General features: G+C 45.1%; 2 protein-coding genes across 4 annotated transcripts; both read right to left on the reverse strand.

The window, feature by feature from the left end:
* Positions 1–21106: 21106 nt before the first annotated feature.
* AMER1 (APC membrane recruitment protein 1) lies at positions 21107–36806 on the reverse strand. 3 transcript variants are annotated; one of them, XM_032620396.1, is made up of 3 exons: positions 36641–36806; positions 30926–31020; positions 21107–24613 (listed from the first exon to the last, which is right to left on the reverse strand). In XM_032620396.1, the coding sequence occupies exon 3, from the start codon at positions 24511–24513 to the stop codon at positions 21124–21126; it is 3390 nt and encodes a 1129-aa protein (XP_032476287.1). In that variant the 5' UTR covers positions 24514–24613; positions 30926–31020; positions 36641–36806; the 3' UTR covers positions 21107–21123. The 3 variants fall into 3 exon arrangements, with proteins under 3 accessions (XP_032476287.1, XP_032476289.1, XP_032476290.1); XM_032620398.1 differs by lacking the exon at positions 30926–31020; XM_032620399.1 differs by lacking the exons at positions 30926–31020; positions 36641–36806 and adding an exon at positions 36423–36558.
* A 17466-nt stretch (positions 36807–54272) lies between these two features.
* ASB12 (ankyrin repeat and SOCS box containing 12) lies at positions 54273–55820 on the reverse strand. The gene is made up of 2 exons (XM_032620400.1): positions 54974–55820; positions 54273–54549 (listed from the first exon to the last, which is right to left on the reverse strand). The coding sequence occupies exons 1-2, from the start codon at positions 55797–55799 to the stop codon at positions 54416–54418; spliced, it is 960 nt and encodes a 319-aa protein (XP_032476291.1). The 5' UTR covers positions 55800–55820; the 3' UTR covers positions 54273–54415.
* Positions 55821–60948: the final 5128 nt, after the last annotated feature.

Genomic DNA, 60948 nt, shown 5'->3' on the forward strand with positions numbered 1-60948 from the left:
CACAGAAGGAGAAGGTAGAGGGAAGGAGATAGAAAAAGTATGTGATGAAATTATGGCTGAAAAATTCCCAAAACTTAAGAAGGAAACAGATATCCAGGTACAAAAGCACAGAGGGTCGCAAACAAGTTAAACTCAAAAAGACCTACACTAAGACATATCATAATTAAAATGGCAAAAGTTAAAGATGAAGAAAGAATTCTAAAGGCAGCAAGAGAAAAAGAGTCATATACAAGGGAACTCCCATAAGGCTGATTTTTCTGCATGTAATTTGTAGATCAGGAGGTAGTGGAAATGATATATTCAGAGTGATGAAAGGGAAAAGCCTGCAACCTAGGATACGGTACCCAGCAAGATTATCATTTAGAATTGAAGGAGAGAAAAAGATCTTCTCAGGCAAGCAAAATTTTAAAAGTTCATCAGTACTAAACCTGCATTAAAATAAATGCTGAAGGGCCTTCTCTGAGTGGAGGAGAAGTAAGAATCTATACAAAAAGGGAAAACCATGTAAAATGAACTACAACTATGATAAACAGTTAAAGGATTAACATGAAGATTTAAAATATGACATCAAAAACACAAAATATGAGGAAGGGAGAAAAAACATAGATATTTTAGAATGCGTTTGAACTTAAATAACTACCAGTTTAAAACAAGAAGATATAGGTCAACATATATGAAACCCATGGTACCCAAAAACCTACAATAGATACACAAAAACTAAAAATAAAGGAACACAAACATAAAACTAAAGAAAAGCAGCAAACCATAAGGAAAGAAACAAAAAGAAGCAATGGTCAGAGCAGAACTAAAAAGACAACCTGAAAACAAGTATTAAATTGGCAATAAGTACATACCTATGAATAATTACTTTAAATGTCAATGGAATAAATGCTCCAATCAAAAGACATAGGGTGACTGGATAAAAAAGCAAGACCCATCTATATACTGCCTACAAGAGACTCACCTCAGACCTAAAGACACACACAGACTGAAAGTGAGGGGATGGGAAAAGACATTTCATGCAAACAGAAAGGACATGCAAGCAGAGGTAGCAATACTCAAATCAGACAAAATAGACTTTAGAACAAAGGCTAAAACAAAATATGAAGAAGGACATTATATAATGATGAAGAGATCAATACAAGTAGAGAATATTATACTCTTAAGATATATGAACCCAATACAGGAGCACTAAAATATATAAAGCTAATACTAACAGATATAAAGGGAGAAATATATAATAATACAATAATAGTAGGTGACTTTAACACCCAACCGACATCAATGGACAGATCATCCAGGCAGAAAATCAATAAGGCAACAGTGGTATTAAATGACACAATAGACCAGTTGGAATTAATAGATACCTACAGGATATTCTAACCAAAAACAGTGGAATACACATTCTTTTCAAGGGCACATAGAACATTCTCCAGGGTATGTCACATGTTAGGTCACAAAACAAGGCTTAACAAATTTAAGAGGATAGAAAATATATCAAGCATTTTCTCTGATCACAATGTTATGAAACTAGAACTCAATTACAGCAAGAAAAATGGGAAAAGAGCAAACACGTGGAGATGAGACAACATGCTACTAAAAACCAAAGGGGTAAAGGAGGAAATCAAAGAGGGAATCAGAAAATACCTCAAGTCAAATGAAAATGGAATCACAGCTCTCCAAAATATACAGGTTCCAGCAAAAGCAGTTCTAAAATGGAATTTTATAGTGATACAGGCCTCCTTCAAGAAACAAGAAAAATCTCAAATAAACAACCTAAACTACCACATTAAACAGTTAGAAAAACAAGAAAAAAAGCCTGGAATTGGCAAAAGGAAGAAAATAATAAAGGTCAGAGAGAAAATAAATGACATAGAAACAAACAAAAAAAAATCAATGAAACCAAGAGCTATTTTTTTAAAGATAAACAAAATTGATAAACCTTTAGCCAGACTAACCAAGAAGAAAAAAGAGGGGACACAAATAAACAAAATAAGAAATGAAAAAGGGAAAATAGCAACCAATACCACAGAGATACAAAAAATCATTAGAGAATACTATGAGCTATATCACAACAAATTAGACAACATAGAAGAAATGGACAAATTTCTAGGAGCATACAACCTGCCAAGAATGAATCAAGAAGAAACAGATAATTTGAAAAAACCAATCACTAGAAGTGAAATTGAATTTGTAATAATAATTTTAAAAAACTCCCAGAAAGCAAAAGTCCAAGACTGAATGGCATCACAGGGGAATACTACCAAGCATAGAATGAAGAAATAATTCCTATCCTTCTAAAACTACTCCAAAAAATTGAAAAGGATGCACCAATCCTAAATTCATTCTACAAGATCACCATTATCCTGATACCAATACCAGACAAAGACCCTACCAAAAAAGAAAATTTCAGGACAATATCTTTGATGAATATACATGCAAATATCCTCAACAAAATATTAATGAAATGAATCCAACAATATATAAAGTGGTCATACACCATAATCAAGGAGGATTTATTCCAGGGACTCAAGGATGGTTCAACATTCACAAATCAGTCAATGTAATATACCACAGTAACAAAAGGAAGGATAAAAATCATATGATCACCTCAATAGATTTAGAAAAAGGATTTGACACAATTCAATATCTATTCATGATAAAAACTCTCACCAAAGTTAATATAGAGAGAACATATCTTGACATTAGCAAGACCATTTATGACAAATCCACAGTTAACATCATACTCATTGGTGAAAACCTGAAAGCCTTTCCTCTAAATTGAGGGAAAAGACAAGGATGCCCATTCTAACCACTTCTATTTAATGTAGTATTGGAAGTCCTAGCCATAGCATTCAGACAAGAAAAAGAAATAGATGGCATCCAAATTGGGAGGGAAGAAGTAAAACTCTCACTACTGTCATCTACATGATACTTTATACAGAAAATCCTAAAGTCTCCACCAAATAACTATTAGAACCAATAAGTGAATTTAGTAACATTGCAGGATACAAGATAAATATACAGATATTTGTTACTTTTCTATACACTAATAAGAAACTATCAGAATGAGAAAGTTAAAAAAATAATCCTATTTAAAAATCACATCATAAAGAATAACATACCTAGGAATAAACCTAACCAAGGAGTTGAAAGATTTATACTCTGAAAACTATAAAACACTGAGGAAGAAAATTAAAGATGATACAAAGAAATGTAAAGATATCTGGTGCTCTTGTATTGGAAGAATTAATATTGTTTAAATGGTCAAACTTCCCAAAGCTATCTACAGATTTTATATAATTCCTGTCAAAACACTCATGACATTTTTCACAGAATTAGAATAATAATCCTAAAATTTATATGGGACAACAAAAGATCCCAAATTGCCAAAGCAATCTTGAAAAAAAAAAGTACAAAGCCAGAAGTATCACCCTCTCTGAATTACAAAGCTACAGTAATCAAAATAGTGCGATACTGGCACAAAAACAGACACATAGAACAATGGGACAGAATACAGAGCCCAGAAGTAAACCCACACACCTATGGCCAATTAATCTATAACAAAGGCGGGAAGAATATACAACAGGGAATAACAGTCTCTTCAATAAGTGGTGCCAGGAAAACTGGACAACTACATGTAAAAGAATGAAATCAGATCATTTCCTCATACCATACAAAAGTAAACTCAAATGGATTAAAGGCTGAAATATAAGACCTGAAAGCTTAAAACTCCTAGAAGAGAACATAGGCAGAACATTCTTTGACATAAATCATAGCAATATTTTTTTTGGATCTGTCTCCTCAGGCAAAAGATATAAAAGCAAAATTAAACAAATGGGAGGGCTTCCCTGGTGGTGCAGTGGTCAAGAATCCGCCTGCCAATGTAGGGGACAAGGATTCGATCCCTGGCCCAGGAAGATCCCACATGCCACGGAACAACGAAGCCCATGCACCACAACTACTGAGCCTGAACTCTAGAGCCCGCAAACCACAACTACTGAGCCCGTGTGCCTAGAGCCCGTGCTCCACAACAAGAGAAGCCATGACAATGAGAAGCCCGCTCACTGCAACGAAGAGTAGCCCCCACTCGCTGCAACTAGAGAAAGCCTGTGCACAGCAATGAAGACCCAACACAGCCAAAAATAAATAAATAAACAAATGGGACCTAATTAAACTTAAAGGCTTTTGCATAGCAAAGGAAACCATCAACAAAATGAAAAGACAACATATGGAATGGGAGAAAATATTTGTCATTGATAGCACTGCCAAGGGGTTAATATCCAAAATATATAAACAGCTCATACTACTGAATATCAAAAAAATCCAATCAAAAAATGGGCAGAAGACTTGAATAGACATTTTTCCAAAGAAGATACACAGATGACTAACAGGCACATGAAAAGATGTTCAACATCATTAATAATAAGAGAAATTCAAATTAAAGCCACAATGAGATATCACCTCACCCCTGTCAGAATGGCTATCATCAAAAAGTCTACAAATAACAAATTTTGGCGAGGTTGTGGAGCAAAGATAACACTTGTACACTGCTGGTGGGAATGCAAATTGGTGCAGCCACTGTGGAAAACAGTACAGAGGTTCTTTAAAAAACTATAAATAGAACTACCATATGATTCAGCAATTCCACTCGGGTATACACCTGGAAAAAATGAAAACAATAATTCGAAAAGATACATGCACCCCAATGTTCATAGCAGCACTATCTACAATAACCAATATGTGGAAGCATCCCAAGTGCCCATCAACAGAAGAATGGATTAAGAAGATGTGTTATGTATGTACAACGGAATACTCAGCCATACAAAAGAATATAATTCTGCCATTTGCAACAACGTGAATGGACGTAGAGAATATTGTGCTTAGTGATTTAAGTCAGATATATCACTTATATGCGGAATCTAATAAATAGTTTGTTTTATTTAACAAACTAATATATATAGTAAAATAGAAACAGATTCATTGATATAGGAAACAAACTAATGGTTCCCAGTGGGGAGAGGGAAGGGCAGAGGTACAGGATTATGAGATACAAACTACTATGTATAAAATAGATAAGCAACCAAGAATATATTGTGCAGCACAGGGACTTATCACCATTATTTTGTAACATCTTTTAATGGAGTATAATCTAAAAATAATAAAGCACTATGCTGTACACCTGAAACTAATATAATATTATAATCCAACCATATTTCAATATGAAAAGAATTATTTCTGAACAATTGAAAATTTTTTATTTATCTAATAAAACCAGAAAAAATAAATTGAATAAAATTGTCACTTTCTTTAATAATTATTAAAATAAAATCAAATTCTTGTTCCCCTCTAAGTAATATATTGTTTCCCTCTGGATCCTTTCAAGGTTTTTTTCTTTTCTTTAGTTTTCAAGTTTTAATTATGATTGTTTGTATTGGTCCTATTTGGGGTTCACTCAGTTCCTTGAATATGTAAGTTTATATCTTTCACCAAAATTTGGAAGTTTTCATCCATCATTTTCTCATATACTCTTTCACCTCCATTCTCTTTTCTCTCCTTCTGTGACTCAAATGATACAAATGTTATATCTTGTTTTTGTCCCAGTGGTATTATGGTTTTGTTCATTGTTTTCAACCTATCTTCTCTCTATTGTTCAGATTGCATAAATTCCACTAATCTGTCATCAAGTTCACTGCTTCTATCCTCTGTTATATCCTTCAATTTTGAGTCTATCCAGCATTTTTTAAAAATTCAGTTACTGTTGTTTTTTTTTTTAGTTTTAAAATTATCATTTGGTTCTTTTTGATGACTTCTAATTCATTGTTGAGATTTTCTAATTTTTCATTTGCTTCAGGAGAATTTGTTATTGGCTGCTGAGGCATTTTTATGATGGCTGCTTTAAAATCCTTATCGGATTATTCCCAACATGTGATTTATCTCAGTGTTGGCATCTGTTGATTGTCATTTCTCAACAAAAATGTCATATTAGTTAAAGTTTGATTTTCCTTGCTCTTGTATGATGGGTGATTCTTTATTTTATCATGGATATTTTGCATAGTATGTTAGGAGACTCTGCATCCTATATAAATGTTTTATGTTAGCAGGCAGTCACCCTGTTTAGGTTTAACATGCAGGTCCTGGACTACTTTTGTGGGCTGTGGCTTCAATGGCAATTTAGTGTTCTTTGTGGTCTTTATGGTACTATTTTAGTCTTCTTGGTCTATCTGGTGCTGATGGAATTCCCATTTGTTTCTGATGTTGCTGCCTGAGGGGTGGAGAGAATCCCCCAGGCCAGGCTACCTGGTGAACCTAGGTTAAGGGGAAAATAGTCACTGTCCTGCAAGGAGGATGAGCATATCCCAAGCTGGGCCACTTGTTTTGCTAGGATAACCCTTGCGGGTACCACATAGTTACCTGATGTCTCTTAATAGTAGAGAGGAATCTGAAGCCTAGCAGAGAAAGAGAATGATTCCTTTTACTGCTTATTATTAGCAGGATTCCCAGTCAATCCTCTTTGCTGGTGCTGTTGGAATCACATGATGTTGTCAGAGGGACATCTGTTCCTTCTGGGAGAGGGTTAAACTTTCCTTGGCTGCTTTCTGTTGTTAGGTTTGGGGTCAGGAAATGCCAGGTCCATGTCACCATTTTTTCATGGGTTGGAGGATGCATGATGTCCTGCTGTTGTGCTATTTTCCTCCAATTCTATGATCCCTAGCCAGCTCACCTCTTCTTTCCACTTATAAAGTTCTCCTTTGGTTGTATCTTATGTTATTTCCAGAATTTATAATTGTACTTTAGGGGAAGTACTTCTGGACCAGAAGACCCTGTAAAACATTTTTTAAAAATCATTATTACCTGTCATAAAGATAAGTAATGTATTACTTCTGCCCTTAGGGAACAATAGGCTAGTCAGAGAGATGAGACAAGAATATAAATATAATAGCAGCATTTATTATGTTTCAGTTTACAGTTAACAAACATTAAGTTAATAAATGTTTAACATTTTATAACAACCTCTGAGGGAGGTACTAATATGTTGCCATTTTAAATATGCACAAGAGAACTTAAGCAACTTGCTTAATGTGACACAGCTAGTAGGTAGCAAAGTCAGGACTGGGACCTAAGCAGTCCAGCTTAAAAGCTACTACTCTTACCACTATACTAAGTTGGTTAACAACACAGAAAGGCAAATGAATAGGGTTCGGAACACCAAATGAACCTCCTATGATGTGGAAAACAGGAGGAGGTGGCATTTAGGAAGTGTAATGAAGGATAAGTAGGATTTCAATGGGTGAAGGTGGTGGAAGTCTAGTTAGAGGGAAGAGCATGTATAAAGGTCCTGTGGTGGTAACAGTGGGGGCCTATTGAGGAATCAGCTAAAGCATCTAGTATATAGAGTGGTGAGAGTTAGGACTACAAAAATGTTTGGAGCTGTAAGATAGAAGGTTTTGAATGCCAGGTTGAGGAAGTCAGTATTAATTTCACAGGCAATAGTGACTTCACAAGAGGCATGGCCTGAACAGTTGGGTGATTTTAAAGGACATTGGTGGCAGCAGCTGAGAGTAGATGCATGGAGCTCAGTGGAGACTAGGGGTGAAGGCCTGACCTAGGACCATGGCAGCTGAGATGGAGAAGAGGTGATGGATTCAAGAAATATTTAAGGGGTAGAGTCAACAGAATTTAGTGAACAATTAGATATGGCAACTGAGCAAAAGAAAGGAGTCAATGATGACTCTTTTTAGGAGTCTGACTGGCTGGTAATGCCATTAAGTAAAATGTTGAATTCTTCTGGCTTCAGGAAATGGAAAAAAGCAGTATAGCATCCCCAGTATATCTGTATTTTGAGATGTGGGCATTATTATTCTGTTGACAGGCAAATTTCTTTTCTCAAGGCAAACTTCCGTTCACCTTTCCTCATAGATCCTATTTCCAACTGTTATAATAACTTTCCTTTGCTCTCCTCTGGACATACTCTAATTTCTTGCACTCTTAGGATGCAAGACACAGGCAGACTGGTGAGGGTGGGGGTGAAGAGAAAGAGTGAGGGAGAGAGTAATTGTGTGTTTGGGACAATGAGGCTACGGAATAAGGATATGACCTGAATTCTAACCTTAACTTAGAGAAGGCAATGAGGTAAAAGGCCTGTGGTTATCTTACCCAATCAGTACTGTTGTTTTCATGTCAGAGCCTTGTCCATTTTGACAAGGAATCAGAGGAAAATAAAATGGTAATGGAGCCTTCAGTGTTAAGACAAGGAACTAGGAGTCCCGGGGCCTAACTCCAGCTCAGCCTTAGGTCATCTGAGGGGACTTGAGAAATCCTTTTCCATTCCAGGTACTCCCCTCTGCTAAAGATGACATTCTATTAGGTTGAACTACATGAAATTGCCAGTACTCACCTAGTTTTGAATGGCACAAACAGCAATATCACATGGTTCAACTTAGTACTTTCCTCTATTGTAATCATATGCCTGCTTGCCTTACCACTTTCCCACAGCATGTATGCATGTGCAGTCACAGACATACACACACAGAAATACACACATACACACAACCACTAAATTGGAAGCTCCTTTATGATTGAAACAGTTCTAGATCTCTGAAAAAAAAGTTCCGTATTTGTAGTGTTTGCCAATTTCCATGGTGGTAATTACTCTCACCGTTGCCAATTTCATCTACCAATGTGATATCATTGAATGTGGAGTTGGAAAGAGATGTGCACAATCGGTTCTTGAGAGCTGGTACAAGCTGGCTGTAATACACCACTGCTTATCTCTACATCCATTTATAACACTTAGCACAAGATCTCAGACTTAGTATGAGGGCAGTAATTGTCAGTTTGAAGATGCAGCCTCCTCCAGAAGAATCCAAGCTGCACAGATAATGCCAGTAATAATGACAACAAGGGGCTTCCCTGGTGGCACAGTGGTTGAGAGTCCACCTGCCGATGCAGGGGACACGGGTTCGTGCCCCGGTCCGGGAAGATCCCACATGCCGCGGGCCTGTGAGCCATGGCCGCTGAGCCTGCGCGTCCGGAGCCTGTGCTCTGTAACGGGAGAGGCCACAACAGTGAGAGGCCCATGTAACGCAAAAATAAATAAATAAATAAAATAATAATGACAACCATTTGGCACCTTGCTTTACCGTTTTCCAAATAACTTGTATATCCATTTCAGGAGGAAGACAGGAGAGAGACAGGACAGGAATTCATATTCTTACCTGATGGATGAGGAAGTTGGGGATAAACTGAGATTGAGGAGTTGGGAGAATCAAGAAAGTGAATTCCTTTAGTTACAGCAATTTTTCAAAATAAAAAAAAGAAAACATACCTCCCCACACATACACGTCAAAAATAAGACTTTAAAGTCACTGTATCCAATGACTGGGTTGTTACAATGTAGGATGTGGCTACTGGCTTTTCATAGGGCCCTGGCTTTGTGAGAGAGATGAGCTCATAGAGGGCAGACAACCAGTGCCAAAGCATTTGAGTACTACTATCACCTTGCATTTCTGTAGCCTTTTACAATTTTTTATAAAGTACTTTCACATTTAGTGTCTACTGCATTTTCCAGTAGGAAAATGAAGGTGGTCTCTGCTGAAGTACAGGATTGGTGGGAGGGAGGCTGAGTAGGCATTAATGGCCCCACTTAGCAGGTGAGAAAACATGCTCAAGGCTGATGACAGACCTATTCAGAATCTCAAGGACTTGCCTGTTACACACTCTGGCTGTTCCCAACACAGGGCTGCCTCAAGCCATTTTTTCAGCTTCCAGGTGAGTAGAGTCCTTCTTCAGACTGGCCTACCACGAAGCCTAGCCCCAGAAGTGGCATTATAAATACCCTAAAAGTACTTGGCTTTAAGGCCTGAAAGCAGCCCTCAAGGTAGGGACCCTGAGGAAAGCATTTTGGTTAGTCCTCTGTTTGCACCCTGTATGTAGATACAGCTCACATGCTTACACAAACAGTTGTTGGGAACTCATAAAAGCCCAGCCTTGACACCAAGCACCAGCCACTGTTATCTCCTTCACACTCACCTGTTTGGTCCTCCTGTTCCTCACTTTCTTCCTCCCTTTGTACCTGGGCTTCTCATGCCTACTTTAAGCTCCTTACTTAGATGATGGTTTTAATCCTGATTATACAGCTCAGACCTTAGCATGCTCTTCCAGGTACAGCCCACTACAGCTTTCCTGGTTTCAGGCACCTCCAATTTCTGATAAAAGAAGTCAAACTTGTCATGCATTCTCCTTGAAGTCTCCAATCCTACCTTCCCTTGGGGTAGGACATGGGACCTTGATCCTAGATACTGACAGCCCTGGCTTTTCTGGGAGCCCCAAGTCCAGCCATCAACAGGCACTCACAGAACTCAATGGGAGAAACATGATGGGCCCATACTCTCACTTCCCCAGCAGCTTAGGCCTTCACAAAGGGTGACCAGGTTGACTAGATTCTCTCTCACTACAGGTCCACACCTACCAAGGATCCAAAGTGAGGCTGTCTAGGTGCCAAGGATACAAGCCACAATGACAACTGAGATTGACCATCATCTGGGTAGGGCTCACATGGGCCAGGCACTGTACAGAGAAGCTTTATACACATCATCACTAATCCCCACAAGATACAGATTATTTCTTCCATTTTACAGATGAAGATGTTGAGGCTTAGAGAAGGTCTCACTTATCCAAGCTCACATAGCTGGAAGGTCGTGGAGCCAAGAAGAGTATCCAGGTCTGTTTGACTCCAAAACTCATACCACTTAGCTTCTTGTAGGTGTCCAGGAGTAATGAAAATGGACCCAGGTGAATTTGTCTAAAGAGTCTTGTTCTGGGACCCAAACTTGAAGAGGGCCACTAATACTGGAGTGCATCCAGGAGGGACTGAGAAGGCTGGGGAAGGGGCTTAGACCAAGGACATATGAGGAAAGGTTGGACGGATCTAGGGCTGTTTAGCCTGGAAAAGAGACAACTCCAGGTAACATGAATCAGGTCATGTCATTCTCTGCTCCCATCTAACTAAGGACAAGAGTCAAAGACTTTACAATGGTCTTCCTACCTCCCCTACTCCAACATTATCTCTGTGACCTTATCTCCTATTACTGCCCCCTTTACTCACTCCAATTCAGGCACACTGGACTCCTGGTTGCTCCTGGTATTTATTATCTGCTCTCACCTCAAGGTTTTAGTTCTTCTCTCAAATGTCACCTGCTCAGTGAGTCCTCTCCTGACCACTCTATTTTATTTATTTAATTTTTTAACATCTTTATTGGAGTATAATTGCTTCACAATGGTGTGTTACTTTCTGCTTTATAAAAAAGTGAATCAGCCATACATATACATACATTCCCATATCTCCTCTATCCTGCGTCTCCCTCCCTCCCACCCTCCCTATCCCACCCCCCCAGGCGGTCACAAAGCACCCAGCTGATCTCCCCGCGCCACGCGGCTGCCTCCCACCAGCTATCCACCTCACGCCCAGTAGTGTATATACGTCCATGCCACTCTCCCACCCTGTAACAGCTTACCCCTCCCCCCCATATCCTCAAGTCCATTCTCTAGTAGATCTGTGTCTTTTTTCCCATCTTACCCCTAGGTTCTTCATGACCTTTTTTTTTTCTCTTAGATTCCATATATATGTGTTAGCATACGGTATTTGTTTTTCTCTTTCTGACTTACTTCACTCTGTATGACAGACTCTAGGTCCATCCACCTCACTACAAATAACTCAATTTCCTTTCTTTTTATGGCTGAGTAATATTCCATTGTATATATGTGCCACATCTTTATCCATTCATCTGATGATGGACACTTAGGTTGCTTCCAACTCCTGGCTATTGTAAATAGAGCTGCAATGAACATTTTGGTACATGACTCTTTTTGAATTATGGTTTTCTCAGGGTATATGCCCAGTAGTGGGAATGGGAGAAAATATTTGCAAATGAAGCAACTGACAAAGGATTAATCTCCAAAATTTATAAGCAGCACATGCAGCTCAATAACAAAAAAAACAAACAACCCAATTCAAAAATGGGCAGAAGACCTAAATAGACATTTCTCCAAAGAAGATATACAGATTGCCAACAAACACATGAAAGAATGCTCAACATCATTAATCATTAGAGAAATGCAAATCAAAGCTACAATGAGATATCATCTCACACCAGTCAGAATGGCCATCATCAAAAAATCTAGAAACAATAAATGGTGGAGAGGGTGTGGAGAAAAGGGAACACTCTTGCACTGCTGGTGGGAATGTAACTTGATACAGCCACTATGGAGAACAGTATGGAGGTTCCTTTAAAAACTACAAATAGAACTACCATACGACCACTCTATTTTAGATTGCAACCTCCTGTCTTTCCTTTATTTTTCTCCATTGTACCTATCACCATCTGACATACTATAACTTTTGTTTATTTATTTCGTTTTATTCTCTGCCCACCTGTGGAAATAAGTAAGCCCCAAAAGGGCAGGGATTTTATTTTTATCTTGCTTATTCACTGTCACACCCTCAGAACCTAGAACAGAACCTGGCATATAATAGGTACTCAATATTTGTTGAACCAAAGAACACCATCTGTGACTTCCAATCTGGAAGGACTGTTACAGGGCAAAGAGAGTAGATAGCAAACAGGATCTGTGTGGCTCCCAGGGACTAAGCTAGGCCTATTCCAGCTCAATATATGTAGGGACATCTTAGGTATTAAAATTGCCCCAGGATTCTATGTTAGCGGATATGAGCAGGAACAAGACAGATGTTGTAGGAGAAATTTAAGCATCAAAAAGGAAAGGGTAAGGAAAGGACCACAGCCTGAGATTCTGTGTTCTCCAACCCCTCATTTAAGGATGTAGAAACTGAGGCTTTGAGCAATCAAGTTTCTATCAGTTGCAGGCCAACTAAAGGGACTAAAATCTTGGTGTTCTGGATTCTAGGACAGTGGAATAATTTTTTTCTTCAATAAGGCAGTATTTTGTGGCAGGGTACTTTCTGGAAATATTTGTGTTTGTGTCTGTTGTCCCTCTATGTCCCCACTCCCCATTCTCCTGCTCCATGGAGGTAACCAGGCCTTTGAAAGACCTCTTGCAAGATGGATTTCACAGTATAGAAAGCCAAAGCAGACTGAAGTCACCGAATCTATCATTCTTTTATAAAAGTATGACAAACCCATTGAAGATATATAGTTATAAAGGAGAAGGAAAAGCCCAGAGAGAGAAAAAAATAAAAGAAGAGAGATCCCTACCACTCCCAGCCCCACCTGGAAAGGGAGAGCTCCTGAGTCTGGGGCAGTAGAAAAACACAAGCACTGCTTAGGGCAGTGCCTCAAAGATGGGGAGGAGATGGCTCTAAGGTACCCAGAAGGAGGCAGGACCTAGGACCTCAGAGCTCTCAGCTTCCCTTCCCTCACTGCTGGCATGGAAAATGAGGGTATCAGTGGTGACTGGAATAGATTAGAGATTAGTTGTCCTTGCCTTAATTTCTGGGTAATCGAAGTACCCCTTGGATTCCAGTGCCACCCTTGAGTGGGTCCCCAGTCATGACAAACATGGAATTTTCTGCTTCCCTGCTAGGATGGGAGGTTTGGAGTCAGAATTCAGTTACTTTAAATGAAACAAACAAGGACTATTTCTTGCCCACAAGAAATTGTGGGAAACCTCATGAGGTTCTTGATGGGCTGGGAGAACCACTTAGAAAATATGCTCAGGCATCCAGGAGGAAGTGGAAAAGCAGGAGAGAAACTGAAGGAGCAGCCTTCAAGAGCCCATCAGACAGCAATTATTCTTTCAGAGAATGAGACTTTCCCACTGTGACTATTAAGTGATTTGCAATTAAGTAACTCTTCATGAGGCAATGTTCCAATTGATGGTGAAGGTCTGAGTGGCCAGAGGTCAGTTCTCCAGGCTCATGTCTATGACTCACTCTGCTATTCATCATTTTTCCCAGGCTGCTTATTAGCAGGTTTAAGTGGGAGGAGGGTTGGGCCCACCTGGCTGGGAACAATTCCCAGAGATCCAAGGCTTCAGGTGGGAGTGGGGGAAAGGGGTTGCTCCCCGGGCTCACAAGGGCATCTGACCTGGGCTTGGAGCTGGGAAGTTAGGCTGGGATCAGTGGGATAAGGAAGCAGCCAGAGGTCCCTTTTAGCTTTAGGATGCTCTAACTTTGGGCCTGCTGCTGGGAACATTGCTGGGATTCACCCCTAGCACCCATAATGTACATTGTAACAGCAGCTTCACTACAACAGAAATAGCAGGAGATTTGAAGTCTATTGATCTGGTTGTGTGAACTTTGACAAGGGTCTTAACGTTTCTGATGTCCTGTTTTCTTATCTGAAAACGCAGATAACAACAATGTTGACCTCATACAGTTAAGGTAAGGATTACACAAGATAATGTAAAGTGTCTATGGTCTGGCACACATCAATGATATTATTATGTGTTTGGAAAATTATTATTATTAATCTTTCTCTTCTACCACATCTTCCACCCCAGCCTGCCCATCCTCTTTCCCACCCTAATTTGCAGTCAATGTTCTAGATCACCATGAGCAAGTCATTTCACTTCTCTATGCCTCCATTTCCTTACCTGTAAACTGGGTATAAAATAATCTGTTCTGCCCACCTGCTTCAGGGGCCTTTTAGAAGAAAATGGAGATAGAAGGAATTTGCAGACTAGAAAGTGCTACCACAGGTCACTTGCTCCTATTGGCTAGGTTTGGCTCCTGAAAGTCATGCAGGCCAGTCAAAGTCTAGGAATTATCCAGAAGAGGAACACAGTCAGTAGGGCCCAGAGCCCAGTCAGGGTGGGGGCAGTGGGGAGCTAGCAGCTTGCCCACAGCATCCTCCAAAAGTCTTGCACAAAGTTCTCTTCTCTGCAGGGTTTCCATCTGCTCTAAACAGAAACTGGGAACAAAGGAAGCCCATTTGCTAGGCACAACCCCAGCCCTCAAGCAGACCAGAAAATAGCACTAGAGCTGACTGAGCCAGTTTTCTTGATGATCTAAGGAAGATCTTAGGAGGTTCCCTCCACCAATGGCCCTCTCTAGTATTGCAAAGGACTCCCCAGGAGGTCACAGTGAAGGTAGCTATCAGTCACAGCAGAACAGGAAGAGGTGCAATACATCAGTCATGTCGGGTACCACAAAAAGAACTCCCCCCAAGGCCAACTGAGTTAGAATCAGTGTGGGGAGTGCTGGACTTAGGTAGTTGACAAAGTTCCATTGGTCACTCTGAGGTAGCCCAATCTTCTGTCTTGCATACGGAAACTAGTCTAGTCAATTCTATGCCCATGCCACCTGCATATTATTGTTGGGGAAACTGAGACTCAGAAGGAGAAGGGATTTGCCCAAGTCCTCATAGATTAACGAGGGGCAAAGATTAGGGCAGAAGGCCCAGCCTCCCTGACTCCATGACTCCCGTGAATTTCAAATGGATGTAATAAGGCCTTCCCAGAAACTCTTGCTCCAAAAGCTCCCTAAGCAGCTACAACACTCTTCTTCCTTTCATGAGCAGCCCAGGGCGGACAATTCCATTTCTATACATTATCAACTTCCCTCCCAGGATGTTCTCTTTTCTCTCTTGGAATTTGTTTCTATTTTGGCTTTGCTTGATTCACGAGGTCCTGAGGGCCATCAAACTTCTTATCTAGTCTGAAAAGGGGCCCCAGGGAGCCTAGCAGCACTATCCACTGCACATTCAAGCGGCTGCTATTTCAGGCCTTCTGGCTTGTACATGGCAATTGGGCAGAACTCAAGGAAGCCCATCAACAGGTGCCAGATGCCCTTGCTTACCAGGAGCCAGTGGTAAGAGTTTGGATTAGAGAAACCTGAGCCGTTAGCACAATCACCTTCTCCTGTTTGATGGCACAGGTAGGCCTTTATGTGGGTAATAGAAAAGGGAAGGTGATTACTGCCTAGGCTTGGACAGGCCTGCATATCAGGATATACGACACAGGTGACTGAGTTGTTGCTGTGACATCTGTTGACCCAGGTGACATCTGTTGCTGGTGCCAACAGATGAGCTGCCTTGCAATAAGGGGCAGAAGCCACATGCTCCCCAATCATTCCCACAGCTGAATAGGTGGGGCAGTCAGCTGCCTGGCCAGCATCTCTGCCCACAGGCCTGGGTAAAGGATGCTATTCCTTTCAGGTTGGCCTGAGAGTCCCACCATTAGATGCATCCTTTTGCTGGAGCCATCAGTAGGAGGTCCACACCTCTGCCTCCTGGCTGGTGGGGAAGCCAGCACACTTACATGAACTGAGGCTAATTTCAGAAGTGCTAGCCAGCCCCCAGGCAGGTCTCAGGGCATGCATGGTGTGATGGAGAGCAACACATCATCAGACTGAGATGCAGGGAATGGCTTGGATGAACTGAAGTTTCCTCTATTTTCAGTTTCAGCTCTGGCTTCTGTTCCCCCTACTTGTTGACTCCCACACACCCCCTTGCTTTTTTTCATTTCCCTTCAAGGGCAAACCCAACAACCATGGGTCACAGGCATGTTGCTGTGGAACAAACCACAAGAATGCACTTTAGTGACTGGGGGTCCCTCTTGAACCCAGTTTATTAGCATTCAGCAAAAGAAATATTTGTTACAAACAGGCAGTGCATCAAGATATCCAGATGTCAATGAGAACTAGGATTGGAGAGATCACAATCCAGGCAATTCCATGATGTCTCAGGGATAGGGAAGGGGAAGTTAGGGCACATCCAGGGGCCATGCTCCCCTTTTTGCACTGGGAGAGAAAGAACTCTTACACCTGGGGTGAGGATGTACTGCAGTTTCTAATTTCTTCCCTTTGTCCCCCAGCCGTTTTATTTAACATGACCTAAATATACATTCCTGGTTTCTTCCCCCCACCCCACCCCATATACATCAGGGAAAATAAGCACCAATAGTAACAAGAATAATAATTAAAGCCCTGCCTCTCAGTAGGCCCAACCCTCACACATATACACGCCATGTGGATTTTCTTCTTTGGAGTGACTGTAGGATGGAAAAGTAGGGATCAGGCCAGAAAGCCATCACCCTAACAGTCACTGTTCCCCAAAGTCCCATCCATGTGTGAGCTGGAGCAGGGCAGGGGAGTAAGAATGGCGGCAGAGGAAGAGATTCCCCCAAAGTAGCAAGAGGGGTCAAGGAATTCCCCAATGTCTCTTCTGGGTGAATATCACAATCAACTGAGCTCCTGGAAAGTCCCATGTAAGGGTTTCCTCAATGAGATGGTCAATTCCTGATGGTTCAAGCATCACTTCCATCCATCTCCCCCAGCTTCTTGGGGAGAGGGGGAATAGTTGAAACCCCCTGCCCTCCTCACTGGGCGGAGAATGTCCCCAAAATGCTCCTTTGGAGAAACTCAACACGACAAATAGCAAAACGTGGGCACTCTGGTTTCAAAACTAGAGCACAAAACATAAAGAGGAAAGAGAGACAGAGACAGAAGGTCTATACACGGGTAAGGGCAAGGTCTGAAGAAAAAAATAAACCATAAACAACACACTGTCTACCAGGTTCCACATGCCTGAGTCACCTGGCATTTGTCTTAGTACCTGCGCATCTTCTGCTGTCCCTATCATGGAGGGAGGGTATGGACAGTACGATACATCAGGGATGGGGAGAGGGGAAAGAGCGAGAGTCCTGGGCAATTGAGATTCCAGCCCTCTGCACAAGCAGCAGCGATTTTTGTGTCATCTTCGTTTTGTCTAAAACTGTAAACAGCACCGCTTAAAAATAAAATATATCAGAAAAGAACAATTGATAAACATTGTTTTCCATGAATATAAAATGCAAACAATACAAAAATAGATAATTGACTTTTGATATATATATATATATATATATATATATAAAACAACTTGGATGCAACATACACATGGGTAAACTTGAAGTCTCCCTGCTAAACCCCCTATGCCTCCCTCTAGCTATTGGGCCCAGGGGCCGAGGGCAGGTGGGGTGGTAGCACTGGCAAGGGTGGAAAAGTCACTGGCAGCAGGATGAGGGGAATGCACCCTGGGTGTGGGAAGCTACTTCCCTCCTTGGTACAGTACTGAGGGAGAAAGACTGGTTTTGACCAAAGCCTTTGGCCCAGGAGGCTCATGGACTGGTGCCCAAGCTGAGTCCAGACGATTGGGGCAGGCCCTAACTGAGCCCTAAGGCAGGACTTCCTTGAAGGCGTTAAAGCACTGAGAAACTGACAGCCCTGGGAGAGACCTTCTAGGTGGCCTTCTCTATCCAGTCACTGGTCCCCTGAAGACCAGTCTCATTTGAGAATTCTCAGGATCAGAGCTGACACTACATAAGCCTGCTTGCTGGGTAGCAAGATAAGAGCAGTCACCTTCTCTCAAGTCATATCTTCCCTTGAAGTCATATCCAAAAGCATTATCCCATGACCTTGCAGTGCAGAAATGATGTTCATTTGTGGACTTTACATCTACACATTTAGTAGTCCGGGACATATTTGGTGTTAGCTAAGCAAACACTGGCATATGCTTGGGGAGAGGCCTGGAGCTTGATTGGCTCTCCCAGTGTCACCCTGTTCTGTCATCATGAGTCCCCAGCCAGTCTTCCTTCCTCTTCTAGGCTGCAGCTGGGATTCAGCCATGAACTGCTTGGATCTAGAGTGAGACTCAGGAGCCTGCTTCTGCAGCCATGCACCCTGACTGCCTTACTTTTGCTGGTGAGGATCCTGTCTCTGGGCTGGCCGGGACAGTGAAAGGACTTGCAGGCAACAATGTTCAAACCATGAGCTGACGCTCAGTCCTAAAACTTACTGTGAAATGCGACCTTCCAAAGCCCAACAAAGTATGTCAGGGCTATGACTGCCCCCTGCAGAGGTGGCACCTCTCAGCCCTTGGCCAAAGGCTGACAACCTACTTTTTCTCTTCTCAGATAGACTCAGCAGGCTCTGGAGGTTGGTGATGGCTCTACTACCTGCTGTGGCTGGTACAGTCCACATATAAACAGCAGCTTAGGCTGCCATGAAGGACAAGCAGAGACAGAAGAGGCAAGTGGTGGGTTTTCCCCTGTTGTAAAGGCATTTGGTGAGTGTTTCCTGCCTGCCAAACAGCCAGGCCAATTTCAGCCCCACTCTCACAGGTCAGCTTTGGTGAGAGGCCAGAATTTGGGCACTTCTCTCCTGGAATGCTGTGCTAGGGGTGAGGAGGGCCTTCCTCACCCTCTTTGACTCTCCAGCTCCATGACTAATGCATTTCTTCACAATGCAGACAGTCAGCCTGGAGAGATGGTCTGGGTCCCTTGAGTGTTGGTGTCAGTGCCATGCAAATTCATGTGGTGCTTCCAGGGGTACAGCTTCTACCATCCAGGTTTGCTCTTTGTGGTGAGGGGCACTGGGCCAACCCCAATCAGAGAAATGGTGACAAAGACCAGCACAGACACATCCCTTGTCCAGGTGGCGGTTTGCCCACAGTCATCTTGACTTGGGGGGCCAACAGCATCTGTTCCTAAGCTAAGTTGCCATATCTTGGGAATAGCAAGAGCCCTGTTTACCACTTCTCTTAACTGGCATGGAGATGGGTGGGGGATAGGGACAGGGTCAGGGGAGCAAGGATCATAATTTGGGTCAACATATCCAGGTAAAAAATGTTCCATAACCATTTCCAATAAAGAAATTTAAAAGGACCCCTCTCATGTTGGTGATTAATGAGGTAGAGCCTAGCAAGATTAGCCTGTTGCGATGTTTTCCTGACAGCAACTCTTCCCCACAAATATTTCCAAGCTAGTTTAACATGAAAACTGTGTGAATGCAGAAGGGAGGGTGCCATTCATCCCATAAAGGGCTGCAATCACCACACAAATCAGTCCTTCAGCTTGGCAGAGTAAGGGCAGGTCACAGTCTTTTCTCTCAAGAAGCACGGTCCTTTGATGATGCTAAGAACTTGGCTAATTGGAAAATGAAAGGTCTTTAGAGAGCCTGGAACAGCAGCCTAAATGCCCTTGGTGTCCTGTCTCTTGGGAATGCTAGCATGGAGCCTCTTTACTGAATCCAGTGAAGGGGTGGGCAAGGCTTAAGGAAGTTTTTGTCTTTGAGGGGGAAGAAATTTTCCCAAAAGAAGCTGAGTTGCCATGAGCTCTGCAATGTATGAAATCCTCTCTCCTGATGGCTGGACAAATGAACCTCCTTTTTCTATCCTCTTGCAACCTGCAAAAACCCCAGCCCCTACAGCCAAACCTAATTTAGGCCACTTCTCTTCCTGTATATCAATTAAAAGAATGTGTTCCTTGTAATGAGATAATAAAAATTTCCTTTGGAGGAAAAAAGAACCAAAATTCAAAAGCATCTGCAATTCAGGCAGTTACAAGCTTGAAGAAACAAAGGAAAAAATCCTATCATTCCAGAGCTCAAGACTTATGGCAGTGTCTACAATAGAACGCTATTTTGTCTTCTGTTTGCAACGAGATGAATTTGATCACTCCATTAAGGGAATTAACGTTTTTGTCTTCAACCCAAGCTGTAGCAGGCCAGGATAAAAGGCCCTCATCTGGTTATGATGCCAAAGTCCACAGCAATAGGCAGTGAGACACATGCTACTTGATCCTCTCTGAGGACAGCTAGCTGGGGCTAATAGATTATATCATCTGATGTAATGGTGGCAGCTATGCCAAGACCAAAGGAAGTAGGGGTAGGGGGATCTGTACCGTAATTTCACATTGCTAACAGCAAACAAGCTCCCTGTCCCCAAGTGGGAGGCAGTGTAGATGCGGCTGCTCATCAGTGGTTCATCATTCACTGGGTGGAGAAGTCGCGGAGGGTGCTAAGGGTTCAGTCTGTGTCAAGGATGCATGCTATATATATATATAAAATCACTACCTTGGCAACTGGAATAGGCACAAAATTACAGCATCCCAAACCCTGCACGGGTCACAAGAAAAAACCCAAAAGCGAAAACTGAAGCACAGCAGCAGCAGCAGCAATCTCCCAGGGCAGATGTACTTGAGCTGAATGTGGCCACAGATGGCAGACAAGGGAAGTGGGGAAAAAAAAAGGTGAAACTCATAGGAGCTTTCCTTGGCCAAAAGGATTTTCAAGTTAAACAGCAACCCCCACCCCCCACCCCTCTGCCCAACCCTGATTCCCATTCACATGCTCAGGCCCCACGCCCCCCACTCCAGAACTGACGATGACTACTCAGCTAGGTTTCCATTCATGGCAGTGGAGGAGTAGCTGGTGGGGAGAGAGGCACCTTGCTCAGCCCTCTCCTTTGACAGGTCAAGGCTGGAAGCCCCATAGTGAATGGGCTGAGGCTCTGGGGGCTCAGGCCGGACCCTGGGCAGCTGAGGGATGCCATGGGTAATGCCTACAGGCTTGGCCTGGGGCAGAGGGCTGGGGCTGAAGCCTCCAGGAATGGAGGAGCAACTGGGTTCATCAACAGGCAGCAGCACATCTCGAGGCCTGGCCCTCGGACTCTGGGAGGCCTTCGGCTGAAGGTTATAACAAGGGCCCATGGGCAGGGGTAGGTGCGAAGGGCGAGCTAGCTGAGACTTGGCTTCCCCAGGTGCCCTTGGCTCTGGCCCTGATACTGACAGCAACATTGACATGGCGACAGGAGATATGCAACAGACTGCCTGTCCATATAGAGACTGGCTGGAAGGCCCATCCAACTGGCTAGGACTTATTCCTGCAGGGCCTGGCCCCACTGTGAGAGGACAGGGAGCCCAGGCAGGCCAGTCGTAGGTCCCTGGAGGTTCAGTATAGAGGGACAGGGGACTGTCTCGGCCCCATTCTTCCTCCTCTTCTTCATCTGAATCTTCTTGCTGAGCCTGAAGCTCATCAGACTCCATGTAGCCCTGGCCCAGGTGAGAATTGGAGAGCTCCAGCTCCAGGGTCTCAGCAGTGTCGAGGGAGCGGCTCCTCCTGTTGAGGGCCATGGCAGCAGGTGGAGGACGAGGGTGCATGCCAGGCAGTCCCAAGTATCGAGGGAGGCTGCTCACACCCCAGGGTAGGCCTTGGTAGAATCGGCTGTGGTAGTTGTTGAAGGCGCGTTTCTGGTAGTAGCCCAGTTCAAAAGCTTCCAAGGAGGCTGCAAGGTCTTCATCATTGTGGAACTCAGGATTTTCTTCACACTTGCCTTCCCCATCCCGTTCCACATCAGCAATGTCAAAGGTCACCATGGGGGGCAGCTCAGGGAGGTTTTGAGTGAAGGATGAGTCAGAGTCAGAGCTGCAAGACATGCTGGAGAAGAGGTTCCCATTGCTGGTGAACTCCACAAGGGCCTGAGAGAAACTCACAGTGGCATTCCCTTCCTTCTCAACCTCCTCTTCCTCTGGCTCCTCAGGGGGTGAATAAGTAGGGTAAGCCCTCCTGGGAGATCCTCCAAAATTTGCTTCTTGCATGTCTGGCTCAAACATAGCATCACTCTGGAAGAGCTGCATCAGGCAAGTACTTTGATCTTTCTTGGAGCAGGTTCCCTCGAAACGCTTCTCCAAAGGACGGAAGTCCCTCCAGTCTGGCTCACTGCTTGCAGTGGCAGGGAAAGCTGAGGTGGTTCCTCTGTGGGAAGTCTGAGAGGCCCCTGATGCCCCTTCCACAAGGCCCATCACTGATGGCCCTAAAGGCCTCATCTGATACTCCATGATGGGCTTCTCCTGCCGGACTTGGACCTCTCGGACTTGAGCCTCTCGAGCACGGACCTCTCGGCCACAGGCCTCCCTGGCATAGGCCTCTCGAGTTCGGGCCTCTCTGACATAAGCTTCCCGGGTGTGGGCCTCTCGAGCATGGGCCTCCCTGGTGTGAGTTTCTTGGGTGTAGGCCTCCCTGGTGTGAGCCTCTCGGGCACATGCCTCGCGGGCCTCTCGCTGCTCCCGCCGAAGCTCCCAATACAGCAACTGTTTCTGGATGGTCACTAGCCGTTCTTCCTCTGTCTCCATTGCCCCAGGTGGCCGAGAGGAAGAAAAGGGCTCAAAGTTCAAGAAGGGGTCAAACATCTCAGAGCTGTGACCATGGAGGTCATAAAGGCAATCATCCCCAGGTGGGGAGTTCTCAAGACTATCATCTGGCTCATAGAACTCATAGAGGGCATCGCCACTATAGCTGTCTCGGGGCAAGCAATCCCTGCGGACAATCCCCAGGGCCTCACCTGAATCATCCTCAAGTCCAGGTGTGGTGGAGTCATAATAACCCTCATCACTATTGGGGGCAGACTCTTGCTGATCGCTCTGAGGAGTCAAAAGGTCCCCAGGGACTAGGCCAGGATAAGACCTAACTGGGTCAAGGAGCATGTAACCAAGGTGGCCTGAGGATGTGGTGGGATGGTAGCCTGGATTTAGAATGGGCCTTGGGTACACCTGGGAACTTGTCCACAGATATTCTAAGTCATCGTCTTCTTCCTCCTTGACTTCCTCTTCTTCCTCCTCTAATTCCACCTCCTCTTCCTCCTCTTCCTCGTCATCATCATCAGGCAAGGCCATCTCCTCACCCCCTCCTTGGTAGGTCACCAGGCAGGAACTTCGTTTGGTCCCATCTCGGTTGGCCCTCTGGCCTCCAGAGGCCATGCTGTCTGTCATACTGTCCATGTCCTGTTCTGCTATTATGTCACCACAACCTGTCAGTGAGTCAAAACTTTTCAGGGATGTGACATCCCCAAAGAGGAGGCTCAGCTGGTCCCCCACAGGGCCATTGGGTGGATTTACCTCTCCTGACACAACCTTCTCCCCTGTTTCTGGGCTATGGGGCTCCTCTGGGCCACTGGCTTCAGGGGCAGGTTTGGGCTGCAGGAGTGCTGAGGCACAGGCCTCCATGGTTTTTTCTGGATCTTTGCAGGCTGTCTGCTCAGTGGCTGCTGGAGAAGTCTCTGGTACTGAAGAAACTTTTGGCCCAGGGACATCTTGGGATTTGGCATTTTCCTTTCTTGGGGCTTGGAGGTTCTCAATGTGGGACAGAAGGGCTGAGCTCACATGCTCATGAGGCCTGTCTCTGGCCCCCTCAGGCTCCTTGGCTCTTGGATCACTTTGCTCAGCCCCAGAGACCTTGCTCTTCCGGTGACGGCGGATACTGCTGAAAAAACCTTTCAGGCCTTTTTTTGGCTTGGGCACAAAGGGAGCCTTCTCAGCCCTAGCTTTCTCTGTGGCTCCAGCCACAGACGTCTTGCGTCTGGAGTCTGCCTCCAAAGATCCATGGGCACTCTGAGAGCTGGGAAGTCGGCAGGATGACTCAGGCAAAGGTAAGGAGAGGCCATTTCCTTCACTGACAATGTCTTCAGGGCCATGGACTGCTTCACTCAGGCCATCGTGGGTCTTGCTCTTGCTAAGACCCTTCTTAGAGCTGCCTTTCCCAGAACCTTTGCTTCGTCCCCCTCCAAAGAAACTAGGCAGGGTACAGATGCTCTTCTTGCCACCAAAGAGTTTCATGGCAGTTTTCTTCAGCCTACCTGGGCCAGATGAGGGTTGCTCTGATGCTGGCCCTTCTGTCATCTCAGCTGCCTTGCTCTTGGCTCCTTTCTCTGCCCATTGGTCCTGGGTATCCACAGAGACTGCTGTTCCCTTGGCCTGAGCAGCTTCATCCTTTTGGGTCTCCATGATGGTGGGGACAACTCAGGTATGTTCAGCTGAAAAATGCAGCCTTCTGGCTTCTGGGCACTGTTATAACATCATCAGTCAGGAAGCATCACAGTTGGGGCTGAAGATGAGAGAGACAAAGACAGAGAGACAGTACTGGTGAGCAAGCAACCAGGCTGGGTTTGTTTTCACAGGTGTCTGTGGTTTCAGGCTTGAGTGGAACCAGAAAGTAAGAGAAAATGTAGGGAAAACCTTAATGCACTCCATATGCTTGACTTGCTGGGCCAGCCTCCTCTGGGTCCCAAGGCAGCAAAACCCTACACTGAGCAACAGGCAGCCATCACCCCTACCCCACTTGCTGGGTCCACTCACTTCAGGTCACCTTAAGCTCAGGGGAGCACTGGGCAGGGGGAACTGCAGATATGAAAAAGGCCCATGGTACTATTGGTCATGAGAGGGATTATCAAAGGGGGTGGAGTAGAGAGGCAGGAAAGGCAGAAGGGAAGTCAACTCTTATGACACAGAATTTTTGAAAAGCATCTGGCAAAATAGCCTACTAAGTATTCACTGGGTTCTGCAACATCCAGGCCTCAATTTCACATTAGCCAGGGCTCTCACTGACATTTTGCCTTGGGCTGGGTAGAAAAGAAGACCTGAAGTTTCACCTTCTTGCCCCAGGCTCCCTAATAGGACCATGCTCATACCTTCAAAAGCTCAGAGTAGAAGCCTTGCATACCCACATTCCAGAGCTGCAATCCAGGATCAGCCAAGATGGCATGGTAGCCTTGGGGCAAGGTACTCGCAGGGATTCAGTATCCTCTGTCCAAGACACCTAGAAATACCTCCCTGTCATAGTGGTTATGTGAGGGGTAGGTCTAGGTCAGACTCTCTAGTGACTGTCCTGCTCGGAACAGATTTTAATGTGGCCCTCAGCAACTGAAACCTCCAAGTTCCACTTTAGAACCATGAGGCAGACTGTTTCTTCTCTGCTCCTTTCGTTACTTTGGCCCCCATCTAGCTCCCTATCTAGAAAGGGAACTCCTTGAAGGCAGAACTCCACATGATTCATGTCCCTGGTCTGGGAGTTAGGCTCTCAACAGCTATTTAATAAATAAACTTGGTGCAACAGGGCACTCTACTCAATGCTCTGTGGTGACCTAAATGGGAAGGAAATCCAAAAAAGAGGGGTTGTATGTATATGTATAGCTGATTCACTTTGCTATACAACAGAAACTAACAAAACATTAGTTTCTATATGCTAACATATAGTAAAGTAACTATAATCCAATAATTTTTTTTAAATAAATAAATAAATAAATAAATAAACAAACCTGGTGCAAGACACACCTTTCTGGTCTAAGCTCCCAATCCTCTAAATATCCAAATGTCACAGAGATGGAATAAAAAGAAGAGCTAGCCAGCACCTACCCCAACATATCCCCGTCCCCAACCCCATTGTCTGATGTATTGATTCCAGTGACTACAACTGATTGACAGCTGGATCAGTGACCCACCTGCTAAAACCCAATGACACTTCCCTGGAAAGTCCCTCACCACTGTCCCCTCTCTGTAGGGTAGCCGCCAGCAGATAAGGAGCTTGGGTAGGGCAGGGAGGCAGAACAGCTGCTGGGAGCCAGAGAGAGAGAAGGAGAGGCAAGCAACACTGTTGTCCTAAGAGCAGCTAGCCAGCACATCAGCCCTGTGATTGGTTGCCACGGTAATAACACTCACACATTCACCTGCAGTGAAACTAAGGATCAGCACTGGAGGTGGAGAGAGCCTGGCAGCTACACTCTGGCCTCTGACCTCTGACCTCATTAGAGGAACCTTGCTGGAGTCCCTGATCTTGTCTAGCAAATATTAACTTTGTGCCTTGTGCCTTGTTTGGCCTGACACTTGAATCATCAATGTGATCCAGGCTTCCATCAGGGGCTCTGCAGAACTGAATATTAAACTAGGAGCAAGATAATGGCTGGTTATCCAGAAAACAAGAGAAAAAAAAAACCTCATCTGATCCCCTCTCTGCAGAGATCTGTATTGCCATTTGCTCAAGTTAGGTTTTTGTTTTTTTGATTCTGTGTGACATACTTTAACATGGCATTGTTCCAGCTCAGCCCTGTAACTGATAGGCCCACAATAGACAGTGCTACCCCTCAAATACACAATCATACACACATACACTCAGAGTCCTCTGCACCAGGGTCGTATGGGAATAAGGGCCCTACCATCTATCTGAATCGCTCATTTTCCAGAACACAGATGTTTTTACCTCAGCCCAGAAATTACTGACAGTGTTGTCATTATGGTGCTGGGCATTGAGGAGATGGGGTGACAATAAATGGAGTTATTTGTGAAATTCTACTCCCCTCTGTGGAGTAAGCTCAGTGCTGCCAGAAGGGGAAACCCCAGTCCTTGCTTTTGGGGATCCCCTAGGCTAACAGGTAGAAAAACCTATATATAATAGTCTGAAGGCACAATATGATGCAGGCCTTAGAGAAGAGTCCCCATTATTGCTTAAGCAGAGTGTTGAAGTATCATTCTTCAGACCTTGTGATCATATCCCAGGATAAACTTGAAAGGCAGAAGGATAGCTCCTGGGCTCAGAAAAGCTGCCTTGATAAGGAGGCATTCAATCTGGGCCTTGTTAGACAGGAGTGAGTAAAAACAGCAATTATTTAGGAGAAAGGATGGGCAAGACTAGTCATCAAGGAAGACCAAGGGCTAAGTGAAAAACCTTATGGGCTTACCCATCCTTGTGAATCAAAGGCTTAATTGTCCTACTGGTTTTGGAGCTGGAATTCCTGTGAACAGAAGAATTAGGCAGACTGAATCTCAAAGAGGGCTGCTTTCCAGAACCTTGATGCCTTGGTTTGAGGGTAGTCCCTTTGGGCTTTCTCTTGCCCTTGCTTCTGTGCTCCGTTGGAGTAGAGGCCAGCCCACTGCTCTCTACATTGTCCCCTTCCCTGTCACAGGGATCTGCAGTATGTTGTGGAAGGAGCCATGGGCCACAGGGCTGTGTTGCATACCATGCCAAGGGACCCTGACCAGGCCAAGGCACTCCTCTGAGCCTTGGGTGCTTGTGAAATGGAGATCAAAATATCTCCTCTATCTACCCCCTCTATCTCCCCAGTCCACTGCAGTAATGTAAGGTTAGATGGGATAATAGACACCAAAAGCACTTTGTAAACTGTAAAGTGCAAAGCAAATGAGAAAGGTTGGCATTACCATTATTTCAGGTCAGATCCCAGTTTCTTAGAAAGTAGTAGACCATGTTAAAAGGCCACTCATTTGAGAAAGCCATTCACTACAGGAAGTCCAAGGGACTAGCTGCCTTGACTCATGCTGAGGAAGAGCCCGGTGTGAGGGGATTTTAAAGACATGTTCCTGGATTTATACAAAGTCCTCCGTTAAGGGCAGTTTAAAAAGCCCTCTGTGTATGTGGTGGGAGTGGGTGAACTAGGCAAGGTTGTATCCCTGGGAATGAAATTCTCTTCACCCAGCTTCAGGCTTTCCTCCTAACTAGGCCCAGGGTTATCTTTGCTGGCAAGGACCAGCCTTGAAACTATGCTGTCTCCTACCTCCCTGCCTTGTCCCTCCCAAAGCCATGTACCCCACTCATAATGTCTCTTCCCTGTATCCCCCTGCAAGACAGTAGGACAGGAGGTGGCAGGAATCACCCATAGCTAGTAGCACCCTAGCCCAGCCCCACCTAGCCACTTCTGGCCCAGGCCCCTTCTCCATACACCTTACTACCTCACCAGGTCCCAATGCTGTCCTTCCCCAGTGGGCTATGCTGCCTTTACTCGGGACCACAGAGTACACTGGTCAGGAGAGTGAGGTGGGGCAGAAGGCAAAGGGGACAGCAAAGGGACAGATTCTGCAGCTCCCCCAGGCTGAGGCTGGCTCCCTTCGTGGTTCCTGCCAAGAAAGTGGTCCTGCTAAATGCAGAGCCCCTCCACCCTTAGGTTCCTCAACCTGTATGGCTGTCTAAGTTTCAGGTGGACTGGTGGGTGAGGGAACCCTCTAAGACTACTCTGTGGTCCCTGGCAGGGGCCACTTGCTACAGCTGTTGCTAGCATGGCCAGAATTGGGCTGTGGGCATCCCTGCTCCCAAGGCCAGCCTCAGGCCATTCTTGGACCAGTGAAAGGCTAGGTCAGAGCTAGGGCAGAGTTTCTTCCTTCTCCCCTCCTCTCAAAATACAGGCAGAAGACCAGTCACAAACCTGCCCCAGGAATCCTTCATAAGGAGGTAACAGCTCCACCAAGTCTTAAACATTCTGCTCCCAGCCCTATTTCCTGGGGCCAACTCAGCCAACTTAGAGAAGGCTGAGTTCAGGGAAGAAGTGTGTGGATTTATGCAGTAGCTCCAGAGGCATGGCCTCAACCAGTCATAGTTTCCCAGACCTCCTCCAAGAAGTTTTCCTGGGAGCAAGCCCACTCTGGGCCCATCCTGCCCTCATGTATGTGGAGGAGGGTGGTCTTAAGGAAAGAGTAGTAAGGACAGGAAGCCCAGCCCCCCACTCCCTGAGAGTCAGCCAGTTCTGCACTGTAATCAGCTCTGCCTACCTGGGGGAAATCCAGCAAGCTCTTTCAGTTTCCCCAACTGGTAAATGATGCTATTAAAAGTGCCTATGTCTTAAAGCTATTTTAAGGAACAAAACCGATGTATATAAAGTACGAAATAAAATGCATTATATAACAGAGGCTCAAAAACATGGCGACTAGTTTTATATGTATTTTATTCAAACTATAGTTGGACAGTTTCTAGCAGCAAAACTACCTCAGTCAGGGTTGACTAAAGTGCTCCCCAGTGCTCTAAGGGTATGTCACCAAACCTCCTTGGGCCTCAGTTTACCCAAATGGTAAATGAGAGTGACTGTGCAGTTATCTCACAGGAGGCTTTACTTGTTCTTTTAGCCAACCTTTGACATTCAGGAACTCAAAATGTTGCCTCAAATCAGCTACTGGCTAACAGCTCTGGATTATCTGGGAATTTCAAGTAGCCAGGTTCTCTAGCCCAAGCCAGAAAGGTCAACAATTCAAACTCAGCTAAAGTACCAGCATCAAAGGAAATGCAAATCAACAGATGTCCTTTATCCACTCATGGTACTTACCAGCTTACAAAGTGTTCCCTACTTCCTCACTCCTCATTTCTCCTTCCCAGAAATCCATTAATCAGGCCTGGTAGGGGATGGTAACTCCTTGTCACAGAAAAGGAAACTGCCTAGGCTTGGGAAAAGACTTGCCTAAGGTCACACAGTGGGATGATGACAGAGCCACACCAGTTTCCAGGCCTCTTTGAGTCCCAATTCTATGCCATTCTGCTGTACCATTCTGGCCCCTAATCAAAGGAAGAAGACTGAGAGTAAGGACTGTGCAGGTTCCCCTCACACCTGCAAGAGCCATCATCTCCCCCTCCCATCACACTCCTGTCCCAACCCAGCTGAGCCTTCTCTGAAGCATTTCCAGTCCTCACTGGCTGCCACTATTTTGGCTCCACCTAGCACATTCCAGAAAGCCTGATGACTTCAGAATCCAAGAGCTGCCAACCCAGCCTGTGGCTGTTCTCCTCATCAGCAACCCCATCATCACTACTCCCAAACCGTGGAATATGTTCCTCTACTCTTCTTTTCCTTGGGAGATAAGTTTGAGGGGCCAAATAAAAAAGATAAGTTTGAGGGGCCAAAAAAAAAGGTCCAAACAGAAACCTGCCAGTGGGGACAAAGATAAAGGTAAAGATAAAACGGGGACAAAGAATTTGAGCTATTATTTAAGGAAAATGATCTTTGAGATTTGGAATTTGAATCAACCATTTCTAAAGCCCACAGCCAAAGTCTACTCTCAAAACCATTTTTTTCAGGACCTGAAGGAAGGGCTGTCTAGCTTGGTATTCTTTGGTGGAGCTGTAAAAGCTGCTGGCAGAGCCCCACCCAAGCTATCCCTGAAACCACTCCTCTCCTAGTTTGCAGGCTTCCTGAGGGGCACCTCTTCTCAAGGGGGCATCCCACCAACTCTAGATGCAGCACAGACCCCAAACTGGGCCCTCTAGCCCCTGCTCCTATTCCCCCACCACTAGTCTGTTAAATGAATTAACATACTCAGCCTTGGGCAATTCATTCTGGCAGGCCTCAGTCTGCCTTTTCATTTCTCTCAATGCACCCTCCTTCATCTTATACAGTAGTCACCATATCTAGCACAGAGCAGGAGCTCAAACAACATTGGTTCAACTGAATTCTAATTTAGCTGGAGTTTGTCAGCCCAGAACTAAAATGCCAGCTTCATCCCTTTCAGGCTGTGGGATATGAGAAAGTGGCCTAACCTTTCTGAAACTCAAACGCCTTATCTATAAAATGAAGAAAATGCTACCTACCATCTAGAATTGCAGTAAGGATTAGAGATGATAAATGTAAAAGACAGATTATTTGCTATGTACCAAGCAGATGTTCAATAACTTGCCCTTGTGATGGGGCCTCTTGCAGCGAACTTCTCCACTCCAGCTCGTCAGATTCCCCTCCACTCCTCCCAGTCCTATGAGGATGACAAAAGCGTCTTAGCAGAGTTTCCTCTGGTTCCTCCCTGCCATGACACTGAAATCCCACCCCGTGTCTCCCCACTTCCATCTCATCCATCCTGCACACCCTTGCCAGATTCATTTTCTTACAATCCTGATTTCAGCACATCACTCCTCTACTTACCAAATATTCCGCATTGCCTACAGTATCAAGGCCAAACCCCTTTGCCTGACTTTCAAGACTTGCTCTCTGCATGCCCTTTGCAGGTTTCCTAGGCTCACTTCTCTGCCCCTTAGCTTCAGCCTCAAATATACAGGGGCTTCTCCAGTCTGGGAGGTGTGGTCACCCAGACACTGCCTCTCCCTAGAAACAGGCCTTCCTGGTGAATGTTCTTGATGCTGTCTTTCTCCTCAGGCTGCTGAGGCTGCCTACCCAACTTGCCTGGAACGGTGGGGGCTCTGGGGGCCACCTACTTGCCACTGCCCTCTCAGTCTCCCAACCCCCTTAGAGAGGAATGTATCCAAGGAAGGTGTCATGCCTGCATCATAAGGCTTCCACTATGTCAGTACTAACCCAGCAAGGGTGAGATCAAAGACAGGCACTACCTCCTTCCATCCCTGTTCAGATGAAGAACAAGAGAGGAGCTAATCACAGGGGAACAGATGTGACAAGGATGCCAAGGAAAGCCTGCAGAGGAGCAGCTGGGTGGAGTGAACAATGGAGACTCCTGACTTTCCTATGTATTCACCCCTCTGTATGCACCATACCCTATGTGAGAGACCAGGTAAGGAAACTGAGGTTTGGTGGGGGGGCGGGGAATCAGGATCAGTGTGGTTAGAGAAAGAAGCCTAGAATTGGGGGGCAGGAGCTTTGTGCTCTCATGTAACCTTGGGCAAATAAATCCCTTCCCTGTTCTGGGCCTCTGTTTTCCCATGTAGAAATGGGAGATTGGACTGGGGATCTGCTTCCCCCAGGATGCATGAGAAGCTGGGGAAAGGGCGGTCCTGTGTCCAGTTTTCTAGTGGCTGCTGAGTCAGGAGGCATGTTGAGGGAATGGGATGTTGGGTATCTTAGGCTTCACTGGGAGGCCTGGATGCCTAGCCGGTTGGGTCCACTGCAGAACAGAGGTGTACTGTGGCCCAGCCTCACTCCTCATGCCTCTCATTTCTACCCCCTGCAAGCCCACCCAGCATTTTACTCTTTCTGAATGCAGGAGGCCTAGCCTATGAATATTTCATACATATACAGAGAGGAGGGGGACCACAACTGTCTGGGCCTAGCCCTCTCTCTCCGGAAAGAGCTGCAGCCCCCCGAAAGGGAGGGCTGAGGAGTACTGGCTAGAGAAGAGGGGTTAGTATCTGCTTCGAAACCCAGCAAGGGGAAAAAAAACCCTGTAGGAGATGAGAGCAATGAACGCTCTGCAGCAAGAAATGTAGATCAAAAGGTTGCAAAGCTCCCCCACCCCCACCCCCTGCAGCACCACCATGGCTGCCTCTGACTCCACCAAGCTCCCTTGGGCCATTTCCTTCATTGTTCATATTATCCCCTAATCCCAAAAGGGGAGGTGCAGGGGAGCAATGCACCCTCACTCGGCTGGCACCTGCACCTCTGCAGTGGTTCTGGTTTCCCTGCCTGCCTTGCTCGCCATATACTTACACATGCACAGGTTTGAAAAATAGACCAAGGAGAGGTGAAAAGATTCTATGATTATTTAATTCAGAGAATAGAAGTTGGAGGTGGAAGAGATGGTTTAATGCCCATGAAATCTCCAATGAATTGTTAAGCAGAAGAGCAATGGTGGCCAGCTGCTCTCAACCCCACCCCCCAACACACACACACACACACACACACACACACACACACACACAGTTGGTTTAAGCATAGCATGAGAGGCTCAGGTTAGATCTGAGAAAGAACTTCTTGGCAATGAGATGGGTAACTCAGGAATGAATGACACAGGAAGGCTATGAAACGCCTCCTCCGAGGGCTTTACTTTTATCACCTAGTCTATCTGCCAGGTCAGGATTTGAGGCAGGGGCACTGATGAAATAACACTGGGCATGCCCTCTTATAGCCCATCTGTAAATGAGGGGGCTGGAAGCCCTTCTCCCTCTTTGATTCTACAAGCAAGCCAGACTTGTTGCTATTTCTCTCATTCCCTTCATCCCCTGGTTCAGAGATTGTAAATGTAACCGTTCTTGAGGAATTTTTAACACCTCCACTATACTAGGAGAGAATCACTGGACTGCCAACTTCTTTCAATTACCTCCCTTCCTGAAACTTTCAGCCCCTGACAGGCTGTAGACCAAGACTAAAACGCAAGAGACATGCCAGGGGAGGAGTTCCTAGCAAGCTAACTTAGCATCCCTTCACTCTTGATGAATGGGTGAGGTAAGATGAGGGGTTAGTTAATGCAACTTGTGCTGATTTGTGTTGAATGGAGGCTGCTGGAGACAGTGGGATACAGTGGAGTCACTGCACAGGAGGCAGCAGCCTCTCCCTAAATGCTGTGTGACGTTAAGCAAGTCCCTGTTGCTTTCCAATGCCTCAGGATTCCCATCTGTAAACATAGGTGTCCAAACTGGTGCTCCGTGAAGGCCTGTCCAGCTGGGAGAAAAAGGATCAGCAGAGGCCTGAGGGACACTTAGCCTCCACCATGTTGGTATGTAGGCTCCAGGCTCCCTCCTTTCCCCCAACCCCCTGCAAGGCCAAAGAGAGGCTGACAAGATACAGTTTCCCTCTAGAGATAGCCTGCTCCCCAGTTCTTTCAGATCCAAAGGTGGCCTCTTACCTGCCCAATTTATGGTGCTCTTCCTATCCCTTTCTAAGACCCCATTCTAAAACCCTTCCTAAAATCCCATTTTATTGTGGCATGTTTGCACACCAAAAATATCAAAACCTCCCAATTCCCCATTCTTTGATGGCCCCTTCCTCCATTCCCCCAAGATCAGATCCTCATTCCACAACATGGCATTTGGGAACACCACCACCACTGGGCCCCAACCTCCTTTATACCTTACAGTAGCAACCAGAAAAGACTGTCACTGTACTCAGCCTGCTTGCAAGCCACCCCCTCCTACTCGTAATTTTGCTTATACCACTATCCTTTGCCTAACCAAACCCCTCTAATTTCTGGAGGCTTCCCAGGGCAATTCCCCTGTATATACAGATCTCTCATCTCTCTCCATACTTAGTTTGCCTCTACACTCATGAATCAGCAACCAAAGGTAGTGTAGTCTGGGGACGGGGCAGTCCAGGTCCTGAGCTTATTGAAGGGAGACATCATGATTTATTTACTTTTAATTTTAGATGTAACCCACCCCCTTCTCAATCTTCATTAAGTATACTCAATAAATATCTGAGCCTTCAGTATCATTTTTCTAATCATTTTCATATGAACCAGGACAAGTGCCAGTGGAGAGGTAAAGGTCTCCAAAGCTTTACAGACGGCAAGTCCTTCCAGAGCATTCATTGACTGCTATGCATTGCTAGGCTTTGAGGGGATTGTGGCTGAGATCCAGGTTTCCTTTACCCCCCTGAGAGGTTCCAAAAGAACCCAAACATCCATGATATCAGGGAGACAAAGTAGAGGCAGGGAAACTCAATTATTATTTGTCTCCTATTATAATTTAAGCCCCAAAATGCCCAAGGGATGCAGGCAGCCTGGAGGAGTTCTGAGTTCTGAGAAAGAAGAGGTCATCATGGACTGCAAGAGACAGGCAGGAAAGGCACTAAGGAGATAGGCCCAGAGCTGAGAGGGAAGAGAATTTGGACAGTGCAAGGTGAGTGGGCTTGGGTGTGGGGAGGGAGTTATATAGGGCAGGTATGTTAGATGGCTGTTGGTTTGAGGCAGTGCAGAGGACATGTCCAGCTCTGGGCCAGGGATGTCCAGCTGCAAGTAGGGGGACTGTATTGGTGCTTGGTCAAAGTGAGAGGAGGTGACTGTAGTGTAGTATCTACAGTCCTGGCTAGTGTCACAAAGGTCCCCAGCTAGCCTTCCCTTAAGTGAGTGATTTATTGGATCTCACTCTCAAAGGTGCCTAGGCTTTGCCTGGGCCCTGCAGCCCACAGAGTTCTCCACCCTCAGAGGTGGGTCAAATGTCCAAGAAGAGCCTTTCAAGCCCCTAGGTAGCTCCCTCCCTCTTGTTCCTCAGAAAGGCCTAGAGTCTATTGCCAGAGGCACACAGCGGTGGATGGGGCCCGAATGAGCGGAGCTGCACTCGGGGAGGGGGCTCTGCTGGAATCCCCAAGGGGTGGGGTGCAGAGTCCAACAGCGCAGCACCCTCCACCCAGCCCAGATGAATGCAGCAGGCAGGCAAAGCTGCAGAGGGAGATGTTAGTGTGTGAGGGGCAAAGGCTCACCTTGACCCCGCGGCCCGTGCCAAGACAAGTCTGGCCAAACCGAGGCCGGCTCTGCGGAGCCAGTCCAGCTGCTGCCTGTGCTGTGGCGCGCCTGGAGGGCACAAACCCTCACCACCGGAAAGCCTAGGCAAAGTCCAGCGGTCACCAGTGTCAAAGGTGTCTGCAGCAGACAATGACAGCGGCCTGGCAGCCTGGGCATTTTAAGTAACTGCGAAGTTGGAGGGTTTGGCTGCCTCTCTAGCTCTCTCACACACACCCAAACACAAACCCAAATTATTGTAGTTCGTTCCCTACTACAATAATTGCTCCCTCGGCCTCTGGCACAGAACACCCTCCCCCCCACATACACACACACCCCACCATGCTTATCGCTATTTTTAAACCGTTGGCTGGAGAGAAAAACGCGGCCAGTGCCCTCCAAGGGGAGAGGAGGCGAGGCGTGTGTGTGTGGGGGGGTAGGTGGGGGACACAAAGCGGCCTTGCAGCTCTAACCCAAGGACTAGCTTGAGCTGCTGCCCTAACGCAAGGTACAGCGAGAGCCGGGTTGCCAGCCCCCGTGTCCGCGGAGGCGGGGGCGCCAGATGCGCCCGGAGGCCCAGGAGCAGGGGGCGCGGCTGTTGGGGCCTCAAGGCCGACGTTCCAAAGGGAAGTGAGCAGACCACAGGCCCAACTGAGTTCCCCCAGGGAGGAGGCAGACAATGTAGATACCCCAATTCACGCCAAAGTAAGTACCCGTCGGGCCCAGCCTAACGCGCTGGCTTCGTCCCTAGAGGACAGGGAGAGGCAGGAGATGCGCAGGGGAGGGGAGGGGAGGGGAGGGGAGGGGAGGGGCGGGGCGGCAGACGAGCCGCTGGGGTGAGCAATACCCGCGTAACACAGCTGTTCCAGCTAATGTGCTACAACAAAGCTGTAAAGCTCCCGGCCTACAAATGCACCGCTGGGAGTGCTGGTCGGCTGCTCCCCTCCCGAGACCGCAGGGCAGCACGTGCGGGCCCCATCCCCGCCTCCCCCGAGAGCCCCAAGGCATGGCCCAGGATAGCCCGCCGGCCTGCCCACCTCTTCTCCGCCTCTAGCCGCGGTCGCTCGCGCCCAGGGGACACTGCTCTGGCCCTCACCGGACAGTCCTCAAAGCGGGTTTCAAAGGGGAGCGCAGAGCGGTCCGGATGCCGACCGGCCCAGCCCTTAGAGCTCCTCTCCAGGCGGCCAGAGCGGAGCACGCGAGACTGCATTGGACGGCGGGCAGGCGGAGGCTCCTGGCCGCGCGCAATGCTTACCCGGCCCGGTCCGGTTTCCAGCCCGCTTATTGTCTTTTGCGCCTCCCTCCAGCCGGGGCTGGAACCTTGGCTGCCACGGCTGAGAGTGTCGCCACAGCCGCCCCTGCCGCCGCCGCGGCTCCAGTCACCTCCTGCACCGGCTCCCCTACCCCAAGCTCTGGGCAGCTCCCCCATACCCTTCCCCCCGGACTCCACAGCCACAGGGTGGGGCATCAGCGCCCTGATTGGCAGGCGTATGGCCCAATCGCCACGGTGAGAAGGCGTTTCCCGACTCGCCCACTGTTTTCCTTGGTGCGTTTCTCTTTAAATGCAAATAAGCGCGGGCGTGGTGTTGGCAGGGGACGTAGAGGCTGCAGAGCCCCTCGCTGGGACTCCCCACTCCCCCCCTCCCCCCCACGCCGGGCTGGTCGCTGCTTGGCGACACCGCAAGCTCGAGGGGCCGGTCCCGCCCGGATGGGGCTCGCTGGAGCCTTGGAGCTCGGTTTCGATTTTGCATGCGTTCCCATTTCCGTGGCCGCGGTGCAATCGCGCTGCGGCGCCCTGGCCGCCACCCGGCAGTTTATTCCAGAGCGAGAGGCCGGCGGGGAGAGGCGGGGGCGGAGAGGTTGGGGACTACAAAGCCCCTTGGCACCTTGCCGGGCCCATCCTTAGGCATAGAAACAGGGCCCCGGGGCACGCGCCCCTGGGCCGCGCCGAGGGACTCACCTGCCAGGAAAGCGAATTGCAGCGCCCGCGTCCCAGCTTCCTCCGCCTCTTTGGCACGCTGGAGCCTTAAGAGACCATAGAGTCCAGCTTCCACCAGTTACTGAAGGGCCTGCTGCTGCCCAGAGAAGAGAAAGTGCTCTTCCAAGGTCACCTACCCTGCCAGCGACTGGGGCAGATTTGGAGTTCAGAACCCAGGCTCCCAGTCCAGGGCTGCTTTCACTTTTCTCTGTAAAGACCTGTTTTCGTGATTGACCCTCACCCAAATTTACCAACTTTTACGGAACTTGAGGGGATCCCCAAAGTCTCTAGTGACCTCCTCAACCTTTTAATGGTGAGCTAGGCTTTGTGCAGTTTCCTGTCCCTGAAAAATATGGATATTTAGAGAAAAATCTTGTCTGGGCCCAGACTGGAGGTCAAAGTTGAAGGTGGAGTGAGGAAGCCTGTACTATCTTTGCCGCTGATGTGTCAGATGTGGCAGGGGGCCAGCCTTGAACTTCGGTGGTCTCTAAGTAGCCTGAGGGCATTAAGTGGCATTGGTGGCTGCCAGGGTCAGGTGAGCAGAGGAAACAAAGAATCCAGTTCTACCACTAGCTCGAGAATATCCAGAAGGCCCAGCCCTAAAACTCTGTGAAAGTCTAAAAAGCAGAGGGGATGGGGATGGAGGTGGTAAAGTTGAGGAGAGGGGAGGGGTTAGAGAACAATGCTTGCCATTTTTGCATTGCAGGAGGAGTGTTCTCTGCTGCTCTATTGGGTCCTGTCTGCCTTGAAAAGATCCAGCTGCTAAACTAGTAAGAGGAGGACTGCTGCCTCTGCATGTGTGTGGCACAGGAAGTGACATGGCTGCTAGAGCTGGGATCTGGCTCCTACTCTGCCTCAGAGTTGCTGTATGACTTTGGCCAGTCCGTTTTCTTCTCTGGGCCAGTCCATTACCCCACCTCCACAAGGAGGGAGTAAGACTGTTCAAGCTCATTGATGTCTTCCAACTCGGACAGTTCAACTCAATTCTTTTTATAATATTATGTGACTTTCCATGACATTCTATACATGGCCAACAAAAATCAGTATTTGAACATCAGACCTCCTCTCCTAGTCCTAGGTCCAAATAAATGTCAGGGAGGAGGGGGCTGTGGCTAACTCATTGTGCAACTTTGTTGGGCAAGTGCCCTCCTCTCCCTAGCCTGTTTCCCCATCAGAATGGCTGGACTATAATGTTTCCCTGGTGCTATGCTTTCCTGCTTTGCAAAGTCCTGATTCTCATTTATTGGACCTGATTTGGAGGTGTCTTTTTTTTTTTCCCAGCACCTCCTTCATAGGCTTTCTCACTGCCTCGTGCCTCTGGTTGCCTGCCATCTGTTCCCTTTTCACCCAGAACCTTGATTCACTGGAGTAGACCAAAGATTACAATTTGGAGAAGACAGTTTCCAAATCTGGAGCCCAGGAAAACACAGGGCCAGGACAGTCTCAGCTGTGGTAACAGGGAGAAGAGACGTACAAAGTAGTCAAGTGGTGGGCTTGAAATAACCCTGAGGTGAGGGGGCACTGTTGCGTGGCTCCTGTCACAGGAGCTAGTCCTCCATATCCTCTATCCAGCTACCAAACATTCTGCCACACCAGTCAGATTTGGGACTGATAGATATTTGATGTTGGGCTGGGCCCAAAATAAGTAGGGATTGATGAAAATGAAAGTAGTCTTTGACATGCTAAAGAGGTCTCAGCTGGGTGCCCTTCTTCTTGGTCCTGATATTTCTAAGTCTCAGGGAGAGATTGTGTATGTACACATTAAGGTAGAAGGGATATTGGGGGGGGTGGCACACCTCCTTGTTTGTATAGCCCACTCCTCCCCAGGGACAATGTATGGCAAGACCAAGTATGGGCATAAACTTGCACCTCAAACTGCCTTCTTGAAGAGGGTACCCTCCAGGCCCCCATTACACATGCTGAGTGATACGCGATCAACTTGTTTGGTCACTACAGGGGCTGGTGGTGGGGAGCAAGAATACTTTCTCTTCTTAAGTTTCTTCACCTACAAAGTGGAGATAATCACTCTGCTGCTTAATACCTTGTTTCTGTGGTGAAAAGCCCATGAGAACAGATGTGCAGGCTGTGTGGAGGCAACTCTATAAACTCAGGTAGACAGACTGATTCACATGACTACACTGCTCATTTCTTTCTTCACCAAATGTTCCATGGGCACCTCCTCTATGCCAGGCCTGGTGATAGGCATTGGGAGGAGTGGGTACAGTGGTAACATTCTGGGAGAAAGGGGACTCTGGCGATGGAGTTCTGAGAGGAGCTGAAAGCTAGACGTCTGGCAAAGGTGATGTGGAGCATTGCAGATGAAGAGGTTCCTTCCCTCCAGGGTAGGGAAGGGCATCAGAGAAAAGTTCCATGGAGGATGGCCTTGAGGATTATGTCAAGTCAGAAAAGTAGGGAAAGGATTCCTGCCCAATACAAAGCCCATCAGTCTGAGAGAGTATGGTGGGTTAAGCAAAAGCTAGGATTCTGGACATCTGGGGCTGAGTATTTGTATATAGAGAGAGGAAGAGCTGGAAACTGGGCTGGAAAGATAGGTCTGGAATGAAAGTGTAAAAGACCATGGCTGTCTGGCTAAATTGAGGCTCAGCTAGCTAAGTTTGTCCTTCCCATGGAAGCAAGCTAAATAGTGTAGTGGCACTGATACCAGACTGCCTGGGCTGGGATGCTGGCCATACCACTTTGGAGCAGTGTGAACTGGGCAGGTTAATTCCCCTCTCTGAGTTTCAGTTTTCTCTTCTGAAAAAAAGTAATAATAGGAGTGCCCATGTCACAGAGTTGTGGTAAAAAATAAATGAGTATTACACGTAAGTACTCAGTACAGAGCCTGATACATACAAAACTCTCAATAAATGTTAACTGCTGCTACTGTATTATTATTGTTGGTCTACTTCTGATTCAGTGTACAGCTCTTCAAAGTTATAGAACTAATTTTGAAACCATTTTTTCATATAAACACACAAGAGCCTGTGACTCTTTATACAGAGATGTTTTTAAACTTGCTTATTTTATTGAAATATACTTGATATACAATGTTGGATTAGTTTCAGGTGTTTAGCAAAGTGATTCAGTTATACAACATATATATCTTTTTTTTCCAGCTTCTTTTCCGTTATAGATTATTGCAAAATGCTGACTCTAGGTCCCTGTGCTATACAGTAGGTCCTTGATGGTTATCTATTTTATATATAGTAGTTAATCCCAAACTCCTAATTTATCCCTCCCCCCAACTTTCTCCTTATGTAACTATAAGTTTGTTTTCTATATCTGTAGATCTGTTTCGATTTTGTATATAAGTTCATCTGTATCTTTATTTTTTTTAAGGTTCCACATATAAGCGATATCATATGATATTAGTCTTTCTCTGTCTGGCTTATTTCACTTAGTATGATAATCTCTAGGTTCATCTGTATTGTTGCAAATGGCATTACTTCATTCTTTTATATGGCTGAGTAATATTCCATTGTGTAAATATACCACCTCTTCTTTATCCATTCATCTGTTGATGGACATTTAGGTTGCTTCCGTGCCTTGGCTATTGTAAATAGTGCTGCAATGAACATTGGACTGCATGTATCTTTTCGAATTATGGTTTTCTCTGGATGTATGCCAGGAGTGGGATTGCTGTATCACATGGTAGTTATTTTTTTTTTTTTTAAGGAACCTCTATACTCTTCTCCATAATGGTTGCACCAATTCACATTACCATCACCAGTGTAGGAGAGTTCCCTTTTCTCCACACCCTCTCCAGCATTTATTGTTTGTAGACTTTTTGATGATGGCCATTCTTATGGGCGTGAGGTGATACCTCACTGTAGTCATTTCTCTAATAATTAGTGATGTTGAGCATATTTTCATGTGCCTTTTGGCCATCTGTGTGTCTTCCTTGGAGAAATGTCTATTTAGATCTTCTGCCCATTTTTTGATTGGGTTGTTTGTTTTTTTGATATAGAGCTACATGAGCTGTTTGTATATTTTGGAGGTTAAACTCTTGTCAGTTGAATGATTTTCAAATAGTTTCTCCCATTCTGTAAGTTGTCTTTTGGTTTTGTTTATGGTTTCCTATGCTGTGCAAAACCTTTTAAGTTTAATTAGGTCCCATTTGCTTATTTTTGTTTTTATTTCCATTACTCTAGGAGACAGATCCAAAAAGATATTGCCATGATTTATGTCAAAGAGTATTCTGCCTATATTTTCCTCTAAGAGTTTTACAGCATACAGTCTTACATTTAGGTCTTTAATCCATTATGAGTTTATTTTTGTGTATGGTGTTAGAGAATGCTCTAATTTCATTCTCTTGCATGTAACTGTACAGTTTTCCCAGCACCACTTATTGAAGAGACTGTCTTTTCTCCATTGTGCATTCTTGCCTCCTTTGTCATAGATTAATTGACCTTGGCACATGGGTTTATTTCTGGGATTTCTATCCTGTGACATTGATCTATATTTCTGTTTTTTTGTGCCAATACCATACTGTATTGATTACTGTAACTCTGTAGTATAGTCTGAAGTCAGGGAACCTGATACCTCCAGCTCCCTTTTTCTTTCTCAAGAATGCTTTGTTATTTGGAGTCTTCTATGTTTCCATACGAATTTAAAAAGTATTTTATGCTAGTTCTGTGAAAAATGCCATTGGTAATTTGATAGGGATTGCTTTGAATCTGTAGATCGCATTGGGTAGTATAGTCATTTTAACAATATTGATTCTTCCAATATAAGAACATGGTATATCTTTCCATCTGTTTGAGTCATCTTCGATTTCTTTCATCAGCATCTTATAGTTTTTGTAGTGTAGTTCTCGTGCCTCCTTAGGTAGGTTTATTCCTAGGTATTTTATTCTTTTTGATGCAATGGTAAATGGGATTGTTTCCTTAATTTCTCTTTCTGATCTTTCATTGTGAGTGTATAGAAATGCATCAGATTTCTGTGTATTAATTTTGTATCCTGAAACTTTATGAAATTCATTGATGAACTCTAGTAGTTTTCTGGTAGCCTCTTTAGGATTTTCTATGTGTAATGTCATCTGAAAACAGTGACAGTTTTACTTCATCTTTTCCAATTTGGATTCCTTTTATTTCTTTTTCTTCTCTAATTGCCATGGCTAAGACTTCTGGAACTATGTTGAATAAAAGTGATGATAGTGGAAATACTTGCCTTTTTCCTGATCTTAGAGGAAATGTTTTCAATTTTTCACCATTGAGTGTGGTGTTAACTGTGGGTTTGTTATATATGACCTTCATTATGTTTAGATACATTCCCTCTATGACCACTTTTTGGAGAGTTTTTATCATAAATGGATGTTTAATTTTATCAAAAGCTTTTCCTGCATCTTTTGACATGATCATATGGTTTTTATTCTTCAATTTGTTAGTGTGGTGTATCACACTGATTGATTTGTGGATATTGAAATTTCCTTGCATCTCTGGTATAAATCCCAGTTGATCATGGTGTATGATCCTTTTAATGGATTGCTGCATTTGGTTTGCTAATATTTTGTGGGGATTTTTACATCTGTGTTCATCAGTGATATTGGCCTGTAATTTTTTTTTCCTGTGGTATCTTTGTCTGGTTTTGGTGTCAGGGTGATGGTGGCTTCATAGAATGAGTTTGGAAGTGTTCCTTCCCCTACAATTTTTTGGAACAGTTTCAGAAGGATAGGTGTTAACTCTTCTCTAGATGTTTGGTAGAATTTGCCTGTGAAGTCATCTGGTCCTGGTGTTTTGTTTATTGGGAGTTTTAAAATATAGATTCAATTTCAGTACTTGTAATCATTCTGTTCATATTTTCTGTTTCTTCCTGGTTCAGTCTTAGAAGATTATACCTTTCTAAGAATTTGTCCATTTCTTCTAGGTTGTCCAATTAATTGGCATATAGCTGCCTGTAATAGTTTTTTTATGGTCCTTTGTATATATGTGGTGTTGTTTGTAACTTCTCCTTTTTCATTTCTAATTTTATTGATTTGAGCCCTATCCCTTTTTTTCTTGATGAGTCTGGCTAATGGTTTATCAATTTTGTCTATCTTCTCAAAGAAACAGCTTTTAGTTTCATTGATCTTTGCTATTGTATTCTTCATCTCTATTTCATTTATTTTTGCTCTGCTATTTATGATTATCCATCTACTCTTCTTTCTCTAGTTGCTTTAGGTGTAAGGTTATGTCGTGTATTTGAGATTTTTTTGTTTCTTGATGTAAGCTCGTATCACTATAAACTTCCCTCTTAGAACTGCTTTTATTGTGTCCTGTAGGTTTTGGATCATTGTGCTTTTGTTTTCATTTGTCTCTAGGTATTTTTTTTTATTATTCTTTGATTTCTTCAGTGATCCATTGGTTATTTAGTAGCATATTGTTTAGCCTCCACATGTTTTGTGTCCTTTGCAGTTTTTCTCATGTAGCTGATTTCTAATCTCATAGTGTTGTGGTTGAGAAGGTTGCTTCATATGATTTCAATTTTCTTAAATTTACTGAGCCTTGCTTTGTGGGTCAGCATGTAATCTATCCTGGAGAATCCATGTGTACTTTATTAGAAGGTGTATTCTGCTGCTTTTGTATGGAATGCTCTATAAATATCAATTAAGTCAATATGGTCTAATATGTCATTTAAGGCCTGTGTTTCCTTATTGATTTTCTGTCTGAAATATCTGTCCATTGATGTAGGTGGGGTGTTAAAGTCCCCCAATATTATTGTGTTACTGTTGATTTCACCTTTCATGGCTGTTAGAATTTGCCTTATATATGGTATGCTCCTATGTTTGGTGCATATATATTTACAATTGTTATATCTTCTTTTCAGGTTGATTTCTTGATCATTATGTACTATCCTTCCTTGTCTCTTGTAACAGTCTTTATTTATTTATTTATTTTTTGTGGTACGCGGGCCTCTCACTGTTGTGGCCTCTCCCATTGCGGAGCACAGGCTCCGGGCGTGCAGGCTCAGCAGCCATGGCTCACAGGCCCAGCCGCTCCACGGCATGTGGGATCTTCCCAGACCGGGGCATGAACCCGTGTCGCCTGCATCGGCAGGCAGACTCTCAACCACTGCGCCACCAGGGAAGCCCACAGTTTTATTTTAAAGTCTGTTTTGTCTGATATGAGAACTGCTACTCCAGCTTTCTTTTGATTTCTATTTGCATGGAATACCTTTTTCTGTCCCCTCATTTTCAGTCTGTATGTGTCTCTAGACCTGAAGTGGGTCTCTTGTAGTCAGCATATATATGGGTCTTGTTTTTGTATCCATTCAGCCAGTCTATGTCATTTGTTGGAGCATTTAATCCATTTACATTTAAGGTAATTATCAATATGTATGTTCTTACTGCCATTGTGTCCATTGTTCTGGATTTTTTTGTAAGTCTTTTTTCTTCCTTTCTTCTTTTGTTCTCCTCTCTTATGATTTGTTGACTATCTTTAGTGTTGCATTTGCATTCCTTTTTCTTTTTTGTGTGTATATCCATTGTAGAGTTTTGGTTGCTGTTACCCTGAGGTTTTGTTATAGCAGTCTATATAGATTCATGATTGTTTTAAGTTGCTGATCTCTTAATTTCAAATATCCTGCATTTGTACTCTCCTCCTCTCACAATTGCTGGTTTAGATATATTTGTATGTGGATGATTTCCTACTTTTACTGTATGTTTGCCTTTACCATTGAGGTTTCCCATTTTGTAATTTTCTTATTTCTAATTTTGCCCTTTTCTTTTCCTCCTAGAGAAGTTAATTTAACATTTCTTGTCAAGCTGAATTCTTTAGCTTTTGCTAGTCTGCAAAGCTTTTGATTTCTCTGTCAAATCTGAACAAGAGCCTTGCTGCATAGAGTATTATTGGTTTTAGGTTTTCCCCTTTCATCACTTTAAATACATTGTGCCACTCCCTTCTGGCTTGCAGTGCTTCTGCTGAAAAATCAGGTGATAACCTCATAGAGATTCCCTTGGATGTTATTTGTAGCTGTTCCCTTGTTTCTTTTAATATTTTCTCTTTATCTTTAATTTTTGTTCATTTGATTAGTATGTGTCTTGGTGGGTTCCTCCTTGGGTTAATCCTATATGGAACTCTCTGTGCTTCCTGAACTTGGTTGACTGTTTCCTTTCCCATGTTAGGGAAGTTTTCAGCTATCATCTCTTCAGATATCTTTTCAGGCCCTTTCTCTCTCTTCTTCTGGGATGCCTATAATGTGAATGTTGGTGCATTTGACATTGTCCCAGAGGTCTTTTAAAGTGTCCTCATTTCTTTCCATTCTTTCTTCTTTATTCTATTTCATAGCAGTGATTTCCACCACTCTGTCTTCCAGCTCACTTATCCATTCTTCTGCGTCATTTATTCTGCTATTGATTTCTTCTCGTTTGTTTTTCATTTCAGTTATTGTATTCTTCAACTTTGTTTGGTTGTTCTTTATATTTTCTAACTCTTTGTGAAAATTTTATTGTAACTTATCACTCTGTGCATCCATTCTTTCCCCGAGTTATTGGATCATCTTTATGGTCATTACTCTGAACTCTTTCTTGGGCATATTGCATAGCTCCATGTTAGTTATTCTTCTGGGGTTTTATCTCATCCTCTGCCATCTCATTTTGTCTCAATTTATTTTTGTATTTTTATGTGTGGAAGGTTAGTTATGTTTCTCGACCCTAGAGAAGTGGCCCTTTGTAGAGTATGTCCTATGTATCCCAACAGTACACTCCCCTCTTGTCACCCATGGGCCAGGAACCAACTGGTCCCAGAGTAGGTTCTAATCTGTATTTGCGGATTCAGTTCTGCAGTGTCCTGGATAGTAGCTTTCTTGTTTCTTGTTTTTGCCTCTGGTGGGTGAGGCTGGTCTAGATATTTGTGCAGGCTTCTTGGCAGGATTGGCTGGTCCCTGCCCACTGGTGTGTGGAGTTGGTCCTTGGCCCTCTAGTGGGCAAGGCTGTGTCGAGGGGCATGTCTAGAGTCAGCTTTGGGCTTGGAAAGTCTTTAGCCAGCCTGTCTGCTGATGGGTGGGGCTGTGTTCCCACCCTATTGGTTTTTTGGCTTCTGGCATCCCAGGGCTGGAACCAACAGGCTGTTGGGTGGGGCCAGGTTTTAGTGCCAAATGGCAAACTCCAGGAGAACTCACACTGATGAATATACCCTGGTACCCCTGCCTCCAGTTTTCTTGTCCCCACAGTGAACCATAGCTCACCCCTGCCTCCCGAGGAGACACTCCAAGACCCACAGGTAGGTCTGGCCCAGGGTCCTATGAAGTCACTGCTTTTGCTCTGGGTCCTGGTGTGCATGAGACCTTGTGTGCACCCTCCAAGAATGGATTCTCTGTCTCCCCCAGTTCTGTGGAGCTCCTTCACTCAACCTCCCCTGGCCTTCAAAGCCAGATGCTCTGGGGGCTCTGACATAGTTACGGACATAGTTTGTGCCTCATTTCCTTCAAATGTCTCTCAAATGTCACCTTATTAGTGAAACCTTCCCTGGATACTTGAATATAAAATAGCAATCCCCATTCCTAACCCCTTTACTCTCCAATCCCCTAATTGACCTCTTTTTCTTACCCATAGCATTTACCACTTTCTGGTATATTATTTTTATTGTTATTTATTTGTTTTTATTGTCACTTTTTAACTTCTATTTCCCATCATTATAATGAAAGCTCCATGAGGGCTGACAATGAACAAAATACATAAGTAAAATATATAGTATGTCAGATGGCAATAAATGTTACGAAGAAAAATAGAGCAGGAAAGGGGTAGAAGGAGTATTGGTGGGAGGGTGCTGCTTTAAACAGGGCAGTTAGGGTAGGCCTCACTGAAAAGGTGAAAGTCAAACAAAGATCTGAGGGAATTGAGGGAGCAAACTATGAGACTATCTGGAGGAGAAGCATCCCAGGCGGAAAGAACAACAAGTACAAAGATCCAGAGGTGGGAACATGCTGGAATATTAGAGGAACAACAAGGCAGGCAGTATAGCTAGAGTAGAGTGATTGTGGAGAAAAGTGGTGGGAGAGGGGGTCAGAGAGAACATGGGAGGCAGATGGCATATGACTTTTTGCATTATTTTAAAGACTTTAAACTTTGCAGATTTTGAGCTGAGGAGTTGGCATGGTCTTAGTGAAATGTCTAGGGAGCTGTAGCAGCAAGGAAGGAGGAAGCAGTGAGATCAGGACAGAGGCCCCTACAGTGATCCAGGTGAGAGGAGGGTAGAGGCACTAGAGGCAGTGAGAAGTAGTTGAGTTCTAGATGTATTTGGAAAATAGAACTGGCCAGACGTGGTGATGAAGGATGTGAGAGAAAGAGAAGAGTAAGGAATAGGAGCTTTCAGAACTCTGAGAGGGAGGGATTGGCAAGGTGAGACCAGAACCAGGAGAGCTGACTCTCCCAGAAGCCATGGGAGACACAGGGGTTTTATAAAAGGTGATATTACCAAGAGTGTATGTGTCAGATGCTGCCCAGAGGCACAGCAAGATAAAAGTAGAAAGGTGGGCTTCCCTGGTGGCGCAGTGGTTGAGAGTCCGCCTGCCGATGCAGGGGACACGGGTTCGTGCCCCGGTCTGGGAGGATCCCACATGCCGCGGAGCGGCTGGGCCCGTGAGCCATGGCCGCTGAGCCTGCGCGTCCGGAGCCTGTCCTCCGCAACGGGAGAGGCCACAACAGTGAGAGGCCCGCGTAACGCATTAAAAAAAAAAAAAAAAAAAAAAAAAAAAAAAAAAGTAGAAAGGTGCCATTGGATATGGATCTGAGTAGTCACTGGTGATGTGGGCAAGGCCAGTTTGGAGCAGACATGAGGGTGTATGCCAGACTGCAGTGGAGTGTCAAGAATTTGGTCTGCAAGGAAAGGGAGAATGTATGCAGCTTCCCTGCTCTAGAAGTTTGACTGCAAAGAGATAGTAGGTAGAGGGGGCTCTTGGGTTCAGGTTGTTTTTACAAGATGGAAAGATATGAGCTTGTTTATATGCTGAGGGGGAAAACCAATCAAGGTGAAGATATAGGAAACAGGATAATTGATGGGTGGGAGGCCCTGGATGTGGTTGGGGATGGGAACCAGAGCCCCTACAGATGAGTGGGCCTTGGCTGGGAGGAAAGACTAAGACAAGAGGGAAGGATGTGTGGATGCCATAGAATGTGTTGTTATGGAAAGTTCATGATATCACATCTAATGACCTCTGCCTGCTCTGGGAAGTGGAAGGCAAAGTCCCCAAAGTGAGAGGAAAAGCAGTAACTGGGGAGGTTCAAGGAAACTTGCTATTATTGGACAAAGTTTGAAATAGTTACTGTAGAGAATGGGAAAGTTGATAAAGACCTTTTTGTTATTATTATTTCTTCTATAGTGTTCATCAGTCCAGGCTTAGGAGAGGACAATGGCTTTATTCAAAGTTTGTGTATTACTGGATGAGAGATTGAAGTGATTTAATGAACACAGGGTCAAAGATAGACAGGGAAGGAAGTGAAGACAGGGGAGGGAAACAAATGAAGAGAAGGTAGGAGATAACATAGTCCCTAAAACACAGAGCCTGGCACAGAGTAGATCTCAATAAATATTTGTTGTGTGAAAGAATGGGAGATTCTGTGGGGTCAAACCATAAGGTTCCAGGAATGTAACTTCTGGAAACAGGCAATTCTAGCTAGAAAGGAGGACCAGCATTTCCAGGTGAAGCCAAGGGAGCAGGTGGTAAAATGGAGGGTAGATGATGTTGTGAGAGTCAAGGAGGTGAAGGAACTGCAGGTGAAGGCATTGGATGAGTCACTTGAGCAGACCTTGCCATCAGCCCAGGCTCCACTTTTCTACTGGGAGGAGGACACCTCTAACTGGGAGGAGACTGGCAAAGTAGGAGCTAGCAAGTAGACTAGTTTCTGGAAGCCAATGTCGACTGTGACTGTGACTCAGAAGGTACCAGGATGAAACAGATGGTTGTTCGTCTTGCATCTTCATCAAGAAGATGGCTTGAACATGGAAGAGCAGGGTTCCCTGAGGCTAGGAGAGCAATGAAACCCCTTTAGAGTTTGGAAATAACCAAAAAATAGAGCAGGGAGAGGGAGAACTCTGCTCCTCCCATATGTCCAGACCCTCACTTTGGACTTGCCCCAAACCCTTTAGCCTATCCTCAGTGCCTGGGACTGCCACTGTTCCTTACTCCTGAGTGCCCATTCTATCATGGGGATAAGGGCTGGGGCCTCTGACAGCTAAGGGGCTGCCACCATTCTCAGTAAGAGAGAGCCCTGTATATACACTGCCCAGGCCTATGAAATGAAGTCAGGGCTTGCCCCCGTCTTCCCCAGTGCTCCCACTCACATATGAGGCAGAACATGGTATCCTGTGAAAGCCCTGTCTTAGACAAGAAGCCTCATGGGTTCTAGTTCTGGCTCTACCATTGCCTCACTGTGTGACCTTGGGCAACTTTCTTCCCTTCTCTGGGCCTTAGTTTCCACATCTGTACAAAAACTGTTCTGCCTACCTCAGAGTTATAATAGAAGTAAATGAAATAATGGATGTGTAAATGTTTTGTAAGCAGTCAAATGCTCTGGGCCCACAAGAGAGTGGTTAAATTAATGCTGCCGGAATAAACCTAAGCATATATGGTCAATTAATTTATGACAAAGAGCCAAGATATACAATGAGGACAGGACAGTCTCTTCAATAAATGGTGTTGGGATAACCATTTATGGAAAGTTGATGATATCACATCTAATGACCTCTACCTGCTCTGGGAAGTGGAAGGCACATGCAAAAAAAGTCACATGCAAAAAAATATCACATGCAAAAAAATGAAACTGGAGAGTCACATGCAAAAAAATGAAACTGGACCTCTATTTTACACCATACACAAAAATTAACTCAAAATGGATTAAAGACTTGAACATAAGACCTGAAGCCATAAAACTCCTTAAAGAAAACATAGGTGGTAAGCTCCTTGACGTCAGTCTTGGCAGTGATCTTTTTGGGTTTGACAACAAAAGCAAAGGCAACAAAAGCAAAAATAAACAAGTGGGACTACATCAAACTAAAAAGCTTCTGCACAGCAAAGGAAACTATCAACAAAATGAAAAAGCAACCTACCAAATGGGAGGAGATACTTGCAAACAATATATCCTATAAGGCGTTAATATAAAATATCAAAAGAACTCATACAACTCAAAAAAACAAACAACCTGATTAAAAAATGGGCAGAGGACCTGAATAGACATTTTTTTCAAAGAAGATACAGATGCACAACAGGTACATGGAAAGGTGTTCAATATCACTAATCATCGGGGAAATGCAAATTAAAACCAAAATGAGATATGACCTCACCCCTGTTAAAATGGCTGTTATCAAAAAGATAAGAAATATCAAATGCTGGCAAGGATGTGGAACAAATGGAACCCTTGCGAACAGCTCATGGGAATGTAAATTGATGCAGTCACTATGTAAAAAAGTATGGAGGTGCCTCAAAATTAAAAATAGAACTCCCATATGATCAAGAAATCCTGCTTATGTGTATTTATCCAAAGAAAACAAAGACACTAGATATGTGCACCCCCATGTTCACTGCAGCATTATTTACAATAGCCAAGACATGGAAGCAACCCAAGTGTTCAAGAATGGATGAATGGGTAAAGAAACTGTGATGTGCGTGCACACACACACACACACACACACGCTGGAATATTATTTTGCCATAGAAAATAATGAAATCTTGTCATTTGCAACAATATGGATTGAACTGGAGGGCATTTTGCTAAGTGAATAATTCAGAGAAAGACAAATACTATATGATTTCACTTATATGTAGAATCTAAAATTAAAAAAAAAAAAGCGAGCTTATACACACAGAGAACAGATTGGTGGTTGCCAGAGGCAGGGGTTGGGGGTGGACAAAATGGGTGAAGGGTGTCAAAAGGGACAAACTTTCAGTTATAAAATAAATAAGTCATGAGGATGTAATGTACAACATGGTGAATATAGTTAATAATACTGTATTGCCTATCTGAAAGTTGCTAAGAGAATAGATCTTAAAAATTCTCATCACAAGAAAAAAATTGTAACTGTGTGGTGATAGATGTTAACTAGATTTGTTGTGGTGATTATTTCACAATATACACAAATATTGAATTCTTACGTTGTATGCTTGGAACTAATATAATGTTGCATGTCAGTTATATTTCAGTAAAAAATGTAATTATGCCAGATTTGCCCTGGGAAATCAGGGAACATGTTCTCTATGCATTCAGTAAGTCATTCCTATGACTATGCATGCCCCATTCTAAGGACTGAAATCTTCAAGTCCGAAAGACCAGGATATTCAGGGCCCTCTCCAGTCTAGTCCCCAGCCTAGCTCTTGTTGAAACACATTGAACTTGAACCAGACTAAATTGGTTACCCAAACTGCCCTGCTTTTTCCCACTTCTATGTCTTTGCTCGCTGAGTTCCCTCCAATAATACCTTTTCTTTCCTCTCTACTAATTAAAACACTTTACACCCTTCAAGGCCAAGATCAAACACTACCTCTTCCATTATCCTTTCCCTCAAGTTAGCAGCTGAAGGGGAACTCTTTGGTTTCTGCAGTACAGTGGACCATTTGCACTTTGGATCTTGTCTTTGTGGGCCACCTTTCCGAATAAAGCAAAAGAATTTTCCCATTGCAGGAAAGAATGCAGACTGGTCAGTGGCATGTGCAAAGCAGATCCAGCCCTAGGCTAATGGCAATTCCAGGAAGGGAGGGAGGAAAGGAGAGAGGGAGAGAAGAAAGAAGGAAAAAAGGGAAGTTAGGAGGAGACAGGGAGAGAGGGAGAGAAGGGTTAAGATTCAGCTTTCTTGGAAGCTGCATTCCCACTTGTTCAGTTTACAGTCAAGATCTAACTGGGAAAACAAATTACCTGGAAACTGGTGGTTGTAATGGAGGGTGGGGGGAGGCTAGGTTATTATCTGGGGGCAATGCCAACAAGAGACTAAAGGCCAAGGTTGACATTTCATTCCAGGAACCTCCTTCTCGCACCTCCTAGGGAAATTTGCCTCAGAAGATTCATCATCAGAATTTGAGATGATCCATTTTCACTCCAGGCCTGTTGTGTGGATGGGGAAGAAACCAAGGCAGCAGGCCTTAAAGTTGTTTCTGCCCACAGCAGCACAGGCAACTGGAAGAACAACAGCTCAGAGAGGTCTGGAGAGCTGAGCTGCCAATAACATGGGCACTTAACTTTGAAAGTTTCTCAGTCTGCTCATCTGGGAAATGGGGCAGAGTTTCAGCTCTTCCTCTGCCTAGAATTTGGTATACTCCTACATCCTCGTCAAATGCAATTCTTTTGATATGCCCAGAGTATCTACATACTTTCAAGTGTCAACCAGAGAATCGGTGTTCTAGATGGCACAAGGGAGGCCACCCTGGCCAGGCCCCATTTGAAGGGTGTACTTTCCTGGGGTCCTAAAGTGGATGGAGCTGCTGAGCTTGACTCCTAATCTCCTAAGCCCTGACTAAGGGGATGGGGAGCAAAGTGAGGAGTGCAATCCCAGATAACTCACCCTTCAGGAACCCAGATTGAAAGAAAGGTAGAAGAGACCTGCAGTTCACTGCCCTAAAGTCTGTGTTTACAGTCCAGTCCTTCAGTTCTCTTGCCCCTTGGAGATAAACAGTTGCACTGCTCTCCAAAATTCTTTATGCATTTGAAAGTCTGGAAGCTGAGTGGGGCAGGACCATGGGGATAGATGTCCAGTATTCTTGCCTTCCTTCCTAAAGTCTCTTAGGCACTAGGAGCTAGGGAGAGTGGGAGAGGTAAGAATGGGGAGAGGCAAGTCAGTTCAAGACCCCATTCCCTGCCTCCCTTCCTGCATGATGGGAGATATTTATGTAGGGGCATGGGGGGTGGGTCTGTCAAGGCAGCTCCCAGGAAAAGCTCCAAACATCTAAAGTACTCCCCATATACAGATTATCTGGGCTTGCATCCTCTACCCCTTCACCTTGTGTCTTTTTCACTGCTCATACACATCCTCACCCATAGTGGTTTAGGAGATATAAAAGAAGGTACTGTGGAAAGATGAAGATTTAGCAAAATTGAAGGTGCCTGGATCTGGATTTGGATGGTTATATGTGCTGATTGCCTGGACCAGTTAGGAGGACTAAGCACTGCAGGCTGTGTTTCCCAGGCTCTCATATTAGTTGACTTCTAGTTTTCCTCAGTGAAAGAGACATTGAAAGCAGATTGAAGGACAAGAATGAGGGAAAGGAGAGGGTATTTCTTCCTTTTCTCTTGTTTGGATACCCATGATAAGCCTGTGATTCTACTTTCTATCAGGTGACCCCTGTCCCTAAAGTCTGGCCATACCTCCTCCCTCACCCCTCCAACCTAAGGGTGATGTTGGCCTCCTGCTGTCACTAAACTCTGGGTTAACTTCCTGTCCTTCTTAGATTCTCTGCCTATCACCTATGTAACCAATTTATTCTCTGTGTTAAATTCATTGTGACAAATATTTGGTAGTTTGTTTTCCTAGTTATATCTTGACTATAAAATAGACTAGTGTAATTGCAGCCTATGATTCAAGGTGAGTGAATGGGAGACTCCTTGGTCACTTGACTCAAATAGGGTATTGGGCAACAGCCCCTGAAAAGGGTGAAGCCCCTTTACTTCGCCACAACCTGGTGTCAGTAGATTGGCTGTGGACCCAAGTTTGGTTTGGTAACAATAGCAGCCAGAGATTCAATGGAGATACAGGGCTGAGCAAGATGATGTTACCCTTATACCTACCTGAATTCTTCAGGACTTACTTCTAGGACATTACAGCTCCAAATTCTCTCAAGGATCTTAGTGGGGATGTATAGGCCATTGGGTTAGTTTTCTCTTTCAGTGGCTAGGCTCCTATGCCTGTTGAATGCCAGATCACTCTAATCCTTCCCCATGGCCAACCAGACCCATTCCCCCGGTGAACTTCCCCACCCCCCCCCACACACACCAACACAACAGCCCCCAGGATTTATTTTGTTGAGGATTTTATTGTGGAGGATAATACAGGAGAGAAGCTTCAGACGAGTGGGTAGAGCTGTAGTGCCCTTAAGCTACCTGGGTCCCCAGGTGGCTTTTTGGAGGCATTGTGTGTTTCTGGGCAGGCTGCAAGGTTACAGTTGGTGTTTAAGATAGCTAATCAACACGGGAGGAATATCCAGCTGGTCGATGGCTTGTGGCTGGCTGGCGTGGCGCAGGGCTCTGCGGATGACTAAACGAGCCTGTGATAATAGTGACCGTGGAGTGGCTACAGGAAGGAAAAACAGGTCATGAGAAGCAATTCTCAGTGTAGTTCTCCCACCCAAGCTTACATCCATCCTGCCCTGGCTACTGCAGCCCTAATTGCTCTCTCCCTTCTAAGAAATGTCCCCTCCCTTCCCTCAATGCATGGTACCAATGGGGACACACTGAGGCCTAGAGAGGGCATGTTCAAGGCCACAAAACAGTCATGGGTAATGCCAGAAGAAGAAACTGGGCTAGTGCTATCCCCTACCTCATCTTAGTGATCCCTTCCCTAAAAAGGAATCTGTAACCTCTTCTCCACTGGGGCCCCAGGGAAGAAGATGATGTTTTCTCCAACTCATCCCAGAAGAATTAGCTTGGGGGGTGATTTGGGGCCCTCGGCCCTCCAAGCCAGGAGGCCTATTAGAGCTGGGCTGCCTGACACTCACCTCGGGCCTGTAGCAGCAATGCAGTGCCTTTATCATATTGTGAGTTCAGGTCCAGGGAGAGAGATGGAAGGTAGATGTTAGCACCAAAATCAATTAACAGCCGGATGTACTCTGGCTCACAATTATGGTGCAGGCAGATTTCGAGGAGGGTGCGGGACCGTGGAACTCGAGTCAGTAGGTGTTGGTCAGTACAGTTGTAGTCAGGGTCTGCCCCATGGAGCAAAAGTAGGCGGAAACAATCAAGGTGACCGTAGACTGCAGCCAAATAGAGGGGTCCAGAACATGAAGCTATGTTCGATGCCCAGACTGGTAGTTTTGCCTTGACGTTGGCCTCTGCACCATGACCCAGGAGCTCCTGCAGGATGGCAACAGCACCATCACGGGCAGCTGTGAGCACAGGAGAGCAGTTGTTGTAGATGCTACCACCAGGACAAGCACCAGCTTCCAAAAGCACACGCACACAGTCCAGATGGCCATGACTGACGGCAGTAAAAAGTGGTGTCTGTGCCTTGACGTCCAAGCTGTCAACATCAGCACCATGTGCCAGGAGGACCTGCAAGCAGCTAAGGTGGCCATAAGAAGCAGCCAAGCGCAAGGGTGTCCCAGGGATGCCCCAGCCACTTCTACTGTTGATGAATCGTTTATAACGCTCCTGGCGCAAAAGCTGGTCCAAGGTATAAGAGTCATTGTTGTACACTGCTTGATTGAGAGCCTGCTTCTCCCCCGTGTCGGTGTCCTCCTCCTCCTTATTGGGCTGCAGGAGGGAGAAGATTTTGGTGATGTCCATGAGGTTCACCTTGGCTAATTGGAGCAGAACTATTCTCATTATGAGCAGGAGGATATGCCAGATCTGTGGATGACAAAAACAGGAGAGACTGAGGGCTCCCATCAAAAGCCTGGATGCTTGGCCCCCATCTTTCACCATCAGGCTCTTCAATCATGGGTCCCTTGCTTCTAACTCCTACTCCACCTTATTTCAGACCCCAGAGATGGCTGCCAAAATAGATCAGGCCATTTCACAGCCTGATGCCTTTGCATATGCTCTTCTGCCTTCCCTTCAAACTCCTACTTCTGGGAAACCTTCCGTAACCTCCTCCTACTCTGCTCAGGGATTCCAAAGGATTACAACTAGGCTTTAGCTATGAACTTTCACATCACATTTCCACTTATCTGTGCTTCATCAGTGCGTAAACTCCAGGGTGAGGACTCCTGTCTCCATCTTATTTTTTTTTTTTTTTAAAGAAGATGTTGGGGGTAGGAGTTTATTAATTAATTAATTTATTTTTGCTGTGTTGCATCTTTGTTTCTGTGTGAGGGCTTTCTCTAGTTGTGGCAAGCGGGGGCCACTCTTCATCGTGGTGCACGGGCCTCTCACTATGGCGGCCTCTCTCGTTGCGGAGCACAGGCTCCAGACACGCAGGCTCAGTAGTTGTGGGTCACGGGCCTAGTTGCTCCGTGGCATGTGGGATCCTCCCAGACCAAGGCTCGAACCCGTGTCCCCTGCATTAGCAGGCAGACTCTCAACCACTGTGCCACCAGGGAAGCCACTGTCTCCATCTTATTTATTCCTCCACTCCCAGTAGAGCCTACATCATGGCTGGGGTGTTGGTAGATACATCTTCCTTGGTTCAGAATGTGTGGACTAATGAGGTGGTTCTGGTCTGGTAATTGCTAAGCCAACAGAATGGTGTTTTGTGGTGTCAAGCTATCATCCCTGAGCATTCTGACATCAGTCTCATGGGGCAGGCCCTCAACCCTACCTCTCAACCTTTTAGATGAGATTCAGCCTCTTCACAGCCCCTCATATGTGACCTCCCCTCAGACTCAGGCCCCATGCTTCAGGCAACAGGGTTGCTCAGGAAATGGATGTTGAATGGCATTCACTGATTAAATAAAGAGGTGACATTAAAAGTAAAAGTAAAAGGGACGTCAAGTAAAACATAGTCAAAGAGATAGTAGGAAATAGTTGAGGTTTCCAGGACAAGTCCTCCTCTCTGTTGACAACTAGTTTTTCCACCAGGACCATTTCAATCCAGGAGTCCCTTCGATTGCCAGCATATTTTTGGAAACTATGGCTTCCCAGTCTCTCTGAGTCAAGCCTTTTCCCATCCTCTCTGTTCCACCCAGCCTGGAGCCTTTCCTCAACCCTCAACTCTTCTCTCCTCATTATCCCCAGGCCCTACAAAATCACCCATGGCCCAATGACTGACTCAACCTAAACCCTTGGCATTTCTAGTCCTGTTCCTAATGCTCCAAAATCAAAGTCACTCATCTCAGTTGGTAATGTCATCAGGGTAAGCTGGTAGGGTTTTCAGAGGTTGAGTCTCCCTCTTCTCCCATACCCTGCAGCCCTGCGCTCAGGGCCTCACACCTCCTTTTATTCACTGTCCACCTCCACCCCTCTTTGTTAGCCTGGGACCTCAAATACACACCTCATAGAATAAACTTTGAGGTGGGTGGGTGGGGTCTCCCTCAACTTTAGCCCCCCTGCCACAAGTCAGCATCAACTCCATATATGGTCTTTTATTTACTCACTTTTGGGGTACAATTACAAGAAGATAATTTTAGAAATCAGGCAGGCCTAAGTTTGCAACTCAGCACCCCCATTTCCTATCTGAGTAAGCTTTGGGAAGGTCTATTCCCTTCTTTGGGATTCAGTTTCCTCATTTATAAGACAGAAATGATAGTCCCTGCCTCATGGGGCTGTTAAGAGAAAGAAAGCTACCATATACTAGATCTTCAAGGGTGAGCTTCCTATGTGCCTTCAACTTCTCCCCTGGCTCCTCCCCCTCAATCATCTTTGGAAACAAAACACTTCTATGGTCCTTTGTCCTACTCTAGCTACCTTTCTTTTCTTCTCTCTCTTTTTCACCAAACATCTCCAAAGCGTTGTCTACCATCCATTTCCTCACCTCCAATTCCACCCTCTGCAGTCTGTCTCCACCCATCCTCAATCACACAGAGATATTTCTTTAAAAGTCATCTTTGTGGTTAAATCTACTGGCTGTTTCTCAGCTCTTTCCTTTTCTGACTTTTCTGGGACATCTGTCTCCACTGACCACTTCCTCCTATGTAGTCTTCCGTTGGCTTCCTGGCCAGCACACTCTTCTGACATTTCTCCCCTGAAATAGTTTTGTTCCCCTTGTTCTCTCCTTTATCTAGAGCTGTAGCTCTCACCTTTATCAGGATGATTTCAAGCCTACCACTCCAAGGCCCCCAGCTCTCTCTTCAGCAAAAGGTATGTATTCACTGAGTTCTTTCAAGTACTTCAAAGTCAGCAGTATCACACCACCACTACTACTATCACCATCACCAAACTAGATCCACATCTCAGTTCTTCATCATCCAACTGGTCAACCAAACCAAATGCCCAAGACTAATGTCAGACCTCTTATCTCATTGTTCCACTCGCATCTAATTGGTCGTCAAATCTAGGATTTTACTTCCTAGAGGCCTCTATAGGCAACCCGATTGCTAGTGCTTTATCCAGACCCCCATCATCTTTTGCATCAACTGTTGTAGTAGTCTCCTAGCTAGTTTATCTTTTCAATAATTTCTCCACATTTTGGCTAAAGTGATTATTTAAAAGTACAAATTCTCTCTGTGCCAATCTTCTATTTTAAATCCTTTAATCACTCCCCTTTCTTTCAGAGTATAGCCCAGATGCCTTGCCAGGCTCACAGGTCCTTCATGAGAAAACCTTGGCCAATATCTCCAGCCTCATTTCCTACCACTCCTCTACTTATACCCCAAGATCCACTGATAAGGGAAGAGAAATGATGGTTATTGATATACATCATGCTTCCTTCTGTCACATGTAACTCCTTCTAATGGGTTAGTTCCTTGAGTCTTTGCTCTTAATAGTACTATAGCAGTCATCACACTATATCATAACTCCTTCTGTATAGGTCTGTTTTGCCCCCAGTGCAGATTGGGAAGCCATATATGGAAGTGGTAAAACGTGGTCTAGGATTCTGCTTCAATCTCAGCTCTACCAATTAGTAGTTGTGTGATCTAGGGCAGATCATTTAATCTCTCTGTGCCTATTCCTTCATCTGTAAAGATAGTATGATAGTAGTATCTGCCTCAGAGGGTTATTGTTAGGATTAAATGAGTTAATATCAATACATCTTAAATGTTTAGAATACCACCTGTATGTAGTACTCAGTAACTATTTTCACTATAATTTTTATTATTACTTAGGTATCTAATTTCTATGGCTGTTGCTCCCTCCTGAGGTTAAAGCTCTATAACTTCAGAGATGGAATGCACATAATAAATTATTTCCTTTAATTTCCTCAATTTAGAGATGGGAAAACCAAGGCTTAGAGAAGAGCAGAGACTTTTTACTAAGGTCACATGGCTGTTATTGACAGTTGTCTCATTAGCAAGAACTCAGCCACCTGAAAAGTAAACACATACCCCTCCCCCTTGCCTCAAACAGTCATATTGTAGCTCTCAGGATCCTCAAGTTTGAGGGTCATACTGGATTCCAGGATCTCAATCATAGGTTGCTTTACAAATCATTTCTTCTGACAGCCAGTAGGGATTCTCTCCTTACTATTTTATTTGGGGGAGTGGTGTTCAGAGAAATGAAGAGGAAAGGGAGTGTGAAGGGAAATGCTGAAGCTCTCACCAAGGTCATACAATGAGCCCACTTCAGGGCCCATATAATGAGCCTCCAGAGCGAGAACAAGGCATGACCCCAGCTACCTTGGGCACTTGAGTGAATTGTGCCTCATCTCATTAGATAGGATAAAAAACCTAACTCATCTTTTGTCGAATCTCACCGTACTGTGGTTTATTAATCAAAGAGTTTCTATGTGTGACCATTTTGTGCAAGGATCCTCGTCCTGCTCCCCAAAGTGCAGGGGTTTTAAACCCTTTTTCGGTGGCATTGGCCCCTGTGACAATCTGGCTAAGTCTCTGGTCCCCTCTCAGAATGAGATATATATATATAATTCTCTATATATAAAATATATAGAATTAAAGGAAACCAATTATATTGAAATACAACTATCAAAATATTTTTAAAACTGCATGATATGGTAATAGAAGTTCTTTACCAACACGTTAAATAACAAGATCTACTAATAATTTCTAAGTGATTATGAGTATAAATGACATTTCCAGATCTCTGCTGCAACTGTAGTATGATAGGGAATATCTATGATTTCTTCTGGTGACCAAGTTACAGGAACTAGTAATACTACTGCCATTTGCTGCCTGCATTCATCCTTGAAGGAAATAGTAAATTTCAGTTAGAGATTAGGGGAATAGAAAGGTGATTCTTTGCCCCATTTGTATTTTTGGACCCTTTGAATTCTATCTAAGGCCCTCTTGGAGGGGGGTCTGTGAATCTAGGTTAAGAACTCCTACGGGAGAGTGGCTGGTTTCAGTGGGCCCTAGAATAGTATGCCAGGCATTAGTAGACTATTTTTAGTACTCATCTTCCCCCCCCACACACACACTGAGGAGCTCTGCCCTTCTGCCCTGAGCCCACCCTGCTGCATCCACACACACTCACAAGTACTACACAGGGACACAAAGACAAAACTTCACCCTCCCTGTATTGCATAACTGCAGCAATTTCCCTCAAGAAGTAGGCCCATTTGAACCCCAGAGCCTAGGCAGACACAGTTTCCTGGGACAGATGCAGCAGGAAACCATCCTTCCCTCTGCGGGAAGCTTTCCCCACTAACCTCCCAAGCACCCCCAGAAACCAGACCCAGTGGAAACAGACTACTAAGGGTGGTGATCACAGGTCCACTGGCTGGCAGCCCTTAGGGTTCACTCGTCCCTGACAGCATCATCACGTCCTAAGCTCCAGGTACTCACCGGGCTGCCCCTACCCCTCTGCGAAGCACTTGGCCCTGGTGGCCCCTCCAAGGGGAGCCCCCTACTGCCCCGGGGGCTGGTGCAGGCTGGGCCCTCAGTTTCCACTGTTAACAACACCGTCTAAAGAGCTGGCTGAA

Source organism: Phocoena sinus, chromosome X (genome assembly GCF_008692025.1).
Source record: "Phocoena sinus isolate mPhoSin1 chromosome X, mPhoSin1.pri, whole genome shotgun sequence".
NCBI classification, from domain to species: Eukaryota; Metazoa; Chordata; class Mammalia; order Artiodactyla; family Phocoenidae; genus Phocoena; species Phocoena sinus.

What these genes read in the sequence shown, in the direction of transcription:
- AMER1 (XM_032620398.1), bottom strand. Translation starts at nt 24,513, where the DNA reads ATGGAGACCCAAAAGGATGAAGCTGCTCAGGCCAAGGGAACAGCAGTC.
- ASB12 (XM_032620400.1), bottom strand. Translation starts at nt 55,799, where the DNA reads ATGAGAATAGTTCTGCTCCAATTAGCCAAGGTGAACCTCATGGACATC. An exon ending in ATTGCTGCTACAGGCCCGAG is followed by an intron (nt 54,550 to 54,973) that starts GTGAGTGTCAGG and finishes TCCTTCCTGTAG; the next exon opens with CCACTCCACGGTCACTATTA.